We start from the raw sequence: 55782 nt of genomic DNA, 5'->3' as shown, positions 1-55782 counted from the left end.
CATTAAAAGGTGGGACCCATCTTATCAGGATCGCCTTGTTTTACTTTGTTTTTGGCTATATTGGCCACTTCAAAATCGATTTTCATCAAACAAACTTTGAATTCCTCTAGAATTGTATGCTCTGGAACATTTCATAAAGTAGTTTCTGAGTATCTCTCAACAAATTAAAAGCTGAATCCTCACCTCAACCACAACTATACTATCCCTTGATAAGCACTCCTACTTCGTATGATTGAAATGAAATGAAGAGTTTGTTTGCAAAAACCGATAAGTCCATTTTTGAAGATTTTGAAGTACGGTCTCTGTCATAAAGTACAAAATAATACCTTTTAAATGATATATTGGTCACTACATATAGAGGTATATTTTTGAAGTTATGGTGAAAAGAAGCAAAAATTTTCTTATCATTCTCCTTATTTTTCTTGACCTTTAATCGCAAATATCTCCATTTGACAAATATGGACTTATCGGTTTTTGCAAACAAACTCTTACAATGAACTGAAATGAAAAGAAATGCATCTATATCGGTGTATATTCCACGTTGTGGACATTATAATATATACAACACATCGTGACTGCTGAGAAGTAGTGCTTGTAAAGTGTAGACCCCCTACGGAATATAGACAAAGACATATAGTTTTACAATATTTCAAAATAAAAAGTAAAAGTGTTATCGCGAAAACACTATTATACAATATCATAATCTAGGCTACATGGGCTTAATTATGAGCCCTGTGTATGAATATAAGGTTACATAGTGTAGGATTATGTAGAAGGTGCATGCTTACCGTGTGCATTTATAATAATATCCAAATTATGAATGAAACAAAAGGTTATCATCCGAGTATACGTTTCAAAATTGCTACTATAAAACATCATAGGTTAAGATACAGAGACACCTAACAACCATGAAACAAATTAATGATACTTTTCAAGAAACATGCTTTAAGCTTATCAAAGCTTTTAAAGCTTCATGCTTGTTTCAATGAATGATCGAAATGGGAATAAGTCAAATGCTTTCTCCCTAGTCGAAAAAAGAGGTCGCTTATTTTCAAAGTGATAACACATGCACAGTATTCCGAGGGGAAATGTGCAACGAAGGTGAGAAGAGAGTTATGATTTTCCTCGAAGTTGTCGTCTAAATCGCCAGCTACACGACGCGCAGGGAGCAGGCTGCGATAAGCTCCGTGTCAAGCCGGTCAGAACTTATGAAGGTGGACAATTCGGTCACTCCGTCGAGCAGCGGAACGCGGTGAGTAAGAGGGTAACCTGGGGATCCTGCCCCGGACACTTTTTCCTGTCACGTGCGACTGTAGCACGTGTGGTGGGGCTCAGTCCTCTTTCTAGTTTGAATTCATCTTTAATTCTCTCTTCTTTTTTGTGTTAATTTGTTGTTGACTATAATTATTATTTTTTTCTTGAATGGGGGGGGGGGGGGGGGTAATGGGATGAAGAGGGAAGGGATTTTCCTAAACAACATTCTTTCCTCTTTCTCATGCATGATTAACAGTGATTAATGTTGGTCAGTAATATTGTGTGTTCCTGTAAATTCATAACCTGTTTCTATAACACGTGTCTTGCTTAAAAGACACAACGATGACGATGCACCGAAAATAACTGATGAATAGTGTTTGTGGAAAATTAAAAACAAAAACAGCAACACAGAGGAGGGGAAAGAAAGGAAATGAGAGGTAGGTGATGCTGTATGCACGGAAACAGAAGTAACACCTTGTGGAGGTCAGTGATATGCTAGATGCTATCATATCAATTTTTTGTTTCTTCTTTTTATTCGGATTAAATATTTTCGGTTCTTGTCAATGTGTGTATTATTATTATTATTATTATTATTATTATTATCATCATTATTATTATTATTATTGCTGTTGTTGTGGTTGTTGTTGTTGGTGGTGGTGGTTGTTGTTGTTGTTGTTTTGGTCTGATTCCTGGAATATCATCCTCAAATCATCGATCCGACGGAGAATCCATCATGATGGAATGGTCTGTATTAAGTAAACCCATATCTGTAATCATACGATTATGTCGCTATGATTACGAAGTAGTTTGGCAGTTGAAATGATTGAGAACATGTTTATCAAAGTGAATTTTACAATTTGTACTGGGTCTCCACGTTACGCCGACCTACGCTCGGCGGTGATTTGGCTCTTTACTACGGCTCATTCTGCATCCACTTCCAGCGGGTGCTGTTCGTTATTCCGAAGGTTCGCTATTCCGAAGGTTAGTTATTCCGAAGGGTCGTTAATCCGAAACACACAAATTCCCTATACCTAGAGGTTCGTTAATCCGAAAAGTAAAAAGGGTTCGTTAATCCGAACATTTGTGGCGTTATTCCGAAGGTTCGTTATTCCGAAGATTCATTAATCCGAAAATGAAATTCGGAACAATGAACCTTCGGAATAACGAATCTTCAGACTAAAGAGCCTTCGGAATTACGAACCTTCGGAATAACGAGCTGTAACCCTTCCAGCACCCGGGTCCATCTGAGCAGCAATGTTGTGTGTAATCATAATTATTGTCCCCTCTATAGTAAGAGGCAAAACACTCTGCCTCTCGAATAGGACATTAAATGGAGGTCCCGTGTATGAGAATCGCAGGTCATGCACGTTACAAAAAAGGTAGAACTTGACGCATTCATCGAAAAGAGCAGGGTGCGTGCAAAACCTCGTGGAGTGGTCTCACCTCCCATCAAACCTGAAGCCATTGAATAACCTGAATATGGGCTATCCAGTCATCTTCTCAGATGGAGAAATGAAACAAACAAACAGATAACTGCCGTGGTAATAAACAGCCCACTACCACAATTGTTTCTTTTTTTAAAACCTTTCTCTATTCATTCATTTCATTCATATATTTACCCCTAAACCCTAGCCCTAACCCTAGCATCAATTTACAATGCAATACAAAGTTTGAAGAGTCTGTTCGCACAAACCGATAAGTCCATTTTTGAAGATTTTAAAGTACGGTCTCTGTCATAAAATAGAGAATAATACCTTTTAAATGATATATTGGTCACTACATATAAAGGTACATTTTTGAAGTTATGGTCAAAAGAAGCAAACATTTTTTTATTATTCTTTTTATTTTTCTTGACCTTTAATCGCAAATATCTCCATTTGGCAAATATGGACTTATCGGTTTTTGCGAACAAACTCTTCATTTACAAAATTAACAGTAATGAAACTATAAAAATGTACTTTCAATCTGCTTTCAAATACGCAAATCCACAGTGATATAGGAATTCATAAGAAATTTCTTCAATTCAAAAGTAAAAGTATTAAAACTTAGAGCTTTTTAATGCAATTATCAAGGGAATTGCAGAATTTAGGGCTTGCAAAAAGGAATTTTAGGAAATTGGTTATTGATATCATTCCAAACGATATCGCAATAATCGAATATAGGCCTATATTTTGTGTAATTTTCTTACAGTGGAGCAATGCCTGTTTTTGAGAAATTGAGTGTCTTATTCCTTTAAATTGATTTCTTTTTTTCATTTTACACATTTGACAATATATTCGACATGTTTATCCCAGCTGTCAATTTTCACTCCTTGTCAGTAACATGTTATCTCTTAAAGGAGCAGTTCGGAGTAATTATTTGCTCTGTAATAATCATGGATGTAAAAACCTTCCTAGTGCCCGTAAATACGAAGCAGCTCATACATAGGCAAAACTTTTTTTTTTTGAAACCTTGTGAACAATACCCAGATTTAACCTTTTTATTACCAGGATTAAGGGGAAGGTAACATTACCACCAAGTGACCAATTGATCTGCTTTCAAACGTCAATTTTGTGACGTCATGCATGTTGGCCCATATTGTTTCGTCATCAGACCCCTCACACTAATCTTCAGATTCGTTGGAGTTCCATTTCGTGTCTGTTCATCTGGCGATCGTTCGTTTGATTGTATGTTTGACTGATGGTGGTTGGTTGGATGGTTGGTTGGTTGGTTGGTTGGTTAGTTAGTTGATGGATTGGTTTCTTCATTTGGGCGGTGTTTTTGTTGGTTTGTTGGTTGATTGGTTAGTTGGTTGGTTGGTTGGTTAGTTGACTGGTTGTTTGGTTGAATTTTTGGTTGATTGGTTTGTTAATGATTGGTTGGTTGGTTGGTTGGTTGTTTGGTTGAATTTTTGATTGATTGGTTTGTTGATTGGTTGGTTGGTTGGTTGGTTGGTTGAATGATTGGTTGGTTGTATGCTTGCTTGCATTCTTGCTTGTTACTTTGGTTGGTTTGTTGATTGGTTAGTTGGTCATGTTGGTTGGTAGATTCTTTGGTCGGTCAGTTGGTTGGAGGGTTGTTTGGCTGTTGGTCGGTCAGTTGGTTGGTTGGTTGGTTAAATGGTTGGTTGTTTGGTTAGTTGATTGGTTGGTTGGTTTATTGATTGGTTAGTTGGTTGGTAAGTTGTTTGGTCGGTCAGTTGGTTGGTTGCTTGGTTTATAATAGTTGATTGGTTGTTTTGGTTGAATGGTTGGATGGTTGGTTTGTTAATTGGTTGGTCTGTTGGTTGACGGATATGGTTGGTTGGTTGGTTGATTGATTGGCTGGTTGGTGTATTGGTTGCTTGGTCGCTTGGTTGGTTGGTTGGTTGGTTTGGTTGTTTGGACGTATGGTTCTTTTGTCGGGTTTTTGGTTTTGTTGGGTTGTTCTTTTGTTGGGTTGATTGATTGGTGGGTGGTTATTTGATGGTTGCTTGGTTAGATATTTGGTTGGTCGGTTGGTCGGTTGGTCAGTTGGTTGGTTAGTTGATTGGTTGGTTGGCTGGTTGGTTGATTGGTTGGTTGGTTGATTGAATGGTTGATTGAAGGTCAAGCGCTTGACTCATTGCTCTCTCCTCCTCCGATATATTCATATTCAACTCAAAGATGCATAATGCTCAAGAAATGTAGGGTTAAAATAATCTTCCCGTCAGTCAAATGTATACATTCCACATCGATGGTCTGTTAAAATGTCACAAGTAAGCATTAATAGTTTTGGACGAGGCTAAAAAAAAGCAAACTAAAACTGAACAGATTGGATTTGTGTCTTTGTCTTACCATAATGATTATTATAATGTTGATGTTGCTACTGATAATGCAATATATGATCCTTTGTAGTATAATCTGTAAGTGGAGAGATTATACCGTCACAGCCGGGGTCACAAGATGTAAAAGAGCCCTAAAATTTTGATGAATGCCAAACCTTTCACTCATAATATAGTACGGTATACGGTGGATCGTTGGTGGTAGCGAGCTAAACGCACTATAGTACAAGGTATACAGTTCATTCCTTTTCAGGATATGACCGTCAAATGTAAATACTAATCACACTGATTCGTCTCTACACAGCATTGACCTCGCTATCTGCAGATCAAAAAATTGGTGTAATTGTATACAATGTATATACGCCCAAATGTTTACTACACGCCGATGTTATTTCTGTTTATTTAAGCCTCAAGTGAACCTCCAATCTTCCATAGTGCATTGTGGGCAATATACAGTATGTCCCAAAAAAAAAATTACAACGGGGCCCTATGCAATGATATCTTTAAAGATATTGCAACAATCTAAATACAAATTCAGGGTATGAAGCTATAACTCATTGCCCACATATTACAGAAAACCCCATTCGATTTGCTTCAGTGGTCAAAGAGAAATGAGGAATTTTGTAGAGGATGTCGGGAATCTCTTTTGTCCAAGTTTTGTCTATATTGTTCACCCGCAAAATCATCGAAGTGCTAAACTTGGAAAAATCAGACGCATGACACGCTTTACAACAATCTACATTTCTCTGTGACCGTTTAACCAAATTGAATGGGGTTTTCTGCAAAATAGAGCTAAGATGTTATATTTCAAGACCCTGAAGTAGCACTTAGACAGGTGGATCATTTTGGATGTTATCAATTCGAAAAATTGATTGTAATTTTTGGGGGACATGCTGCAGTATATCACACAAAAATTACAATCAGATTTTCGCATTGATAACATCCAATATTATTTTTTTTTCAATGCTACTTCAGTTTCTTAAAATATAACATCTGAAGCAAATCGAATGGGGTTTTCTGGAAGATGTGGGCAATGAGTTATAGTTTCATGCCCTGAATTTGTATTTACATTTATGCAATATTTTTAAAGATATCATTGCATAGGGCCCCGTTGTAATTTTTTTGGGGACATACGGTATTAGGGTTCTCATTAACAACAAAGTCTGTTGGTCCTCCTTCGCTCTTAACCCAGATAGATTTGATGTTATATGTTTTAATTTTCTTTGTCCTTTTGTTTGACACGTTCCTCTCTTTTTTTTTCGGGTGAGCAAAAACTTCCACTCTATGATTATTTTTATGCCTCCGCCACGAAGTGGTGCCGGAGGCATTATGTTTTCGGGTTGTCCGTCCGTCCGTCCGTCCGTCCGTCCTTCCGTCCGTCCGTAATGAATTTTGTGGACAGGGTAACTACCAAAACCTTTTGAGGTATCCTAATGACACTTGGCATGTATGTGTATTAGGGGGTGAAGTTGTGCCTATCAACTTTTAGGTGCACATGCTCAAGGTCAAAGGTCAAAAGGTCAAGGTCAAATGCTTAAAATTTTACCATTTCCCCCATATCTATGCAATGCCTGAAGATATTTTCTTGAAACTTAGTGTATACATGTACTACCCAATTAAAATTCTCTGGTGAAAGTTTGGGGTCATGAGGTCAAAAGGTCAAAGGTCAAAAGGTCAAGTGAAATTTTAAATTTTCACCTTTTTCTCTGTATCTTGGAAATTGTTCAAGGTATCTTCATGGAACATAGTATATATATATATATGCATCTACTGACTGGCAGTGGTTATCTAGGGAATTTAGGGTTCATGGGGTCAAAGGTCAGGGGTCAAAGGTCAAGGGCAATACTTCAAAATTTTACTATTTTCCTTATATTTATGCAATGCCAGCAGGACTTCTTTTTTTTTTTAACTTGATGTATGCATGTATAACCCAATAGAGATTCTCTGGGATTTTTTTTTTGCCAAGAAGGTCAAAGGTCAAAAGGTCAAAGATCAAGTGAAAGTGCTGAACTTAATTCTTTCTCCATATCTCGGAAGTGGCTCAAGTTATCTTGAAACTTAGAACATGCTGAATTTATGTATGTTCTGCCTGACAGTGATTCTCTTATAAATCAAAGGCCAGATGAAAATGATAACAATTTACTGTTCAATACAGAAATTGCACTTTTTCTCCATACCTTGAAAATTACTCAGTGCATAAACTTATGAAATGGTCAAAGTCAAGTTAAAGTTCTTAAATCCCCAAATACATGCTCTCCTATTCATCCAGTTAAACATAGGTCAAGGAAGGTAAACATTCAGTACATTTGTGACAAACATGTCATTTTAATATTTTGCCAATTTTGTGAAAATGTAATCACACATTGTCCACATGTACTATAGACCTATTAGGAGAATCATGCATTATGGCGGAGGCATACCAGTCGCCATAGCGACATTTCTAGTCATTCTTATTTTATGATTTATCAAATTGAAACTGTCAGAATAAATATATTCGTACACAATAGCTTATCAAGCTTTCTGTTTGTCTTTAATTTTTTCCTTGGTGTCTACGTTTTTATCATAATGATGTTGTATATACATAAATCGACTTCCAAACTTTTTGAGGAGTTTACATGATTAAATAGGCCTACCATGAATTTGTCTTATGAACCTCATCATCTGACTCACACCAGACATATTGCCAGATAAATAGTTTGATACATAGTATAGGCCTACAACTCCCTGACCATTGCAGACTGTACACAACTTGCAAGGTTATTCTGCTTCTGAACTTATAGTATGGGAATACACGCCTTATAGTCGGGACAACGTGTAGGATTATGAAAATTCGCCGTTGCTTGACTTGCAAATATCAACATTTGTATTAGAGGGAGGGTCAGAGTAGTTCTTGCACTTGACTGCGAAATGAAAATACCTAAAATAAATACAGTAGGTCATCAAACATATTCAACGTGGTAGTGCGCTACTATTCCCACTCTTTTATTTGGTATCGTATAGTAATGAACAATTCTATTATTTAAAGATATATGGATAGACAGATAAAGATAAGAACATTATGGTATATATATATATATATATATATATATATATATATATAACACGATAAGAACATTATGGTGTTTTATATATATATATATATATATATATATATATACATACGTTGATTCATCCAACAAACGAGCAGCAGCCATCTTAAAAGACAAGGGTACAATAAGCAAACAATGATCAAACAGTTACAAAACAAAAACAGAAAGTAGTAGCAATCTTGTCCCAAAACGTGTTCGCGGATACGAATGAGTTCAAAACAAAATAAAACCGATCTGGTAATGAACAATTAACAACTGCATTAAACGCTTCGCGAAAACTATTAACTACGCACTAAATGCCTTCTCTACAGGGCTTGGGAACAGCGAAACTCTCCGCTGTTTATTGGCATGCGTTTACTGCGTTGCTCCCATCCAGCTAGTTGCACTCTTGACCAATCAACGCGCTCCATTCCATTTCATCGCCCGCACGAGATGAGTAAATCGGAGTGGGGGAATGAGTCATATTTTGCGGCGAACTCCGTCGGGTGCAAGAGTCGTATCCAACCCTGGCGGGAAGCAGGTTGTTAGCTCGTTAACAGCATCAAGCGTTTCCATTCTCTCTCACTCTCTCTCCCAAGCTAGTAATGGACGACCCAAGTGAAAGGGTATGAATACATAGTTCGGGCGGACAAACGCGCAAGTGCACATACTGATCGATGCGCGCTATCCGAAGACGTTCGCCTCACTTGCATGCTTTCCAGAGCTGTGTACACTTTGTGAATGATCGCGCTTTGCAGACGTTACGGAGATTTTTACACCGTCGAATGTTTCATTGCCTCTATACAATGTACTGGTGTGGTGCAATATATTGATTGTTCAGTCCGTCGGTTCAATCTCTCATTCCCGTAATCCTTCTCCGAAATCCTCGTCTCTGGACATTTAACTACCTGGAAATTGATGGCAAACGCTCCTGGCATATCAGGAACATAATTTGGGGTTTTTTTTATTAACCTTCGGATTGTAAACTGACGTACTTTCAACCCAAAGAGAGGGATCCCATGTGTTATAGCATACTGGACCGACGACTTTGTCAAAACATTGCAAACTTTTTGGCGTCACCACCATATTCTCTCGTACCTTTGCCACCAGACTGACTCGTGGAACTCTGGTGGATAAACGAAGGATTTTCCGCTTGCCCATAGTTCGGTCCCCCATCATAAATCGCATTATTTTCCTCGACATTTTGTAAAATCTTGAATGCACGCTGCATTTCCTGCAGCTTCAAGTCTTATCGTGAGCCTGTCCTTGTGTGTGTATGTGCGCTCGTCGGCACAAGAGACCGTGATTTTCGACGGCTTCCCTCAGGGTTCTTCGATGACCGACCCTCGTTCTCCCATCTGGTCCGCGTGGTTTGGATGACAGTCCGCAAAGATGATTACTGCCGCCATGACGTCCAGGCAAGGTGAGCTTCCTGATGAGCCATTCTCTCTCCTCCTCCGCCGACACTTTGGCGTTGCGATCAGTTGTATTATGGTTATTCCAAAATGTATTCATATTCGTGGATTTGTAATGATTTATATACGTTTGGAAGTGATAACTGTATGTGTTTTCATCAAAGCATGAATGCCATGGGTATTAAGGTCTAATATACCAATACATTATGCGTGCATGTGTGACGTTTCGATCATTGTGTATGGTTATTCTAAAATATTTCCATATTCGTGCATACATGGTTTGTATTTAGAAGTGAATAAAACATGCGTTTTTATCAAAACATGAATGCCATGAATGCTTTGGGTATATAGGGTCTAATATACGAAAATGTATGTGCTTGTGTGATTTATGTGAACATGATTGTATGTAGAATGTATGGGTTCGAAATGTATGAATGTATGAACCTATGGATATGTGTTTGAATCCAATGCCTAATTACCTCTATATTGATACTAAACCGTCTGTCTCTTTAGGTTACCTGTCTATTTCCGTCCTTTAAATACTATCTTTGGAATATCGGATTCCTTCCTCATGGTCCGAAGCTTTCGTACCAATGGTAGTATGCAATTTGACTTTTCTTTCTTTTCTCGAAAAGTATAAAAACACAGCTTGCACTACGTAGAAAGTGTACATTCACACAATGTAGAGCAAATAGATTTACAAAATTGGTGTTAGAAAAATAACACTTATCTTTTAATCCTGGTGTTCAGTAATTATGAAGCTACGTGACAATTACCTCTGCACGATAAATAAAAAACAACAACAATCAGTAATAGCAACGCAATATAATGCAAAGTTGCACATGTTACAAGCATTACCTTCGTGATGATAAATCTCGATGAACACCAGAATGTCAAAAGAGCTTCTATCACTGCTATGGATGGGAAGCAACCCCTGGTACATTTTCGGCGCTGTATTTCTATGTTGAATTTATTTTCATAGAATGCGACTGAGTTTTTTGTTTACCTTGTCGCAATTGAATATGTCATCGCCATTTATAGCAAAGAAGTAGATAATTATAGCTTCACGACCAGGAACTAAAATTCACTGTATAGTTAAGATTAAATTACAATGATAAAAAATGGTCTCTGAGGTATTCCGCAGTGTTTTGCGTGAGAGGTGTAATACCAGCCCATGCATGTGCGGTTGAATCGGTATTTAAAGTTCATGAGCAGATAAAAACTGAATGTTACATTTTGCTGGTCTATACTAGCGTACGTTGCCAAGTTCTTATCCATGGTTTCTGCCCTGCGTTTGGCACAATGTCTATCTTCGCCCTTTTTAGGAGATGCGAGGGAAAAGATTTGGCCTTGTTTCATTGCCAGGAGCTCTCCGAGGATAGGGTGGATGCCCATAATGTCGCGCTGTTCTTTTTTTTAATGCAAAATGGCGGAAAGCATGGAGTTTTTGGCATCTGAGCAAGTGGTAAAAAGTGCAGGCAGGCCTGGACTGGATGATATGCACAACTAACAGGGCTGGGGAAGAGGGAGGGTGCAGGGAATAAAGTGGTTCTCTTGATAGTACAGTTGATAAAGTCTAAAAAGTCTGGAAAGAAAGGAAAGGAAGAAAACAGAATAAAGAAGAGAAGGGTGACGGTGAAGATTAAGAAGGAAAAGAAGTAAATCCAACATAAAAGTAGTATAAGATGGAGTAGGGGCGAAAGAGAAGAAGGAGGAGAAGAAGGAGAAAAAAGATGCAGTCTGGAGGATCAAGATAAAACTAATGTTTGTAACTGTGTGACGTGTTCCCTCGATGATGATATTAATACTCGTGAGATTGACGTGCAATGTACACAATAAACACAGAATAATAAAGAAGTTTCATTCGATCTTCACGTTGATCATTCGCACGGTGAAGGACAAACCTTGTACTCTTAACTTATAGTCAGTTACATCTTGTCGCGGTGCACGTCTATCATTAATTGTGCTGTACAGTGTGTAGGTATGACGCTTATAACTATGTGTCATTCAAAGTCCCGTCGTCAAACGCTGCACATCGAGCAGCAGTTGCTGCTCACTGCTTAATGACTAAGTTGCACCCTGTAAGGTACAGGAGCTCTGTATGTGGCTGTTGATGAATATTGACTCCTGGCGTCTTTTGTTCTTTCCAAAAATAAATGGTTCCAAATTGCGTCGTTTTGTCTCGGCAGACAGCACATTCAACAGCGAGAATATTCATTTTCAAATTGTAGCTTCTCCTCGACGAACATTTTCAAACACATGTATGTATGTTTCGGCCTACATAGATAGATAGAAAGATAGATAGATAGATTAGATAGATAGATAGATAGATAGATAGATAGATAGATAGATAGATAGATAGATAGATAGATAGATAAATAAATAAATAAATGAGAGATAGATGGATGATTATAATAGATATCTCACTGGTCACGAGTTTGAAAGGCTGTGTGCTAAATTATATATAGCAGCGATTTTACCTAAGTACTAGAACTCCACATGATGCCGTCCTTGGGAGTTCTATTACTGTCCATTTCAGTTGGCTGACTGTCTCTTTTGCATCACGCACTTCGTCTTTGCTAAATCGTTTCCTCCTGCTTTACTGGCAGGTGTACAGGAGAGAGGAAATTTCGCGCAAGCTACGTAACAGTGGTTCTGTCAAACCACAATATTATAGTCAAAGCCAATGAGTAACGTAAATATCACTATACAAATATAAATGTACACGTCTTGACACACTTCTTGTGGGGATATCTCTGGTATACCATGATGCCCCTCTCCCGTTTATCTTGTTATGCACACACAATTCGTGTGTAGGTGGTCGTGATGAGTGCTCGATTAGTACTGATCACGTCACTAACGACGTAATGTATACGAACAGCATGAATAACCACTTTCCGGAACCGCTCACACAGCTCGATGTTCCAGGTAAGTTACGAGTACTTCCCCGAAAGAGAGGGAAAGTTTTTTTCCGTACGTAGGCCTACATATACCCATCGAAATGCCCACGTCTAAATCTTGGAAAAGGACTGGTCATCGAGTCCGACCTCTGAAAAGAAAAGAAAAGAAAAAGACTAAAGAACAAAACAATGATATATATGTAGGCCTATATATGTACATGTACATGTATATGTATATGTATAGGTATATGTATATGTATATATATAATTATGTATATGTATAGGCCTATGTATATGTATATGTATATGTATATGTATATGTATATGTATATGTATACGTATATGTATGTGTATGTGTGTAAACATATATATATGAATTGTTTGAACTTCAAATTGATGAACTTTGGATGACCTCCAAAGAGTGAAATTGGCAACGCCTGCATGAAACCAAGCAGAAGTTCGGATCAGTTTCTCTGTACTGATTATGTCAATACAATGCTGTAGCTTCATCCTCGCGATGATTTGCAAATGCAGCGGCTCATTTAAAACTAATTAAGCAACTGTCAAAGGAACCAGGTGTCAAAATCCTCATGATGGCTAGCAACAAATGGTTTGAACACCAGACTTGCAGTGGCTTGTGCAAGGATATATCTATTAAATCAAATAAAAGATTGGGTCAAATAGACACCGTAAAGCAGAAAGAGACTGTTGACTATATTTTTTTTTCTTCCAATTATAAAGACAATTGTTTGGCGTGAATATATGAAAAAAATAATCGAGAGGAAACTTTAAATTTGTTCATGTAGCTGAGATGAACATAAGAGAATCAAAGTAGATTATTACAGTAAACAGGAGGAATACTTTAAAACGATAGGATGCTCTCCATACTACAAAAGGTTAAAGAAGAGGGGCAAAGAAATATGCAAATAAATGTGAACAAAAACTGAGCAGTTATTATATGAGACAAGACTGAGCCAGCGAGGAGAATGATGGGTAAGAGAGCCAAAAAAAAAAGAGCAAATCGTTAAAAGAAAACTAATAGAAAACACGTCAGATGTAAGATAAGAGTTATGTCCCAAGGGAGCAGAACTATACGTTGCAACTTGTGAAGTCAAAGCCTTTCTGCCTCTGATTATTGTCGAGTTCAGAGAGAGAGAGCTGGCTATCACTAATGACTCATTTTAGCGTACCTGGACACGTTACTGATTTACGTGTAAGGTCAACCCGTTGAGATGTGCTTCTAGTGATTTGAATGAATCAATTAATTTTGTCAGAAAATCTAACCACATCGAGCCTAATGTTAATCGATATACTATACTCAAAATAGAATAAAGAACATGATGTATTTATTTATTTATTTATTTATCTATTCATTTATTTATTTATTTATTTATTTAGTTATTTATTTATTTATTTATTTATTTATTTATTTATCTATCTATTTATTTATTTATTTATTTATTTGGGGGAGGGTTCCCTGTAGTTTTTGGTAGCATTTTCAAGACTTTACCGTGTAAGGCAATTATCTCGGCGTATATTCAAAGGAAACAAAATTGTGTGTTGTTGTGTTATCTTTACTTGAAAAAATTTATCTGAAAAAAAAAATGTATCCAAATAGTCATAGCAATGTATAGTTGTACATGACATTGTGTAGTTATGATGATGACAACTTCGTATGAGCTCGTCCCCAAACTTGGTATGAATAGTGGTATTCGTCACGATCAACAGACGTTGGCTATCAAACTAATGGAAAAAAAAGAGACAGCAGAAATGTTAACAATTTCGATTTCTTTCCACTACGGGGCTCAGAGTTTAAAGAATGTCAATTAAACATCATAGAAGATTCAGTTTAACCTGACCTCATATAGCTTGTGAAGAGAGGCTGTGCCTGAACTAGAGTTAATTCTGCACTCCTATTTTCGTTCTATATCTCCATGACAAGAAAACCATTCACTTCATGGCGGCGAATATCCCACTGAAAGAAATATATTCAGAGGTCCTCATATAAACAGATTTCATACAAATATATGTATGTAAAATATAGGATTCGCTTACTCGTAGAAGTTCATACAAAGGTCATGTGTCCATCCAAATGAGTCAACTCATTCGACTATCTTGAATTGTCTTCTTGGTCAAACTTCACCAATGATCGCGCTGATCGTAAGACGTAAGTGTCTTTACAGTGCGTGGAGAAGCAAAGTGTTGACGCACATTTTCGAGAATCATTACATAAGCATCACGCACTCAACAAGCACTCTGTCATCCACGTGTTGGTAAGGCCCCTTGCTGAACCCTACCTGACCCCGTTTCTTCTCCATCAGTGTGTTGCAGAGTTAACCTTCTTCATATTATCTGTTCCCAATATCTTCCCACAGTGACGTCAGCATGACGTTGACACTCGGTAGGAAGCAGTATGCAAATGACAAAATGTTTGTGGAGACTCTGTCAGTATGCCAAGAATTAGACTGCTTCACAATATTCGAACAACATTCTGCTTTTCGTCTGTATAGATATTACATAAATGTAGAAATTTAGAAAATGCATCAAAATGCATCGACATTATTGCAAAACTTATTATTTCATCTTCTTAAGATACTTTTGACGAACTAAGTATCTAGAGATGATTACAAACGGGTGCGATAACATCGTTGCGGTTGAACTAAAAGGAAATAGCGCGTTTAGAGGAATCCGTTTGACATAACAATTATGCCTTTATTGCAAATTGTCCTACATCGACGTACATTAGTTGCAATGAAAACATCTCGATGGTAAAGAATTCATGAATTTGAATATGCCTTTATCTACCCTTTCCATCTCTGGTCTTCTTAAATGAGATGTATTTGATGTATACAAAGTAGAGGGAAGTTTTGCACGTGTCTTCATCAGCCCGAAGTTTCAAAATAGCGCGCTATCTTGCGGTTACCAAACTAGTCCGATGTCAAAATAGCGCGCTATCAATGTGTAGTGAAGACGCAGATAGCGCGCTATTTGATCGGGAAAATTTCCCCCAAAATCTTGGTCTAGTTCGTCAACTAGAGCGCTAATTCGTGAAATAGCGCGCTATCTTGGGTGCGTCTCCATCAGTCCGAAATTTTCTCGATCCCTCCACGCTTCTGGTTATAGCCAGCTGGCAATGGAAAGCGCATGTACAACAGCTAGTGATTGTGTATAGTACATTACACGCACGGTGTATTCAAGGATCACATGTGTGTACTATAGGCCTACTGTTGTTGTCATCTTTAAAACCAGGGAGGTGATTTCTCTCACCTCCCTATTAAAACTCAGTGCCGTGCATGCTAGCTGGTTTTTTTTTGTAAACTTCTTCTTCTGGTCCACTCTACCTTAGCTGAAGATTCTTGCAGATTGTGTGCATTTTGGATTTGTTTAAACATTGCAATTCGTTAATTTCATATAAGATGCCTCACTGGACAGAAGAAAGAGTAGCGTTATTAATATCCCTTTGGAGAGAATTTGCTGTACTGCTCACCTCCCTGGTTGTAGAATCGTACATACGGTGATATAGGAGATATTGAGCGGGGAAATCCACTTTCGAACCGCGAGCCAGGCAGAGTAATATTGCAAAGTGCGCATGCGTCAATTTTCGGACTAATTTCCCGAAGCAGGCTGTTCGAGCTGATGAAGACGCACATTCGCTGTATCGGGCAATTTTCTAAGACCGCAAAATGTCCCGCTAGTTTGAACTTCGGGCTGGGCTTGCCCAGTATCTTCTTGACCCATCTGACGTAATTTTCTTCCACACACAAAGATCACAAATCCAGAATATCCAGTAAACAACTTGGCCGATATTTAATGATTATCTACAAAATTTGCAAAGGGACAGAATAGATAAAACATGGTTGATTTGGAAAAATAAAAATGTCCTTGGCGCCTACTAGTAATCACACCCACGAAATCGAACATATTTCACAAGTTGCCGTCTCTTCATATTTTTGGGGGGTCATTTTCGTGGCAATCGGCATACAACAGTTCTATTTCTACATAGAAAATTAGTGTAGATTATGATGAGGTCCAAGAAAGTGTTATGTTCAATAACTTAACAAAACACATAATTAAACATGTAAACATTTTTTCTCGGTGTATATCTCTTTTGCCCGTTTTTCATTATTTATCGACGGATTGCGCAGTTGTATCACTTTCTTGGCATTCGTATCAGTTTTGTAATATGCACAAAGTGATATTTGGCTTCAGTGTGTTTGAACATATGGAGTGTTAAAGGTACTGTTCACCATTGGGAGCAGCGATTAAAAAAATGTTCGAGTTGTCGCATGTGATGCATATGTTATAGGTCCGTTGTATCACAAAATATCCTACCACATAACAATTTTGAAGTAAAGCCTAAAATGTAATGAGATTTTTCTCACTAAACCGTAACTGTACACGGTTTCGTCTAGAGACAATTTTATTACAATTATTGTTCACATTTTGTATATTTAACATTGATGAGCTGATTCAAATTTTTACATTATATGTTTCTAAATTTATTTATTTATTATATGTTTCTATCCATAACTCACATTTTAGAACTATTTTGAAGCACTAAAGCTAGGTTTTTGTTTCAACTGCAAATGGTAAATAATGTCTTAATGTATGAAACAAGACCAAGAAAATGATGGGTGGATATCGGATAGATGAATGACTAAATGCATGATTATCACAATAATAACCACAAACAGTTATTATTAGCACTAACTGTTGTCACTGTTGTGGTTGATATAGCACTGTAATCATCCCCATCATTATTCATCATAGCATTTGAGAGCGGAATGCTTCGCCACAGTTTGGTATCGATATCTTTCTATGCATGTCGACCTCTTACTTAACTCCTCCAATAAACCCCTTTCATCTTTTCCCTCTATGTCTAAAGATTGTCATAGTCAGTCATGATTGACGTGTCATTGTGACAATGCTTATACCCCGGGACAACTCGGACCGATTTGGGTGTGAGCTTACGGTCAAGATCGTCTGCAATCAGATATTGAATTAGAGCAACAGTTACATTGAAGCCATTGCGCCCCGTGGTTGCTTGATCACACCGCATGAATCATTGATAAAATCGAGGGCAATCCGTTCATCAAGCCGAGCGAATCTCAGCAGAAGATTTTTCTATTCGATTCTAAGGGTTAAATATAGCTCGTGATTCAAACTTTTTCTCCAAAGATAGCGGAGATCATCTTGTCATGGAGCTGATTCGTAAGCAGTGTCAAAAGGTGCTGTTTCGCCTTCAACGCACGCACGAAGCAGCGATGAAGTAACTCATATTCTGAAGGGGATCAAAAAACATACCAGTGGATATGGATCCTTCTTTCGCGCAACCTGTATCTATCTATGAAGTTGACTATTGCAGAAAAAAGTGCACGCAGGCTATGCTTCTGACGTAAAGCGTAAATTCAAGGTTTTATTTTGTTTTGGGTTTTTTTTTTTCTGGTTCAGTTTCAATTATGTATAGTTTTTCAACTTTTTTATTTATGTTACATTCCTGGAAAAGTTTTTTTTTCTGGAAAAGCGGATCTCTTCTGCAGTCCTTCCATAATATCCATACAATTTAGATTTCATGCAAAACTTTGAATTTGTTACTTCTGAGCAATACATTCGAAAACATTGTTTTTTCTTTGTTCCATATTTTCCATATACTTTCCTGAGCTGCTTTGAAATTAATCCGTTCCTTGTAAGAACAATGAACATGAAACCACAATATACGGCTTCATATAACTTCTGCTCTGTTAAAGGTTCATTGTAGGTTTCATAATGACGTCTCATATCATAATACAATGTACGTATGATATGTATAAAATGTACGTACAATGTACGTATGATATGTATAAGTGTATTTGATTAATTCTGCTATTTTGGTTATCAGGTGGTTTTTTATATATATGTATATATAATTGTGTAGTTTTATATTTTAATCGTAAACTGATTGTATGACTATGTATGTTACCATAAAATGAAATATCACACTGTACAAAATTCTGCAATTCAGCCATCTTCATGGCTGCAAATGAATTTTTAAATAAACCATTACCATTACCATTACGTGTATAATACAGAGACTAATGCAAAGTTTTGATGTTTAGATCAATTCTCAAAATATGCTAAGCCTTCCACATTGGAACTGCACCCGTGCTTCATTCATATCACATGATTATAAACACAGTGTTATATCAACATTTTTATTTGATTTGTGAATGTTCAGATTGGTTGTTTATGAAAATTCAGCGATTAATATTCTTTTTGTAGATTATTGATCGTCCCCAATGGTATATCTGAGATTTCACCGACTTAACTTACTATGTCTTCACAGTTTCTGCATAATCATGTAAATATCTTTATTTTCTATGTATCATCTTAATGTAATAATGATTTTCACATTGTATTGTGTGTATCTTACTCCGCAGTTCAACCTTTTAGATGCCATGACAATTTTGTTAATAAACCAAATTGATTTGAATTAAACATATATATCATTTTTTTAAATATATGTACATAACATACAATATACTGTATATACATATATAAACGATTGCGTATATTGTATAAAGTACGTACAAATTGTATACTAAACAAAGACTGAGAGTCCACTATATGTTAAGTTATTATTCAGATCAAAAATCAAGCAGAAAAGGAAATGGCATACGTGATTTCAATGTGTTATTTCCTACACATTATACATACAAAAGCAAACGATGAAAACATGACACACGAAGAGATCAATAACACGACATACCAGTGCTAGACATAACAACATTAATGACTGAGATCCTTGCTGAAATTCGTATTTCCGCTTCCGCTTAATGTCCGTGTCGATGGTAACGCTCTGGATATATCATGAATACTTCGCACAGCACATTATAAACAGGAGAGGGGGGGGGGGGGGATCGCCGCTCTTCAAACTCCATGAGGGGAGCTGTTCCTCTGTCTCTGCGATTGACAGTTTGAACCTGGGTGGCTGGAGTACCCTGGAAGTGGGAAATTAAATTCCAGACACTCTAAAAATAAAACGAGATATTAAAGAGTTATGCAAGACAAAGCATCATCGGGGAAATCTGTGAAACTGCATACGAGCATTCATGACGATTGTAATAAAAGTTTAGAAAAGAGTCTCACTTATATAGTGAGACATAGATTTTACATCTCGTTGAACTTTTGATACAGAATGTCATTATTCTTTAACAAAATAATTGTAAACGTGAAACATTAGTGTGTGTATTGGAGTGATTGAGCCACAAGCACAATGATTTCAATGATTCTATTATATAATTTGTAGGTTGACATTAAAAAGACATGCAAATAATGTCATCTACATGGGGATTAATGGCTGTTATGAAAGCTATGATAAAAAGTACTCCTAAATTTACCCTGCTGAATAGCATCAGCATTAATAAATTAATCCATCAATTCTGCGACATACTTTTAGATAGTTTAGCCTTGATGACACCGTTGACAACTTTTCGAGCATGGTATTGTAGGGATTAATGGCTATGTTATCATGAAAACTATAAGCTATAATAAGTTTTATACTTCATATACTCATACATTTACACTGCTGCACAGCATCTGCACATATAGATTAATCCATAATCCATTCTGCGACGTACTATTAGATTTTCAAGCCTTGATAATGACACCGTTGAAAATTTTCCGAAGAAAATATTGTGATTTGAGCAACCCAAGCTGGCCGCACTTTTCAGTTGGTTGTCAGCTGTTGTTGGTAGCCTCATCTTTGCAAGGTGACAAAATACAGAACAGCTAAACCGCAGTGGATTGACGAACAAACAAGCAAACTAGAAGGGGTAAAAAGACATGGGGTACAATAATAATAATAATAATAATAATAATAATAATAATAATAATAATAATAATAATAATAATAATAATAATAATAATAAGGTCTTCTTTACCCAGGGTAGCCTCTTCAGTGTTGCCACTGCTCTACCAGAGGGCCCTGCCATTATTATTACCCTAGCATTGCCAGGTACCCATTTATACACCTGGGTCGAGTGGGACATAGTGAGTAAAAACATCTTGTCCCAGGACGTAAGCACTGGGCGGGATTCGAACTCGGGTCCTCTGATCGGGAGTCGGGAGTCTTATCCACTATGCCACAGCGCCCCCACTAAGGGGACAATTATCGAAGGGTATGAAAGCCATTTGCTTGTTTTTGACATTGTATACCTTTTATTCATTAAATCAAAATGATACATACAATTTCGTTTAGTTGTCCATATCTGTTGTTACTTTTATTTTCTGTTATCTGTGTTTGGAACCTACAGTACATTGCTTTGTACATCTGCTCGCATTTTCTGTGATATGTGATGTAGAATATTCGAGGATTGACTTTGTTTGTAAATGAACTTTCAAAAAGAAACCATTTAGACTTTGTTTGTTTCTTGTTTGTCCTATTCCTTTTTATTCCCCCAACGAGAACCTACGTTTCCAACTAAATTAATGATCTAAGCAGATCAGGTCAGGCAAGGTGCGCTAGAAATGTGTTCTGCTACTTTTCTTTAAAATGGCCAAACTTCAGCATGGTTCAAATCCTTAATCAATTGGTTTGATTTAGTCTATTCTCTAAAATTGTTCTAAGTATAAATATTAGTATCTGCGGCTTTTCGTTGATGATAATATCGTGACATTGGTCGTAATACCATCCTTTGATTTAATTTCCGTGATCATTTCATAATTCCATGAAAATCTATTTGCCCCCAAATTTCATAACATAGCATAAACGCATTATACAGGTTCACACTTGTTAATTACTAGACATATGTGTGGGGGAAAAAGTGAGAACGCTGTTAAGAAGAGGCAGATAGGTGAATGTCAGCCCAGGCATTTAAAGAAAACGTGGAGATCTTTTCCCGCGCTTTGAGGCCAGGTCCCTGAACAGGTTGAACTAGGAATTTCTGCAAGGTTCTATGATATTACTATCTCCACCGGCCATGATACATTTTCTTGAAGATATTCTATATCTCTCTCCCTGTCTCCCCATCTCTCTTCGTCTCTTTCCTTCTTTCCCTCTTTCTCTCTTAGTCTGTCTGCCTCTCTCTGCCTGTTGCCATGACTCACCAATGCCTGACGCAAACTAAAGTGGCACTCCAGGAAAGTGACTCGTCTTCAGCACATCCTCCTCTCATCAACCCCCCCCCCCTCTCCCCCCCCCCATCTCTCTCTATCCCCTTCTCTCTCTCTCTCTCTTCTTCACATCTACAAACACAAACACGCTTACACACACCCACACAAACACGAGAATACTCACCCACACAACCATGCAAACAGCCCAGCAAATAAACCTGCAAACAAAATATAAACACAAACATACACGCGCGCACACGCGATTTTGTGTCATCGTGTGTTTGTATGTTTCATTCTTTCTTTTTTTGTTTTTTCTTTACTTATTTGTTTTGTTTTTAATCATCTGTTCAGGAAAGTCCCCAATAAGAGATGAGGAACTGACGGGGAAAAAATGCGTAATGAATATAACAAGATGGAGAGAGACAGAGAAAAAAAAGAAAAAGGAATGACTCAGACTTTCATTCGATTTTGGCTGGTCAACTGCTGGTTGCGAATGCTTCTAAGGCACAACATGCCTCACAAACCAGAATAATCATAATATAATGTTATCATTTAAAAAAAAAAATATCATACTATTTAAGCATTATATTGTCATGTAGCATTTTGTTTGTATTTGAAACACGAAGAAATAGAATAATCAATCAAACCAAAGGAAATTACATAGATACCTGTCCCTAGAAAACTAGTCGTGCTTCTACCGAGCACCAACTCTTATACTATAAGGTACACATACAAACACAAACACAAACACAAACACAAACACAAACACAAACACGAACACAAGGACAATCACATATACATACAGATAGGACAATCACATATACATACAGATAGTAGAAAATTTTATAATAATAATTGACAGTTCTTATAATAGCGCATAACACAAAGAGATAATGTCCCTATGCGCTCATAATATATTTATTACAGTCATATTTTGTACACTGTGCCTGTGATTTTTCCGAGGAGCTCTAAAGAGGAATTCCACCTAAAAAATAAATAAACTTCAAAAGAAAGAGAAAAATATTCCCTACAGAAATGACAAAAATAGGATAAGAAATAAGGAAGACAATTTCACATTTTTTCAGAAAACATTTCTTGACCAGTCTTTATGAATATTCAAATGAGCCAGTTGATGATGTCATACCCTCACAATTTTTCATGTACGTTATGTATGACATTCGGGAAATTTGGTTTTTTTTTTAGCGAATACAAGCAAAAGCATGTTCTCAAACCCAAATATATCAGAGTTAACATTTTTATATTTATACATCTGAAATATGAGATTTTTGTCATTTCTGTAATGAATTAGAAGTTTTGAGATCATGACATCGTCAGCTTGCTGGTCAAGGGCTGGTCAAGAAATGTTTTCCAAAATTATCTTCCTTATTTCTTATCCGATTTTGGTCATTTTTGTATCGTTCTGTAGGGAATATTTGCTCTTTCTTTTAAAGTTTTTTTTTAATTTTTGGTCGTGGATTTCCTCTTTAACACCTTACAGCCCACAACCTATAAACGCCTGTAGGGCATAATGTAAAAACTAGTTCACAATGAGAATATTTTATTTAATTGCAAAGGAGAATTGCAAATATCTTCAATGTGATTGTGCTGTGTGTATCATATAATATGTATATTTAGAGAGGCAGACAGTAGATATGGATTGACAGCAACGTACATTCATACATACATACATACATACATACATACATGTACATACATAGATGGATAGATATAAATGTATAGATAGACAGATTAGATGGGTACTACAATATAGATAGATAGATAGATAGATAGATATAGATAAGATAGACTGATAGCTAGCTAGCTAGATACAACAGATATAGATATACATAAGATAGACTGATAGCTAGCTAGATAGATAAAATACATACATACGTACATACATATACATACATACATACATTCATTCATTCATACGTACGTGGATTGGTAGAGATAGATAGATAGAGAAAGAAATAAATAAAGGACAGACAAACGGACAGAGACGCGGGGGGGGGGGGGGGGGGGTGGTGGGATATTTCCGTTGTTTCAGCCGCGGCGCCATCTCTTGAGGCGCCAATACGCCATACCTTGGTATACAGCAATCGGCATGTGACCTGACCGACGCCCAAACATAGTCAGACAACCCAGATGTGACCTGCGGATTATGCAAGACAGCGGCTCTCGATCCTCCCGAACCTACGGGGTCGGTTCGTTTTCTTTGATAAGCCCTGTCATCTCCTCCTAACATAATTATGTTCTGGATCTAGGAGTCAGCTCGGCTTTCTTGAGGTACCCAATTCGCTCGGTAACAGCGAAATAACTCGATTACAAGGTCTAAACCTTAAAATCATTAACGGCGTGAGTCGCGCGGCTATTCTTGGACGGGGCGAGCCTGGCGAGGCTGCCTTTCGTTTTTTGACAGGGCGCTAAATTTAGCGGCAGGAAGGAACATATTTAGAATGTCCAATATCCGACATGTTGAGGGAAAAATTAAGGGAAAGGAGGATGAGAATGAGTGATATAGAGAGGCAGAAAAGTTGAAGGGAAAAGGGAAGAGTTTACAGGTCGTAGAGCCTCTATCTTTGTTTCTGCTAAGTGATTTGAGAGTCCTAAAAATGTTGCCAAGGAAAAAGGTACCAGTAGCGTCCTGCAGGAATTCCAACCTCAGTGGTCTTACACAACTGTATATCATCTGTATGCTAGGCTCCAATTTACAACAACACACATTTACCACCACCCAACAGTGCAAAGATGATTAAAGTAAATGCATGATCAAGCATCACAAATGAAATGGACATAATGATGGATTGGATTTAATCACCTACAGCATCTTAAGTCAACCGCTTTCTGCAAAGTGTTTACTTCAAGGTTAAAGATTTTCTCAACATTAGCAGAGGGTGCCCTTGTCTGAGGTGTGCCAACAGGTTTGAGACCCAAATTATTTCTCGTGAAAGAAATGCACTAAAAGCTTTGTGCTGTTACAACTGCAGACTTTCTCCCATCAGGCAGAGAAGTTTGTTTGTTTTTTCTTCTTTTTTTTGTTTTATATTCCACATTTCATATCATTTTACAATCCATTAAAGTGAGAATCACAGCACGAAGTATAGTCAATTTGAGGTGGAAACAAATAGATATAAATGTTTAAGCAAAATGATAAGAATAACATCATATGTGAGGAACCTACTAAAATCAGAAGAGTGTACAATGTAGGCTTCTAAAGAGTGAGCTCCTGACGAAAAAAAAAAATGGCGAAATACAAGAGAAACAGAATGTCGATAATGTAATAAAGTTATGTATTGTATTAAGAAGTTACGTATTGCACTAAGTTGGTAGACCGTCTCCATCCCACCTACCTGCACCATTAACCACCATGACTGAAACTATGTTGACCCTAATTCCACTGTAAGTTTCTTCTGCTTTCTTAAAGTCTACCATGACATGATACATTAATTTTAGCCCTCTTGAAAACGAAAAAATGGAGGAGTGCTCAATGGTTTTCTCATCTTAAAACAGTGCTTGATGAAAGGAAACTAGATTGCTTATACATTCCGTGTTCTTTGACGTTCTCTTTCCGCATGATAAGGAAATCTTATTTCTCCTCCAGCTTCGCATCTTCTACCTTTTCTCTTTAAATTAATGCCTCGTCATACTACTATGAACTTTTTTTTTCAACGGAATATTTGTGTCTACGAAATTGGGAGATTTATGTGGTATGGTTATCATTGGAATACAATAATTGGAAAACTCTGTGAGCGCATGTTCCATAGACAAAACTTTCGATGTCTTCCTAGAAATCTATTAAAGTACCTTTCTCGTTAGAGGCGAGTAGCCGCGAGTGACACGTGAACACGTCTATACATTATGAACGAATTAGACAAAAATGACGTGTTGAACCAAAAAAAAAAAAACAGACAGAGAAATAAGATTATAGAGGATGATATTCCTCGATTAAAGATAAAGTATACTACACGTCACTCCTGAAGAACATAAAGTCAATTACTTCCATCAATCATAATTGTTATACCTTCATTGTTTGCTTCCCGTAAATCAAAAAGGTTGACTCGCCACAAAACTTCCAGATGTTTAACTATTTGACAGGGAAAAGAAACTCGCCGCAAATCAATCGCAGGCTTACCACTGATCTAATTTCTGCACCTCACGAGTTGGCATTACCCCTTGACAGTCACCATTAATATCGCTCCCTTCTTTGGACAGACAATCCTGCCCAATTACTCGGTTCATTGTCACGGCGATCTGTTGATTAGGAACGACCCTGTGGTCTGCACACCAAGCTTCCTGTCTAAATTAGGCCCCTTTCAGACGGTGAAAACAAAGTCACATCTCATGTGATGGGAGGAATGCCGTTGCCTTGGTGTAACCCTTTCATCGTGTGCCTGTGTCTGTGTATATATGCATTATTGCCTTATGAATTTTAAAAGTCATAACCATGACTATCATTCTTAAATACGGAGTAACAGATTGGAACACTTACTGCACCTCTTATGTTGATAATCTATAGCATACGTTTATTAATTTCTTCCTCAATTCATGGTGTATATATGATATTTCGACGTATTGAGAATATGTAATTTTATTTTCATATTATTTGTTCTTTATTTGTGAATTATCACTCTTTGTTGAAAATGAAATAAACGAAACGAAACGAAGACAGTAGAATTTCTGAAGTAGGGCTTTACGAGTAATTAGTACCTTATCTTTCTTGCATAGGGAAATCGACTTAAAAACAAACAAACAAAAAAGCAATATCGATTCTCACCAGAGGTCAGTAAACTTCAGTCAAATGAACACATCTGGTCGTCTGGGTTAGTCAGTACTTCCTTACTGCATTGGTTTGAGATGAAATATTTTTCAAATACAGGAGATGACATGACCACACTCATTGTGATAATGGGGTTTAGTAATCTTGGTTTTCTGTTTGATTGTTTTTCAATTAAATATTGCTATCAAAGAAAAGCGGATGTCGAATTAAGTGGGTTTGAAGTCAATGAGTATTTAGCGGTTACTTGGTGTTTAGTGACAAGGTCGTGATGATTTCTTCTGAGATATCGCATCATCATACTGTATTTTGTCAAAATATTCGTATCTGACGGCAAAGAGCTCAAGACTAATTGTCGAATAGATAGAATATATATCCCAGAATCCAAATTATACCAGTAATATGTTTTTATATTCTTTGTATATGCTACAGACTCCTTGACGCTCATACAGTATAGTGATAATAATGCTTGCCATTGATTTGAAACGGATTCGTTTGTTGCGTCGATATCAAGTCACTCTTAAAATGTGGTTCTATCACCCCATAATGTTTACAATTATCCTTTCTGTCTCCAGTCCTGTTCATAACCTCCTCCTCCCCTCCCCAATATACCTCCGTGACTCATCACCGACCATGAAACCATACTTTTATGAAATCACCAGCACCAACAGCTTAAGTAAGGGTCTCTGAGTTATTATTGTCGCCATGACAACGAGTACACTTTTTGCTTCTACCGTCTGGGTTAGATTACTCAAAAATAGTCATACTCTTTTCATCTGCAAGCGCGCCCCTTTGTGCTAAATTTAGTGTAAAGATCTCTAGTGGTCCTCGGCAGGGCAACTTTAGCTGTGTCTTTCTATCGGTTTGAGTGTGTGCGTATGCACGTGTTCGCGTGGTTGTGTATCCGCGCGCGTGCACGTGCGGGGCAGGGGAGGGGAGTGGGGAGCGATTAGGGGCGGGGGAGGGGTAAGATCTTGATCTAGAGGTCAGAATACGAAATGGACAGACTAGGTAAGACTCATCTGTAGCCGGACAAACGACAGCGTTGTCATGCCCCTCCCGTCCGATGACTGATATCAGCAGTGCGCAGATGTCGACCGAGGAAGGAAAGTCGTGTGTGTTTGAGTTTTATTAGACATTCGTGTCGTTGCATGCCTGCGTGTATGCACACGTGTGTATTTGCACATTCATTTGTGTGTGCGTGTGCGCTCGTGAGGGGATCTTGAATTTCCTGTTGAGTCCTTCTGCTGTGTATACTGCCATGATATACGTATATCCGATGGACATTTCTCAGGCAACAATACAGGTGTCACGATAGGTGGTGAAATTGTTAAGAGAGGGTAAGCAAACCTCCTTTTCGACGTCCTTGACATTGCTTTTATAAGTCTTTTTTTTTCGGGGGGGGGGAGACAAGAACTGAATTGAATGACTGGATTTTTTAAAAAAATGGTGACAGTTCGTTATTTCGAAGGTTCGTAATTCCCCGATGAAGGTTCGTTAATCCGAAATGAAATAAGGTTCTTCATTCCGAAGGTTCGTTAATCCGAAAATGAAATAGTGTTCGTAATTCGGAAAGTTCGTTCAAGTACGCACCGTCTGTTCGTTTTCGGAATAACGAACCTTGGGGATAACGAACCTTATTTCATTTTCGGATTAACGAACCTCCGGAATCAAGAACATCACCCCAAATTTTGTCATCCGAAAACTGTATCCTTGTTATTTATTTTCAGTGTTATCTAGTTATACAATGATTGTTGTTTGCTTTATTATCCGTTACAGATAACTACAAGTTGAACTACATAGAAGTGGAGATTGGCCCGCCGAAGCCAAGATATCTGTGAGTATAAATCGTAAAATACTATTCAATCTAAAACAAACATATCTACGGGCATGACCATTTGAGATGATGCACAGATTGACTATGCTTAATTTTGCTGAAGTATATTTCACTGTTTTTTAATGATGATGGTGGTATAGTGGTGGCGGAGGTGGTGATGTGGTGGTGGTGGTGATTGTGGTGGTAGTAGTAAAGGTGGTGATGGTGATGATGATGATAGTGACGGTGGTGTAAATGGTGATAGTGGTGGTGGTGGTGGTAATGATGGTGATGGTGATGGTGATGGTGATGGTGATGGTGATGGTGACGGTGATGGTGATGGTGATGGTGATCATGGTGATGGTGATCATGGTGATGGTGATGGTGATGGTGATGGTGATGGTGATGGTGATCATGGTGATGGTGATGGTGATGGTGATGGTGATGGTGATGGTGATGGTGATGGTGATGGTGATGGTGATGGTGATGGTGATGGTGATGGTGATGGTGGTGGTGATGGTGGTGGTGATGGTGATGGTGATGGTGATGGTGATGGTGATGGTGATGGTGATGGTGATGGTGATGGTGATGGTGATGGTGATGGTGATGGTGATGGTGATGGTGATGGTGATGGTGATGGTGATACGTATCATTATCATGACGGAAGGGGCAATGCATAGGCCTACTGTTATACATAATCTGTGCATTTGGTTTGAATTCGACGACCACTGAAAATGTTTCTCGATTCTATTCATCATGTGAATTGATTAACAAAACTATACGTATACCTGCATCTATAGAGGGTTTCTTGAAATGACAGGCTTGAACAGGCGAGTGAAGTGATTATACATTAATTTGTAAGGACAATCCCCCTACTGTCACCTCTGTGTGAAAGTCATTCACCTTGACCCATTCATGTTAACACCCCCTCTCCGTATCCAAACGGCTGCAATGTGCTCTTCTATCATACATCTGAAAACATGAGTCACAAGGCCAACACAACCAGACTTAACCACAGACTTCTGAAACGTGATGGTGTCTTGGGATCGCAATGTGATTCTCACTTGTCTTGAGGCTCTTGATGACTTGACGAATACCTCTCCATGCTCCCTTTGCACGATGTAAATACATACAAATGTGAATTGAGACATCAGTCTGTACACCTAGAAATTGGTCACAGTTTGTTATTCCGAAGCTTCGTAATAATCTCAAAGTTCGTAAATCAGCAGGTTCATTGATCGATCCGAGGGTTCGTAAATCCGAAAATGACATAAGGTTCGTTATTCTGGAGATTCGTTATTCCGAAGGTTCGTTATTCCGAAAACGAAACAGTGTTCTGAAGATTCGTTAGAACGCACTTTCTTTTCGTTTCCGGATTCAAGAACCTTCGGAATAACAGCCTTTGATTAATGAACCCTATAGTTTGTTTTCTAATTTGAAAAACGCACATAAAAAAAAGGGAATTTGTGTGTTTCGGAATAAAGAGCCTTCAGAATAAGTAATATCTCCCAATACATTTAACATCTTTGCCAGCGCAAGAGCTGTTAATGGTTAATCAATACACTCCTCTTTTTCAATTCGGTTGCTGAAAATAAAAAGATACTTTTAAAAGTATAGAGGAGTAAATGAGCAAACAAGATGTTGAAATACGACAAACTGTCCTATTTAAGACAAGACGCTGTGAAGACGCCTTTACCGAGTTTTATCATCTCATCTTCTCGCCGTGTCCTTCAATACACGCCAGCTTGCCAAAAATCATCATCTCGTCTTCTTGCCCCCAAGAAGCTCACTCTTTCCTTCTATTGATCTCCCCCATCTTAACTCTGTCTTCTCTATTACTCCCTTCGTGAAACAAGTGATTTGGCAAGTTGGACGTCATAGCACTTCGTATTCTTGTCCTATTTTTCCTAATTATACCCGACCTGCCGACTTGTATCACCTTTTTGTCTCATTGCGTTCTCAACAAGCCAACTTGTCTAGTCTTCCTGTCCCAAACAAGTCGATACGCCAAGTTCCAGCAGCTCGTCGACCTTGTGTTCTTGCAATTTCCAAATCAACTTGACGAGTTCTGTCAGTAAATCTTACTCATACCCACTGAAACGGCTGGTCGAGTTCCTACAACTTGTCCACTTGTCCCCCCTTCTTCGCTATCTAAGCCTCCGTCCGAATGGCGTCTTGCCCTTGAAACATTATGGCTCATGCTTGGTGTGAGGCAAAGAAATCTTTTATTTGACGTCATTACTGACGTAAGGTCTCATCAAAATCTCCCATTTTTCTATCATCAGAGAAAATGGCGAGCCTCTTCCCCTCATTAAGGTTGCTCCGGGCGGCGGCAAGGTGAAGTACAGCACCATCGTCTTTCCAGACAAGGACAAGGAAAACAAAGGGTAAGTTTTGGCGGCAAGATGAATGAGGCACAGGGAGAATGCGGGGAAAAATGAGAAGTATGTGAGCAGATTCGCATTTCCCTACCTTCTTTGGCAAAAGCCACTCGTAATGTTCACTGGAATTTAGAAACAACATAGCAAAACGACATAAGAATGCTGAGGGTACGGTTGTAAGCAGCACCGTTATTGAAACGGAAGTTTACAAGTAAAGATGATAAAATAAATGAACAGTTGTATTTCTAGGTAATACAGATTACTGATTATCACATAACCGATTTCGTGTCATACACACAAGGCTTCATATTCCCCCAGTCCCACCCACACCAAGAAAAAGTCTTTGTAATTTTTACTTCATTTGGTATACTATCAGTTTTGTCTGTATTCCACGATCAACCCTGCATGCATGCAGAACATCTATTTAATTCATCTTACGAAATTTTATCAAATCTCTTTTAATTATATACACATACTACATAAAACATATACCTATTTTTCTCGTCGTGAATAGAAGCAAGCACAGAAACAAAATTAGAACACATATTGTCACCACGGTAGTAATCAAAGTTGAACTACTTGCTGTGATGATGATTGAATCCAATCGAAATCTTTTGAAATTGATATTTATACCTGCTTGCCGGTTTGTGTCGTGATTTGCTTGGGTGCCTCACAAATTTGCTTTAAGATTGTTTAGGAGATAGTGGTTAAGTATCCGCAATTAGAAAGAAATATCTCAAAAAGAAGAAAATGTTTAATGATCTTTTCTATGAAAGGCGACTTGAAACACACTTTATTTATAGTGGCATGTGATCGTTGTAGACAGGTGACTGCAAGAACAGGCTTGACTGTTCTTGAGTCATTTTGTGACCTACTTGAAAATTAATTCTAGGAAAAGAATATTAAAACTGACACATATAGAAACTCTCGCGTATAAGACAAGACAGAATGACGACTCCGGCATGCCCTAAAGTGTCAAACTTTGCACATCTGTCCATGTGACTGTACTCGTGTGTGTTTGTGCGTGTGGGTGTACGTATGTGTAGTGTACGAGTTTTATTGCCTAGGAGCGGTCTTCTCTGTGTCATATTATGATGATAACATGATCGCTGTTCCTACTTTAAGTTGTGACGTTTGGAAAGGAGCTATTAAAAGGTGTGAATTGTATCTGGTCGTTCTCTAGAAAACAGGATGATATCATGCCCATATTCCGTTGAGACGAAGATTACAGAGGGGAAAAAAAAGCCGTGAAGGAGAGAAAGGGCATGGGAGGTCAGATATCAGTGGGGCGCCGGAAGTTCAAGGGGAGGAGGGTCTTATTTGCTTCTTCCGGCGATTACATAACAGAGTGTTGAAAAATTTCCCCTGCCTGACTGACGTCTTTGTTGGATGTCTCCTCATACGATGGTCTGGTTAGCTTGCGCGGAAAAATAAAGAACCAAAACAAATTAATTCTTATAATATTATCACAGTGAGACGCCCTGTCTCGAGTCAAGTCAACCAAGATTTTAATTTCAGTTTCAATTTATTTTTCATACTTCTCGAGAAAATGTCCTAAAAAATAGAATTATGCAATACAAAATTCCAAAGTACAAACTGGGTGAAACCATCTCCTGAATGTCAAACTAAATTTATTTCGATGTGAAAATAAACACAAAGGTATGTTTACACTAGTAAATGAACTGCACTATATTCAAAGTACGAAAAAAAAAATACGGGGCCTACGTAAAAGCAAGCTTGTTTAGTCGCAGGCCCATGATAAAGCCAGGAATATAGAAATATGGAGTACGCCTTATCTATTTAGACCACATAATGGCGGGAAATGATGAAATAAGGAACCAAACTAGTATTACTGTAGACATAGAGAAGCCACATGATGCAACAGTGTCCGTATAAGCACATTACTGACAAGTAAATGAGTGAATGAACACGAAATTGGCTCATTAAGATTCTCCAAGTTATTTATGTTTGCGTACTCTGCCGTTTGTTTACTGTTCTTTGAGAAAATGGGGAAGTGAAATCATACCCTTAACCAAATAAAACTCAAAATTATGTTCACCTTTGTCTTGATATCATACATTGTTTAATATCTCTAAGATTTATCATGTTTGTTTTATATTAGTATTGTCTGGGGCAAATTATTTGTTGTATAGGGCCACAGTTTTTCTCTCTTTCTCTTCTTTCTTTAAAATAACAACAACAACATCATACAAAGATAGCTCCTTCCCATATATTTTGACAACTAAAGAGATGAACAACTTCTGAGAGAATCAGGAGTTAGTAGATTTTGGCTTTTATGCGTTGAGCTTAAAAGAAACACGCATAAAAAATAAAAACAAAAACAGATAATAAGCAACTGGAGAAGACGTAAATAGCTCTGTTATGATTGCAACAGGATCTGGGAACTTTGCATCTTAACGATTGCATTAAAGGAACTAGGTTCCTTCTTGAGCTAAATATGAATTCGAAGTTGTTGACTTATATTCTTGGAAGGTTGCTCCGAACAGTCTGGGTCGGTTAATATCTTTTCACCTTTCAGTTATCTATCGTTATCCTCCTTACAGTGATTTAATGCACCTTCCACAATATAATCCCTACCTGCTCCTCAGTAACAAGGTCGGGAATGTGCGTGCAGGCGGCTTTACACATCTTTACCAGTGTCTATTCACACACGTGGGTGGAGAACATGGCCGAGAAGGGCAGTCTACGTTGAAACACATGTGACATTGATTGTGTTGTGTGTCACCCCCTTCCTTTTAAGTTCTGTCTCCGACTTTCCCTACGGCTTCTATGACGTCACAATGAGTTTTTTTTGGTTGTTGTTGTTTTTTTTTTTTTTTTTTTTTGCTGCACCATCTTGTGATCAGAAAAGTTTGTTGACCTGCGTACAAGTGTATCAGGAATGAACGCTACGACAGGAAAACAAAACGTCGACTAAGCAAAACGCAGATGACAAGGGATTTGGCTTCATTAGTTTCTGATTGCAGTTTTTCTTCTAACAATGAAATTCTAAAAACGTTGCTCTCTTATAGATATTTGACTATGAACGATATGAAATCGATTACTCATTTTACAAATAGTGTCAGATACATTGAGTGGAATTGTTGAGGGGTCAGTAACACTGTTTTGTCGTGATTTAACACTGTTTATCATATCATCATCATCATCATCATCAAGTTTTATAGGTCTGGGGCAAGTTTTTTGTGTATATCTTATTTCTTATTAAAATATAAGGACTTCAATTAATATTGTTATTCCTACGATATCGGAGAAATGTTTAAAAAGAGTGATGACTGACATCAACCGTGATCATGACTGTAAAGCGTAACCTAATATTTGCTTCGTATTCAAATGTGACTTCGTTCTCTGCATGGATTCGATAATGACGATGATGATGGTGATGATGATGAAACAGCATTTATCTGTTTGTATTTTACCATTTATCTGTAGAAACATTCAAAGGCGCTGTAGAATCATGATTTATGATCCATGGCAATCGAGTGTTTATTTCCTGTTTGATGTGAAATAACAAATTCTAACCTGACCACTTGGTATACTCTCTACACATTGCATTGATGAAAAGGTATTTGACTTGTCATAACTATAATTTACGACAATAACAATTACAACGCCATTTGAAAGGTCTGCCGAATGGGTTTGATTTGGACGTTCAGTAAACCTAAATTATGTTTGTTTATGAATATTTCGTTCTTCACGCAACAGTGAGCAAAGTCAGGATAGACTGAAAATCCTAAATCAAAAATTATGAACTTGTGAGTACCAGGCCTTCTTTCACTTTTATGTGACTTAAATATCTCTGACAGATCAGACAAGAAGAGTAAAGATGACTCGACCACGACGTCACATTCATCCAGTTCGAGTTCATCGTCTGCAGATCGACGATCGAGCAACTCTGGTCGAGGTATCATCAAGGGTTTCACGCTCGCCCAGAAGACCGCTGCCATCACCAAGACGCTGTCCGGCCTCACTAGTAAATTGAATTTGTCGTCGTCATCGTCCTCGTCGAAATCGGTCGAAACCACGACGTCGACATCGACGTCGCCAACACTTTCATCCTCACCATCGACAGTCCCGGCGGTTTCTGCCGCGGTAGTGCTGTCGCAGCCGCCGAATCGACCGCCCCCAGTGCCAGACCTTGGCGACACGGCGTCGAAGGTTCGTCCGTCGCCAGTCGGGGAGGAGAGCGCAGGGCAAGATGTTACCCTGAGCGGCAAGGGGTGCGGAGCGATGCCATGTGGAAGTGTCTCCGCCACCGGAAACGGAAGCGGGCGCGCGCACACCAGACTGGAGAGGAAAGAAAGTTACAAAAACGCGAAGCAGGTTAGTAGACCATCTCTGTAAAAGCCGGTATGTTGAGGTTGTCGACCTTCGTTTTAAGTTTATAGTCGTGCATTGCGCCCTTGTTACAGCGCAAGATGCACTGGGCCCCGTTTTATCAAAAGATAAAATCAATTTTAAATGTCAATACCACACAGGCTGCCATAGACTTACAGTTGAAATCAACTATATAATCTATTTTAACTCTTCATAAAACAGGGCCCAGGACATTTACATGTGCGATGATTACGATTTCTCCACGTCTCAGGTAGGCCTATATGTGCCATGGAGAAAAAAAAAAGAAAAAATTTTTTCTTTCAAGGAATAAGTGCGAGTAGTTGCGGCACGAGCAACTGTACATTCAATACCGACAATAGAATAATTAAACTGAAGGAATTCTGCAACGATTTTTTTATAGATATATTAATGTGAAATGATCCATATATATATATATATATATATATATATATATATATATATAGACAGAAGTATTGCAACAAGTTCACTCGGTTGACATCAGGTTCATCCGTATTTTATTGCTACTCGGAGTTTCATGCCACCTTCATTTAGGGGCAATCATCAGGCTCGTCAAAACTCACATACAGGCAAACATCATCGCACTGGTGACTTAATATAGGCGGTATTAACCTATCACAAATACAGATTGCGCAAAAACAAAACAAGACAGAATAGATCAGAACAAACAAAAACTTGCTTGCATCATTACACAAGAAATGAAACCTGATAATTGGTTACCTGACGTATCTGGTATCAAAATTGTACTGTTTCTATTCAGGAACACCATATTTTTTTAGTCACGCTTATTATTTCCATGCATCTATACTATGGACAGCTTTCAGTCTGTTTTAGTCCTATTCTTAAGTCCCTCGGCTTTGCTTGGTCAAGGAAACACAGTGACGTAATTCAACCCGTGAGATTGGATGACGTAGTCATGGCAACGTGGACACACCCACAACAGCAAGATCCGCAGCTATTTCTTGTTGTGATTGAAATTGAAGGTCGTTTGCATATTGTCGATAAAAGAGAAATCCCTGGTAAATATTCTGGATTCGGGCGGTCGCACGAAGGTATAACATCAGCTGCGGAGTGCACTGATTTCGATGGGCAAGATAATGGCGTACAAGCGGAACATGGAATAATGCGTTTCGGAAGATACCACCATTGGTGGCGTGCTTATCAACCGTGCCACTGTTTCCACTTTGGTTCTGCGAGATTTTGCGTTGCCGTTGTCAATCATTTTCATGCTTTGTGCCGTAGTTCGAATTTCGCCTGGTGCGTTCATCCAAACAGGATGTTTTATACCCCTTCTTGATGCATTTCTTTACCCGGATGTCAAAATAGTTTCTGACCATGCCGGCGACAATACTGATAATGTTAGGATTTCAGCAAAGGCACTTGAAATAACTTCTCTTTATCATAATAATATTAAAGTCTTAATAATTCATTACCATTGTTGTTTATCATTTCTGTCTTTCATTTATTTGTATCTATTTTATTGCCGTTTTTGTTGCCATTATTATCATTCTATTATCAGTAGCAGTAGCTTTAATTCTGGTGATTATAATCGTAATCTTATCATCATCGACATGATCATCACCATTTTCATGATCATTAACGCAGCACCATCTATTTGCTACAGCAGCGCAGCGTTGTATTCTCCATGTTAACTGATGATGATTATTTCCATTATTTTTTTTTTCATTTCCTCGAAGAATTGACGATTCTTATTCCCGTTCTTGTTCCCGACCTCGTGACCCCAGGCTAAAGTATCTGAGAATCATAACTACGGTGCATAGAAGAGTTGCACCTAACATGAATTCGAGAGGATGAATATGTTGGCATAATTTTTACATGAATGGTTCTAAAAACCAATACAACATTGTGTCTTCTTCCAATGCAAATCTACGGGGTCATCCAAGCAATTCATTTGATCAAATATCATATCTAAATCTTACTAATTTCTTTTGCATTATATCGTGTAAAGGGAGAGCAGATCTACATTATTGCCATATTTGGGGTGGGGATGAGACTAATATGAAATGCTGAGAAAGCAATCATAACTCTTCATCCACTAAAGCGTCATGTCGGTTGTCAACAAAATAGCAGGCCTACACTGCACTAGTGTTGTTTCTCCATCATCATTTTACTAGCCAAAACTCAAAATGAAATATGGTTGCCAGTGTGATTTCGTGGCTATTTGAACCACTGTGGCTAAGGCAACACCCACGGGGGAACGGTTGTTCACCTTCGGTGGCAAGTACATAGCCACCAAAAACATGTGGGGGCCTCAGAGCTATACTGAAGATTTTCTGACTTAGCCGTGCCTCCGCGGTGAACTGTAGAAGGCTGTATGACTCTGCAGATTTCAGCATCGAGCGTTTGTTATACTTCACGGATTTGAGCTAATACGTCGTCGTATCGTGGCATATTTGCGTTGTACAGAACTATTCCGCGACACTGGAGCTCTAGCAATCGGTACGATTAAAGCGTCTCAGACAGCGAAAATCCGAACTCCCCCGAATGTGGTCTCTGTATCTGAGATGATACTTCAGTCTCAGGTAGGATCAGTCTGCAGTCTTTGTGGCGATTTCCTTCATAACTGAAGAGCAGACTACTGTTTGGAAGTTTCTAAACGCCGAGGTTTGTGCTATCCAAGTTAAACGGCGAAAGCCTCTCATGTTTCTTCTTCTTGTTCACCGAAAAATCCAGTTGTGCAATCACAGTGGAAACTCGTTTCTTTTTCAGTAGCTATGTTTCCTCAATCCCAGCATGCTTAGCACCCAAACTGCTTAAGAATAGTCATTGTATCATATTCAATCTTGTCTCTTACTCCCAAATGCGGCAAAATCTATACATTAGTCCCTGTTTATAATATTTAGATGACGAAAATACATTTAATTACTTTATCTAACGTTCCAGCGAAGGTACTATTTCCCCATAGAAAGACGTATTGGCAGTGATTGGGTTCAGTTGGTAAAGATTTGTTCATGAATTATGAATCCTTAGTTCAGCTGGAGCTGGAGAGAAGCGTCTTTAATGTATTCGCAACTCACGACAGGATTTAAAGTACCTATTGCAACAGTAGCAACTGTACGGTGGTGAAGTAAATGGAAAAAAATGGCATCGATTTCTGTCTTGTTCTGCGCAATACCAGCTGTGCAGCCACCTCACTCCTGCAAAAGGGGAAGAAGTTTTGTGAATAAATACTTCACCCTGTTGTTGCTGTACTACATTCACAGAAAATAGTCATACGCATTGGCGTTCCATAAACTGGCAGACAACTCATCGACGCAGTCAGTTTAGATCATGACCAATAATGTTTATGATATATGTATATATATATATATATATATATATATATATATATATATCAGCCCTTGTCCAGTTTGCCTCCCATGATTTAGACAAGGACAACTACCCATAAACTCGTACATCATCGCTTCTGACTAATGAAGCTGCATCAATGAAAAAAAGAAACTCTCCCAAGGGAGCCATTACATCTCTATTCATCATGTCGGAACTCAATGAGACTTTTAGGAACTCGATGAGGCTTTTAGATGCCAAATAGATGTCATCGCGTCGACAAAAGTTCATATCATGGAAGTGGCCACTGGAAAAAAGGAAATTGGAGTTTACTCATTTTGCAATTAAATCTTCGTATTTCTCCCATAACTTAATTCTGAATTTACTTACGTCAACATTGAGAGTCAATAAACTTTTCGTGAAAGAAACAGAAATGAAGTTTTTCGGTGTTTTTTTGGACTGTTCACACGAGCACTTCGAATTTCTCCTTTATAGGCACTTGAGCTGTTGCTATAGCAACTTGGTGACTATGAATACTTTGTTTACGGATTTAAAAAAAATGGGTGTGGCTATTTCTTTCATAATTGTATCAGCATTAAAACTGGAATTATCAGAGAGTAAGTCGAGAGCCCACAGCAAAACTCCATTTTCCTTTTTCCTTTTTTGCTCTATCTCCAGCACGTGGTGCAGCAGCAGAACTCTAAGACGCCTCCCGCCTCGCCGCCGAGAAGACGGGCCCTCTCCACACCGACCCGCTCCCGGAAATTCCCGTCCGAGGCTGAACTGGCGGACGCCATCAAGGCCCACCAGGAAAGGCGTGAATCACCGCCGTCGAAGACCCGGACTCTGCCGGCGAGAGAAAAGCTGTGGAGAGAAGACGAGTTGGAAGTGGAAGAAGGGTTTTGGGACTACGATGACGTCGTGGCAGAAGGATGTTGGATGTCGGCCGAGGGGCAACATGATGATTCTTCCTTCGAGGACATCGGCTTGATGATGAGGTCTGCTCCGGCAACAGAACTAGCACAGGCGATGCGAGCTATGCAGATGAAAGTCAAGCGAAAGTCGTCAACGGGAGAGGCCTACGATAACGTATTTGAACCACCGTGCTCGCCGACCACGACGGCCAAGTCCGGCCACTTTTTCGGCTGCGGCGATAGCGGGTCGGGATCAGGCACTGAATCACCACGCTGCGAGACGTCCTCCCCAAGCAAACAGTCCAGCTCGCCTGTCAGCAAACGGCTGCCCAGAAGTGAGCTGGAGCAGGCCTTTGCGCGCAGGAAATTGACGGGGAGATTCCACAGCGAACAGTATGACTTTGATAATCTGTCCTCCGGTAGCAACTCACCGACGCGATTCGACGATGTCTACGCGTCGGGTTATCGACCAGTACCAGCCGTGCCTTCAAGCAGGAACCGTGACTACAGCGGGTCTCCGGAATCCCCCTCCTACTTGGACATGGAGTACAGGGGGTCTGTCTCCACCAGGAAACCGGTACCGCTGCCGCGAAATAACAGGTGTAGGGAGTCAGCCTCAGAAAGTTGCACCTTGGAGAGCGTTTTCAACCTCAGACCAGTACCCTCGCCACCGGCTTACTTCAACCAGTCCTTCGACTACTTGTCCGGGGCCAGGGATTCGTCCGGTGACGAGACCTACATGAACGTGGCCTTCAAGCCCAAGGGAGACTCACATCGATACGAAAATGTTGTCCTGGATGACAGACTATCCGGATTTCATTCGGTAAAGAACCCCATTCCCTTAATCACTCAACGCCATTCAGTATTTCCTATAACTCGTCTTCGTAGTTTTCATATTAAGCATTACCACTCTTCTGGATATCTCTGTACTTGATAACGTGGCAAAGTTACTTCGTCAAGTGCCCGATCACTCCCAAATATCAGTTGGAATTTTTACTGGTATGAACTTCACACTTTATGGACGAAGGGCAGCTATTATGGTCCCTTTTGGATCGGTTGACAGGTCAAATCTTATGTTATATTACACGCAAAAATGTATACAAAGCAAACAAACAAAGCCGCGAGCGTGTCTTTACAAAAAAAGGTAAGCAGTGAGGACAAGCCATATTTGACATCGCGTAAACCATGAAATGCTAAATTAGGGATAACGCCAAACCATCGTATCTTTCCCATTAGACATACTCTGTAGGGAGGTTCAAATCAGGTGTGATTTTTTTCCAAAAAAAAAAAAATTTGGAGTCGGAGGTTTCCCCCTGAATATTGCACTATTCATCGTTATTGCAAGCATCTAAACTCATTGGAGGTTACTTTATAACCCAACTCGTTTTAACTCTCAAATTTTCTGCAACAGCATGTGGTTTGCGGAATGAAGCGCCTTTTCTGCTCAAGGGAACTCCATGGATACAAACTCTCGTGTTGTCGAACAAGCAGTATTGCGCATGTAGGTCATAGGGCTACTGTAAAGACGTTAGGACTCGTTCTGACAAGTCGTTATGCGCTGTTAAGAGACGATAGTCAAACTATCCAGCAAAACTGGCGCTATTCCAGACAGCGCAGTCAATTTCCATCGTTCGTGCAGTGGTTTGACGAAGAAATGGGACGACGTGTGATTCAGACTTTGTATTGATAAAGTTACGCTTCAAGCTCGGTTGATGTCTTTCTTTGTTATTCCCAATACCTAAGACGTTTGTCTCATCTTCATTGCTGTTGTTTTCTCCTTGTCATTTCTCGTCTGGATCATTTCAACTGCTTCTTTGTTCAACGTTATACATCTTGGTTTAGTCGCCATTTTTGGCATCACTGTGTCCACACATTTTTCTTCCTCATGATCTTCTTCCTTGACCTCGCTCCCCTTCTAAGTTTCGTCTTCATCCCTCTTCCCCATTTTACTTCTGTACATTCTATCTCCTTCTTGTTTCTTCTCATTTTCTCCTGAATATATGCCTGATCGTGTTTTTTGTGTGTCGATCCTTAACTGTTAACACATGTTTACACCCTCAGAAGTGCTATAACTAGGCTATAAAGATCACATTCATCCAGTTTAACAGTTACTTACTTTCGTGTGACGTGTTTAACATCACTACATGTAATTCCAATAGAGCGACGGTTGGATAAAGTGCTTATTCACGTCGACGTGTATTGTGAGTGATGTGTACACGGAGAAACGTGCATGATTACGCCCTCATTTGGCAAGGCGACTATAGAGGTACTCTGCCAGGTGTACCGACTTGGGACGCAAGAAATGAGTCAAGGAATTTGGCATCCCGGCGGACATCTACAGCTCTCTGCGTCCGTAGTCGCGCGTTTTCCGAGCGGTGGCTTCGTGCCAGAGAACTTGCAAGAGTAACAGTGACACCCACCCACACATACATACATACACACATGCAAACAGACATACAGGCAAACCGCAAAACACACAGAATGAAATGTATTGCGTGATGACACTCGTGCATCATGATGTTCTTTATCAGTCATCAACTTGAATCGCGTACTCTTGGAATTTTCTCAAAAGAGTGACGAATAAGTAGCTATATCCATCGTTAAAGCTACTGCTATGTTTGCAACGGTTTTTGTTTCCTTTAGGTAGGAACTCGACTTTCCATCACAATAATCCATCACTGTCTGGTGAAAATTACTTTACTACCGGTACTTGATGTTATTGTTTGTTGTATATTGTATAACCAATCAGTAACGACTGCCACGGTTAGCCATGAACATCCTTTAAAAGTCGCATACAATCATTTGAGGACGTAGCTATTAGGGACATTATAACGGGTAGTTATAATAAGTGTATCCATCAAACCAAATGAGTTCGAATGGCTTGACGAAATTACTTATTCAGTCAAAATTAAAACTTAAAATGGGGTAGTGTAACCGTTATGAGAAAGGCAAAAGTGTTTTCAGATTTTCGAAAGATTATGGGGATTTGTTTTCCGTTATTGATCAATGAATCAGTAGGTTGAATCAATAGATAAAGTCCACTTTTCAAATTTACAAATAGACAAATGGTGATGACGAATATGCATTCCTCATTGTTCACATTTTTCAGGAACGACCTCTTAGCAGTAGCGACTCTCCTCGCGCCAGCACGGAGCTGAGGCCAGTCCCCGCGCCGCGGTTCTACAGCTCTCCCTGCTCGTCGAGTCATTCGCTGTCGTCACTAGATGGTAGCAACCAGCTGGCTTCACCAGGCGGGAAGCAGAATTCACAGGCGGGCTGCGGCGCCTCCCCTCTCAGCGCACCGAACCAACCGTCGTCGGGGCGCGGCAGTCCCAACCATCAGCATGGTAGGAACGCGCAGCAGACGCAGAAACTCGTCACCCATGGCAACGCAGCTTCGTCAGCGCAATCAAACCTGGCGTTGATTACCGGCTGCACCCAGGGTGCCACTATTGAGAAACCTCCTCGGACCGGCTTGAGCGCATGCCCGCAAGAGCGCGGGGTTACAGGAGGTTGTGGTGGTGGTAGTGCTCACTCGCAGCTCAGTAGGAACGCATCGTCACATCCGGGTCACTACAGCAGAGAAGCGTCTGTCGGCGCGACGAAGCAAGAAGGACGCAAGGAGGTTAGAACCATGAGCAACGGCCATGCGACAAAGGAGATGCGGAATTCGTCTCTTTCCCAATCCAAAGAGAGCTGGCAGTCTACGGAGCGTTGCGGCAACAGCGGGCAGCAGACTAAAGATGGCCGAACCAGTCATCACAACCCTCTTGTGCAGACGAACAGTATCGGGATGGACGGCGCTTCCTTAGGAGGTGCACAAGGGGGTGTCGGAGGAGCCACCGCCGCAGTAGCAGCAGCTTCTGCCGTTTCAAGTGGGGGCGCTACCGCAGGAGGAGGAGGGACCCATTTCAAGGCCCCCAGTGTCCATGGTAACAATGGGAGTCGACCAGCGAGGGGCGCCAACTGCAAGGACCAAATCTTACCGAGTCACGGTAAGTTGAGTATCCGTAAGTATTACTCACGACCAGTGAAAACAATTTCCTTCGAGATACGCCTCTTTCTTCCTGTCTGTCCTTCTAATTTATGCATGTATTGGTCCTGCTGCTTCTCTCTCTGTCATTTATTCTTCTTGGAGAGCGAGCTGGGGGGGGGGGGGGGGGGATACGGTGATACTGTTCTTAGGAAGCTTGACAAGAACGATAGGCTTGTAATCTACAGGGAAAAATGGTACAAAGTGGAGCAATAACGGGTCCGAGATGTTTCGGGTAAAGAGAAATTATTCCCTAACGAGGTTAGAGTGAAACTAGGATTCATGTCACGTGATTGATGAGAAATGACTGTTTTCTTCGCTCAACGTTTGGATACATGAGCTGTCACCTTTGTAATCGATGTGTCAGTGTCGTAATAGCAGTAAGATTTCATTGTGGATGGCGCTCAACCTTTCATCCATCATCAGTGGAAAGAAAGGATCGAGAGCTAGAGCAATAAGCAGCCTGCCCGTCCGTAGAAGTGTCGATGAGAACTTCTAGCGCCGCTATCTAACTGCGCTCCACTGCAGTAGGTTTTGTCGATGAGCTCTGGAAAGCATATGATTATTTTCAACATACGAAGTGAAGGTTTCTGCTCAAAAAGTAACATAAATCATAGGGTAGAATCCGAGAGAGACAGTTATGTATAGCAGCGGGTTCCATAACATTTGCTCCCGCAGCAATTGCTCCTATAAAATATCTGCATGCTAAGCCGGTCATAAAGTTTACCCACAAACATAACCGTGATCCTAATCCTAATCCTCACATCAAGCAAAACCTAAAACCCTATCACAACCCTATCCTAACCCTAAGTCCTTTGAAAATAAGACAGGAGCAATTGTTGCAGGAGCAAATGTCGTGTTACCATAGCAGCGGCAGCCATCTTCGATGATCTCTTCCATTCAGTGCAATCAGAGCTTTTGACGTCGCAACTCTGTGTCCGGTAACCACTGGTAACACCATTCGATATCTGCAGAGCACCATGTCAGTCGGACTCTCAGATATGTTCTCTGGCAATAAGGGGAGGAGGCTTTTTGTGGGGAAGCCCAAGGCGAATAAGGAGGAGGACAGGGGAGGGAACTCCCAGGGAAGGGCATTTTTTTCTTTCTTTTCAGGAAATGTGGATTAATGTCAGTGGCAGGCTATAGAGCCGGCCGTGTCTGCGGGGGAAAACGATTTGGATGCTGCCCGAGTACCAAGCCGAGTGATAACTGGGGTCAGACAGGGGTCACGGAGTATAAGAGCGTCACTCAGCACATGGTGAAAGAAAGGGTGATGGAGAGAAAAGAGAACATGAAGAAGAAGAAACAAGCGGTGTATTGTGGGTTTGAATTACAAGTGAGGGTTCTTTCTTTTCTTTTATGAGAACCCACAAAGATCTGACACTATAGTTAATGGGAGGATCTAATGCCAGTAAACTCATCCAAATTCTAGCCCTTTCTTTCTTCTAAAGTTAATGATTGTTATTGGGTGAAAGAAGGGAGAACATGTTATTACTACTTTGTATTTTACAGTTTGCTGGAACATTTCAGCAGGCTCAAGGGACTGATGCTATAATTCCGTGACGAAAATCTTGAATTGTCAAAGGTGTGCCTTTCTCTGAACAGCATTTCATTGACGATCTGTCATTCATAATGCACAAGCAACTCGCAAATGATCTGCCGGGAACGTAATTTCACTACAAACACAAAATTTCTTCCTCGTCATTGTCTAAAACGTCGGCATTCATCTTCCAAGATGCTATTGCTTTGAAGGGTAAAGCACGGAGGTGGAAGGGGAAATGACGCTACACACCCAACCTAAAAACGTTTGTAAATACTGAACTATTTGTGCTTTGAGATACTGAATCTTTTTTTTTTCAACGAAGAAAAAAACCCCAACCATTCTTGCGTTGTTTGATATGACCAGGAATGGACGAATTCATAAATTGTATTACCTTTAGTCCAAATTTCTGGTTGGATCACATCTGTTGAATTGTCTTCCCAACCCCATGAAGCAAAACTTAACATCAACCAGCAATGAAGTTATAATATATCTTACTAATGATTGATATTCGATTGGTAGCTTACGCCGTCAAAATTGTATTTGCTCCTGAATTGAATCTTACATTCGCTGTTGTCATGGCAACAGCTATAGCTGCATGACGACTTGCTTCAGCGAAGCCTATCTGTGAGCTGAACGAATACGTCTTCCATCAGAACACAGACAAAGAGCTAGAATAATAGAGAAAGAACAAGAAATATATGGAGAGGATCGAGTGAGGGGCGCAAGGGATTAGATGCAGTTCGGATGGACAGATACTTGTAGTGTTGATATGCGATTCGCCATATGAAGTCGAGCGACCCACTGGCGGAAGCTCTGCACTCTATATTCACATCATCACTGGGCATCGCGAGTTGCGGACATCTGTCATTTGCCGTAATGTCACAACGTAGAAGCCACTTGGGGGAATCGTGACTCATTCGAGGGTCTGATCATTTCTAGCACTCTCGAGGAAAGACTTCGGCAGGAAAGTGCGAAGAAAAATTCAAATGCAAAAGTTTGTATCCGTTCAGCCTGAATTCATCACCCGCGGGCAACAAGAACAGCTGAACAGCTGGCTGTTCGTAGCTGCTTGTTTATAATAATAATATCTTATTTACCCAGGGTAGCCTCTTTAGAATTAGCGCTATTCTTCCAGACGGCCCTGGTCTGCCAGGTACCCATTCCTGCACCTGGGTCGAGAGGAGTATCTTGGGGGAAAATATGTTGACAATGTAGGGACATAAACACTTTGCAAACTCGGGCCCTACGTTTCTAAGGCAAGGGTCTTACCCGCTGTACCACTGTTGCCTCCCCTTTGTTTATCTGCATGTCTGTGTGTATCTGTATCGGCGATCCATCATTGTCCATGGCTGAATGAGTTTGAAAACTTTGAATGTAGAACATCAATTTGATTCAGTTTTTATTTAGTTGTCCATGGAGGAAGGGCCCAACATTTGTCAGTCTTCCGAAATTCGGCAACTGCCATATTCAGCCTGTTCAATTTTGATATATTTGCTGTTCAAAAGTCAGCAAAAAACAATATCGCATACAGTCTGTCAGGGTTTTTCTAGTTTCAGTCGAATTTGGGATGTCATCCTCTTCGAAACAAGAGGAAAAGTTACTCTTGTTTAGGGTGTGGATGCTAACGTTTGATCATCCCTGAAGGTGGCCGAAATTCGCCTCAATCATCAAGGGTCGATCATCGGGTAATAGGAATCTTCATACAAACAGACAATGGCGCACTCGCATTTCTCGAGGTTCCCCCGACGAGATCAGGCGAATCAGCAACGGTCGACGCGGATCATCTATGGAGAGCGATGCAGGAAATTAATGCGCTATGACTCAATCCCAAGCTCCCCAGCTTTTGGAGAGCGAGGGGGGAGAGAAAGAAGGAGGGGGAGAGGGCAAGAGGAAGGGAGTGAGAAAGGAGGGGGAGTGAGTGAACAAAAAAGGAGATGATGGTTCATGCAAAGTTCAGCATCGCGCATATGTCTACGACCAAATTGTGTATATAGACAGAATGTTTCTAGAACATGTGCGACTGTCACTCACAGGATGTGTCTAGAGGGTTGCGGCGTTCCATACTCTCCTCGTGACGGTCAGATCTCGGTGAAGAGCTCATGATAAAGCAATGATAACTTTCTAGGGGATACAAGGTTAGTACCCTCCTTTGGTGGAACCCCGTGCTCCCAGCCCGCCATCCGTTCTAAAAAGGCCTCATCCACATCTTTTCGCATCAATTTTACATACTGAACTGTAGAACATCCTGGAATCATGTTCACTTAAATCAAAGATGACAGCAAGATGTTTGATCGCTTCCTCAACTTTCCCGCTTCCTTTGGGAATGTCGTCTGCAATGTGAATGCAAATCGTTTGAGACATAATGCAAAAGACTGTAGGGAGCTGTAAAGCTTAGCAGACTCATCTAAAACAGACCTTTCAACGCTCAATCAGCGCCAACGCTGTTTGCCCACAATGTTTCATATAATAGACACACTTGGGACTACAGGTATTTCAAAAATGACATGCAGGATTCAACGGCTCACAATAATGGTGCGATAGTTTTCTTGTTCGTCGATCGTTTGGCTATGACCAGATGCCAGTCGCAGCTGTCTTGATTTCAGCCAAATTGTGAGTGGTCTCATGCCAATGAGTCAAGACATGAGATATAGAACAAGCTCGTATCGCGTGCTGATCTCGTTCGATGTCCGATACAGTTAGTGAGACATTGAACTTGTACACGTATGCATATAAGTTATTATCGCGTGTTCACAACATTTCATGCGTATTGCTCTAGACTCTAAATTACATTTACACACGATGTCATGTAGGCCTACTGCAGTAAATTTCATGTTAATGTAGCGTATCAGCATATTCTATTGCTTCAATATCAGCAATGCTTGCCCATTGCTCTCTCAATGTCTCATGAGTGATGGTGAAGATCTGATCCACCATCAACCGCATTTTCAAAGAGAGACAGTGCGAATTGACTGGACGCCATTTTGGCGATCTCTAGTCACTCACCCCCTCTGGCGGAAGGCACCGCATCTCGCCTGCATGGCCCTGCAGAATGTCAATCTCGGCCACAGCGAGCTGATGGAAATCTTGAGTCATGCGGTTGGGAGGAAAACGCAAAGGAATCACTCTGAGGCTGTTTGTCTTGCTCGACACAAATCTCTGACAAGTGTAGTAGCCTACTGCAAGAAATCAAGAAATCAAATTCGGGCGGATAACGTAGAGTACTGTGATCAAGGATCGGCCCAGAGCGCCCTCGACTGCACAGGTCATGACCCGTTGTTTGGGCCAGAGGAGGATGATGGTGTACAACGAACCTGACCTAGTTTTTGGCACAGGGAGAGACGAGACATCTGTTGGCCAGGTGTGCCTTACTTTTGCAAGTTTCTTCAGCAGATGGCAGTATTCGACACAAGCTGGTTTTCACTGAAAGTAAAAAAAAAAAAACAGAAACAAAAAAAAGCAATTGCTCTTCCTTCAGCTACAGGTGAAGCTGCGAAAAGTGACTTTTTGAATCTCATCCACGCGCCCTCTTTAGGGCTAGAAGGCATAACTTGCCAAAACTTGATAAAGCGCCAAAGCGCCTTTTGGGTCAAACAAGGCAAGTTTTGAGAAGCCATCTTCTTGCCTTCTCGTCACGAACAATGCGCAAAGGAGAGTTTCAAACAGTCACTTAATTTCCCGCCTAAATTCTCCTCCCGTGTAAGACGCCCATAGGAGATCCACCTAGCTTCGCCTAAGTTGCCTTTTCACCTTCATATCTGAAAGAACCTGACCAGGAGAGTTTTAACAAGTTGCCTTCTCGCAGCCGAACTTTCGTATCTGTATAGGCTTCTAACAGTGTGATATCAACTTCTTATTGCATGTTTCAAGGACAATTGAATTTATATAACAGTAGGTCATCTTATCCAACTCTAACATGACTGTCTATTGTATGTTTTTATATGTTTTTTTTCAAAAGGTTGGCTGTGCTATGAATACTTCACTCTCACTATAGTTGTTATGAATGATATTGATTAGTCATTAACTACGTGCACCGTAGCTTTACATGTCTAATATCAGGCATGGTTTCCTCTGATTAATATCATTTTCTGCTCTTAACACATCTGCGTAGCTTCCACCTCCCTTCATTTTTCGTTTGTGAAGTTTCCATGAATGAAATATATTATGTGTTGTCTACTGATGATTGTATAACTCTCTTTTTGCAACTGACAATAAAATCTGTGGAAAAAAATGTGGTAGTATCAAGCTCCCTTGGAACATGGAGCTACAACAGCCGTTGTAGCTCCATGCTTGGAAGAATAACTTGATCATGAATTGTTTTTCAATTTTTTTGTTTTGTTTGGGTGCTGGGGGTGGTCTTCATCTTCCTAGCAGCATAGAGAAACGTTTAATTGGGGAAAACAATCAGGTATTGCTTTGGCTGCTTCACTCCAAATGATCCTTGTGTAATTAAGGATTGTGTTTTGAGGCGTCGTGTTGATCTTCTGTCCATGGTTTGTCATTGCAGTTACGCAGCCGTGGTACTACGGGAGAATGCTCCGCCAAGAGTGCGAGTACCTGATGCTGTCGCAGGGTATCTCACGCCAGTACTTGGTTCGAGACAGTTCTCATCGGGTAAGGTCCAGATTGTCCTCATGTTCCCTCCTTCTTCTCCTCCTCTTTCTTTGTTCTTTTGTCTGTCATCATTTCTCTTTATTCTTCTTTTAATTTCGTCGTCATTCACGTCTTCCTCCTCCTCATTGTCGTCTTCATCTGCGTCTTCTTCTCTGTTTAATCTTTTTGTTTTACCCTTCTTCCGTTCTTCTTCTTCTGTTTCTCCTCCCCTTTCCTCATTTGTCCCCTTTCGTTCTCATTATCGCTGCTATTTTTCTTCTTCTCCTCCTCCTCCTGTTTCTATATGCACCCTTTTCTTTCTTATATTCTTCTTTTTATCCTTTTGTCCTGATTTTCGTTCATATTTTTGAAACTTGTCTCCGATATATAGTACAGGTTGCGATTCCCATTTGGTTATCACGTGGTATATATGGGTTTCCGTCAACAAGGGATTAAACGTGTAGATCTTGTGTAAGTTTGGTGGTTAATGCACGTGAGTGATCTAGGCCGTTTGCAAGGCGTGGACAGCTCATGATGTAAGTGGTTTATGACGCAAAAACTGGTGAAGCTAGCGCATCATGCTCGTGCCACATAGCATGCCATATAGCAAAATGGCTCTCCTTACGACAGAGAGTAATTTGTGTGATTTATATCATGATAAAAAGTAAGAACATCCGGACAGTTTTGTTTGTTTATTCTTTTTAATTAATCATGGTATTCGGTGGGTATACTTCTTTACTTAGATTTTACTGGGATATATAGTGATTAAGGTACTCTCAATAGTTCAAACGGTCCATGTCGCGCTGTTATTGTATGCATCTTTTATTTCATCGACAATCTAATAAGTCGGTATGCCTGCAGTCACGACCTAGGTATTTGCGTTTCAAATAACTGAACGTGAAACATGGTCGAACAAACCACGATGTCCTAGGTCGCTGATCGAACACTATGATAAATGATTTCGGGGGTTATTTTCGATACCCGCATCGTAAATATAACGTCACGTGGAATGCCACGACCCCGGGGCCATTGATTGAATAAAGAGAAATAAATAAAAACAACAACAAACAAGAATAGATGCGAAATGGCACTTCCATAATCCCGATTTATCACCCTGAAAGTCTACAGCAGGTGCTGTCTCAAATTAGACTCTGTCTCGATGTCAAATGGGAGAGTGAAGGGGTAACACGTCTGAAGCCTTCGGATACGTTAACCGCAAGCTATAACCACTTTTTTTGCCGTATCAATGAGTAAGAGTTACTACAAACTGCTCAAGACTTGAATCTCGAACAGGATCGATCGATGCATCTTTTGGGGCATTCGTGCAAGCATGTGATGTTTTATTTTCACTCTTTGAAATAAACGCGGATATTCTGGCTCATATTGATTGATTTTTATGAATCCCGAAGATCGCCGGGCTTTTGATGTTGTCGATGTAACATTTTCCAGAGTGAAAACAGTGCGAAAGAGATATTAAGCATCCTGCAGGCATGGTTGTCATTATTTTTGATTAGTAATGATTGTGACGCCATATTACCCAAAGTTGAAAGGGGGGATCATGAAAATGACCTCCTCCCGGAAAAAAAAAAAAAATTCCCTATCATTCCAATAATGTAGGGTCATTGCAATTATTATCATTCTTTTACATTTTGTTTTAACTTTCTGCATAACTTTAAATCATTAATTAACTAAAAACAAACAAAAAATTAATAAAAACCCTCACTATATAAGATTTTACACACTCTCTCTCTTAAGATATCATCATAATTATCTAAGCATAAAGATTCATAAATGTGAATTTAGTTGAATGACTCTCATCAAACAAACACTTAAAGGACAAGTTCACCTTCATAAACATAAGGATTGAGAAAATGCAACAATATTAGTAGAACACATCAGTGAAAGTTTGTGGAAAATTGGACAATCGATGCAAAAGTTATGAATTTTTTAAATTTTTGTGTTGGAACCGCTGGATGAGGAGACTACTACAGCTTGTGAGTCATATGCGTACAACAGTATAAAGAAAATATAAAAGAAAATTCAACATATTTTCACTTTTTTCGCATAATAAAAGAGCAATTGACTTGCCTCTTTCTAAAGGCAGGGGGAATAATATTACCCATAACATTTATCGGTAACGAGTCAGGGGAATGTGTACTTTTTTCAAAAGATGGAATTTTGTGAAATTCTCTTTATATTTTCCTTATATCGTTGTACGCATGTGACATCTAAGTTATTCATACACTGCAGTAGTCTTTTCATCCAGCGGGTACTGCACAAAAACTTCAAAAATTCATAACTTTTGAACGGATTGTCTGATTTTCCTCAAACTTTCAATGATGTGTTCTACTAATATTGCTACATTCTCTCAATCCTTATGTTTATGAAGGTGAACTTGTCCTTTAATGTATCAATCTATATATAGTACCGCTATATTTGCGGTAACTCTATTTGCCATTGCAACCATCATAGACTCCTTTTACCATGACCTGAAAATTCCCAGGGAATATGTCACCTCGCCGGCATTTTTATGACATTTGAACAACGAAGTCAAGCTATTAGGTCTATCTGCTAATCAATTATATGCACTGCCGTATAGAGAAATTACTATGTAGAAGTCCTTCAAAATGTTTGTAGTAATAATTGCGTTTCCTTTCGTGAGGAATTCCTTGCAGTCAAAATAATTTGAGATTTTTCTTAAACAATATGTCAGGGATTATCGAGCAGTAGTCTTTAGAGCTGCAGACATCCGCTGTTGTTATTGTTGTTTGCCGTCACGGGTGGATGTTGTTGTTGTTGTCATCATAATATCATTACTGTTGTTATTGTTGTATGGAGATGTGTAAGCGCTCTTAAACACACACACACACACACACACACACATTAAAAAAGACTTGAAGTTGGGGTCAACGCCTTTAACAGCTCTCTCTACTTCGCTCCTTCTTCCCCCTCTGCCCCCCCCCCCCCCCCTCTCCTTCTGTACAACAACACGCAGGCTGGCGACCTAATGCTGTCAGTGCTGTACGGGTCGAAGGTGCACCATTACGTCATCCAAACCACCGAGGACAAGAAGTTCCAGATCGCCCATCACGATTTCGACTCCGTGGAGGCCATCCTGGATTTCTACCACAAGCACGTCATCATGTATTCGACTCACCAGGAGCCAGTCTACTTGGGCGACCCGTTCATCTTCAGGAGGCGATAGAGCGAGGGGCGAATCGTCATGGTTTGCGCGCCTCTTTTTGCGTGACATCGTCACGTCACAGGGAAGACGCGCCTATCTTCATTTTATCATCCATGTAACGTTTTTTCGTCGTTTCGTGTTTCGCCGGCTGGCAACAATTACCGATAGAGAAGTGTATGATAACAAACTAAAAACCTCACAGAGCTTGCATAGTCAAATCTGGCTATCATAAAAGTCAGCTAATCAAATTTACGCAAAAAGTTTATTTTCACGTCAGGTGAAAAAACCATTGTAACATATAAATATAAGCTGTAAAACTCAATTATGCTGAAATTTCTCTTATGAGGATCCCCTTTAATCATGATAAACTGGTATATATACATAACCATTGAATCCACAAGTGTTTGTGCCTCACACTTTGATTACTTGCTTACCACCTCCAGCACCCTTCAGGAGAGACATTAGGGGATGTCAAACGTGTACGTGCTGGTTTTATTCTAGGGATTAGTGGTACGAATTCTTAATAGAGACCGTAGAAGCAGTTCGGTGTTGCTTTCGGGCTCTACTATAAAGCCTTGATGAAACTGTTAAAAGATATTGCTTCTTTGAAATAATCACCATCTTTAGAGCTTGTATACCGACATGATACATCGAAGAGGAACTTAATCCTCAAGCTGCGATGTTTGTCTTTTAGTTGTAAATGTGTTCTTATTCCATGTATCAAATTATCCAGACTGTCATAGCATTAAATGTAAATTTTTTGAGATTCTGTATAAACGACACCCTGTTATTTACTATATCTATGTACACAGTTCGTTTGTGTATTGGAAAAAAAAATGCGCGTATAGCATCAATGAGTTATATTGACAATGGGAGAATTTTTTATTCCTTTGTTAGTGTGACTTTTAGATGGTAGAGACTGGGTGGTAATGTCTCATTATCTTCTGCAACCTCAGTTACCATGGTTACAGAGTCTTGAAATTCCTTTTAAAGAATCTAATCGCTTGGTCCTTATTCTTGTAAGAAGAGTTATGCCTTCTTAACTCCTGTTGTGACTTGTGTACGAATTTTCAGTCAATCTATCAATGTGATATCCTTTTTAGAAAGATATATATGCCTCCACAATGTGGATAAGCTTATAAATCCTGTTGAACGCACGTTTCCAGGCCAATGAAAGTAAATACTGAGGGCGAGTCTCAAATAAACACAATTCGTCACCTATATCTGTTTGCTCTGTCAATATCTAAGTTTATTTAAGACAGCTGTGATGTTTTTGACTCCCACGTGAATAAAACATCGGATATAGATTGTCGCAATAACTATACAATTACGCCCTCCTATCTGGAATAAACCTCAGATTCCATACATGAATAAAGATTTTGCTGCAAGCTTGTATAAATACTCTGTCATCATCAATCATTGTCTATTGTTACGACGTATTGACGGAAATGATCTTAAGCAGCGATATTAGCTGAAGCTCGAAAAAAAAAATAGATATATGAATTGAGAGAAATTCATTACAAAATAACATGATTCGCTCAACCTATCGGCAGTGATGCTCTTTTCATATGGACATCTCAAAATAAATTGCTTGCCTTTTACAATTAATTTTTCTTCGTTTGTTACATTCGTGGCCAATTTTACCTTTTCCGAAAAGGAATATCAAATGCACAAGTATGCAAACGAAACTGTTTTACGATGTGTTACAATGTTTCACTTTACCTTTTTCGAAAAGGAATACAAAATTCAAAAGTATGCTAACAAAACTGTTTCAAATATGTTACGTTTCACAATGTTTGTATTGTCCCAAATATTTCACTAAGAGCGGAAGTGGTGAACATTTTTTTAGCAAAACTGAAAACTAACAAAAACAAAAATTGTATCATTGTAATCTTACGAGGAAGTACACATCTTTGTAATTCAACAGTGCAAGTCACTGAATTCATACTCGCTAGTAATATTGATAATCAACATCATTATTCTGATCTAGCACTACTCAAGAAGGCCTATGCGCACATTCGACGCAAAACATTTTGATGTCAGTTCTTGTGAATACTGTCCGATGTACCTAAACACTTTCCATGTATCTGCGACGCATATAAGAGAGAAATTCCAATTTACAAGTGCCTCTACAAAATAATATCGCAGTGGCTACCTTGCGAGGTGTTCCTCGTGCTCTCGCTCCGTGTGGAGAGTGCCCCGTTTTAGAAAACATGGTGCTAAATGACAATTTCTGTAGCACATCTTTATATCTGCCAGGATGATGCTTTGCAAGAGTTCACGTGGTATATGTTTTACAAGCATGACAAGAGTCCACGTGGTATATAATGTTGTCGGAAATAAAGAGTGCGGATTTATCGATGTTGGTATTATTCTGAGACTGGCACAGTTCCGTGAGGAATAAGACCAAACCGTCAACTTTCTTCAAACTTTGACAACAATCTGATGCTCGTTATTCTTGCGTATAAAGTTATTAAAATGTGACGCTTTGTTATTTCTTTCTCCTTTTTTTGCGCGGGGCGTAAAGTTAAGAACGAGCTGCTAATTAATCAATAGCATTCTCCTTTAGAGTGCGTCAAATGCTATTTGAGTTGGTTTACAGGACTCATTTTTTTCGTCGGCACGGTTGGGGTTAAAAAGTGTGGATATTTTTGGTTCTTTTTTTAAACGCAGTGAAAGTTACATACACTCGGTTTAGATCCAGTGGATTCTAGCAAAACCAAACACAAACGCCAACGACCTTGTGGAAAGTTCACATTATTTTGTCTTTGTCTTGTCGGGAACTGTGCGGGTATAATTTATGCAATTGTTTGTGCAAGCGAACGGCATGGTTTGTGACATTTGATGACGCTGTGAAATATTTGTGATTGATAGGCCTAGTAGTAATTGTTTTTTTTTTAAATCCTGCGATATTTAGTTTTTCTTGGGTGGAATTATCAAAATGGAGTTCTCTCCAAGAGTTCTCTCCGTATGCCTCGCTCTGTGCTTAGACTGATTAAAAAAAAAAAAGTTAGTCGTTGTACAATGAACTGAAACCATTGCTTCCATACCTTTCTGTTAACAACTCTTAATGTTAACGTGTTTTTCGCAGTAATTATTTTATACGAACTTCCTACCACTTGCAATTTTATCAAGAATGATTGTTGACAACACGCTTCATTAATTTGATCACTACGGACCAAAAATATAATCTTGGATGTTCTAACCAAACAGATTTTGTATTTTCATCTGGGAAAAATGCACATAAATTACTAAGATATTGCTTGTTACCAAAAGAAAATCTACTGAGGAGAACAATGCAATAGTTTTACGCTTTTCCTTGTACAAAAAAAAAGATAAAAATAAACAATATAAGTCTCTATTATTACCGAAAG

The 55782-nt window shown here is 39.4% G+C and overlaps 1 protein-coding gene across 1 annotated transcript; it reads left to right on the top strand.

Moving 5' to 3' along the window:
• The first annotated feature begins 27283 nt into the window (after nucleotides 1-27283).
• On the top strand, nucleotides 27284-52429 carry LOC139738519 (uncharacterized). Its single transcript, XM_071649144.1, has 8 exons — nucleotides 27284-27296; nucleotides 28065-28122; nucleotides 30387-30488; nucleotides 34307-34823; nucleotides 38823-39881; nucleotides 42168-43053; nucleotides 49139-49245; nucleotides 52220-52429. The coding sequence occupies exons 1-8, from the start codon at nucleotides 27284-27286 to the stop codon at nucleotides 52427-52429; spliced, it is 2952 nt and encodes a 983-aa protein (XP_071505245.1).
• Nucleotides 52430-55782: the final 3353 nt, after the last annotated feature.

The sequence above is a fragment of the Diadema antillarum genome, unplaced genomic scaffold (genome assembly GCF_040938485.1).
Source record: "Diadema antillarum isolate AM-2024a unplaced genomic scaffold, OU_Dant_1.0 seq00000752_RagTag, whole genome shotgun sequence".
Lineage (NCBI taxonomy): Eukaryota > Metazoa > Echinodermata > Echinoidea > Diadematoida > Diadematidae > Diadema > Diadema antillarum.
Note: the sequence above shows the minus strand (reverse complement) of the source record. Positions and strands in the feature narration are given on the sequence as shown.

Excerpts from the sequence above, each read along its gene's own strand:
- LOC139738519 (XM_071649144.1), top strand. Across the intron at positions 28,123-30,386 it reads CCGCCGAAGCCAAGATATCT|AGAAAATGGCGAGCCTCTTC; the intron begins GTGAGTATAAAT and ends TTCTATCATCAG. Across the intron at positions 43,054-49,138 it reads CCAAATCTTACCGAGTCACG|TTACGCAGCCGTGGTACTAC; the intron begins GTAAGTTGAGTA and ends TTGTCATTGCAG.